Source organism: Oncorhynchus masou, chromosome 24 (assembly GCF_036934945.1).
Source record: "Oncorhynchus masou masou isolate Uvic2021 chromosome 24, UVic_Omas_1.1, whole genome shotgun sequence".
In the NCBI taxonomy this organism is placed as follows: Eukaryota; Metazoa; Chordata; class Actinopteri; order Salmoniformes; family Salmonidae; genus Oncorhynchus; species Oncorhynchus masou.
In genome coordinates, this window is record NC_088235.1 from 32,304,849 (window position 1) to 32,376,937 (window position 72,089).

The 72,089-nt window shown below is 41.3% G+C and overlaps 2 protein-coding genes across 5 annotated transcripts; both read right to left on the reverse strand.

Moving 5' to 3' along the window:
* Positions 1-24,357: 24,357 nt before the first annotated feature.
* LOC135512052 (voltage-dependent anion-selective channel protein 2-like) lies at positions 24,358-46,182 on the reverse strand. 3 transcript variants are annotated; one of them, XM_064933660.1, is made up of 9 exons: positions 46,018-46,182; positions 43,149-43,220; positions 28,395-28,444; positions 28,130-28,282; positions 28,001-28,053; positions 27,549-27,776; positions 27,136-27,286; positions 25,435-25,492; positions 24,358-25,343 (listed from the first exon to the last, which is right to left on the reverse strand). In XM_064933660.1, exons 2-9 carry the CDS (start codon positions 43,213-43,215, stop codon positions 25,252-25,254), a joined length of 852 nt encoding a protein of 283 aa, XP_064789732.1. In that variant the 5' UTR covers positions 43,216-43,220; positions 46,018-46,182; the 3' UTR covers positions 24,358-25,251. The 3 variants fall into 3 exon arrangements, with proteins under 3 accessions (XP_064789732.1, XP_064789733.1, XP_064789734.1); XM_064933661.1 differs by lacking the exon at positions 46,018-46,182 and adding an exon at positions 45,781-46,006; XM_064933662.1 differs by lacking the exons at positions 43,149-43,220; positions 46,018-46,182 and adding an exon at positions 28,534-28,600.
* A 3,205-nt stretch (positions 46,183-49,387) lies between these two features.
* LOC135512053 (sphingomyelin synthase-related protein 1-like) lies at positions 49,388-59,313 on the reverse strand. Of its 2 annotated transcripts, none has more exons than XM_064933664.1 (6): positions 59,131-59,313; positions 55,842-56,429; positions 54,521-54,616; positions 54,034-54,151; positions 53,627-53,777; positions 49,388-52,251 (listed from the first exon to the last, which is right to left on the reverse strand). In XM_064933664.1, the coding sequence occupies exons 2-6, from the start codon at positions 56,408-56,410 to the stop codon at positions 51,944-51,946; spliced, it is 1,242 nt and encodes a 413-aa protein (XP_064789736.1). In that variant the 5' UTR covers positions 56,411-56,429; positions 59,131-59,313; the 3' UTR covers positions 49,388-51,943. The 2 variants fall into 2 exon arrangements, with proteins under 2 accessions (XP_064789736.1, XP_064789737.1); XM_064933665.1 differs by lacking the exon at positions 59,131-59,313 and adding an exon at positions 57,022-57,165.
* Positions 59,314-72,089: the final 12,776 nt, after the last annotated feature.

The window sequence follows — 72,089 nt, forward strand, 5'->3', positions numbered from 1 at the left end:
AATTGTTAGAGACTCCAGCCACCCTAGTCATAGACTGTTCTCTCTGCTACCGCACGACAAGCGGTACCGGAGCACCAAGTCTAGGTCCAAGAGGCTCCTAAATAGCTTCTACTCCCAGGCCATAAGACTCCTGAACAGCTAATCAAATGGTTACCCCCCTCCCGGAATGTTGCTGCTACTCTCCTTTATTATCTATGCATAGTCACTTTAATAACTCTACCTACATGTACATATTACCTCAATTACCTCAACACAGGTACCCCCTGTATATAGCCCCGCTATTGATATTTACTGCTGTTCTTCATTCATTTGTTATTCTTATCTTTTACTTTTTTTGTGGTATTTTCTTAAAACTGCATTGTTGGTTAAGGGCTTGTAAGTAAGCATTTCACTGCCTGTTGTATTGAGCGCATGTTACAAATAAAAATCTGATCGGATTTATTTGAAATAAGGAGACGACATAACAGAGAATTGCAATGAAAACCAGCATGCTGCTAACGTTCTAAACACACACATACATACATTCATGCTACACACACACACACACACATCACAACTGCTGCAACCAGACTCTTATTATGATTGATAAACACTACGTAATTTAAACACTTGCCCATCAATCCCCCCTTCTTAAAACAAGTGTAAATATTGGACTATAGATTGTGCCTTCCTGTATTATATTTATGCTAAAATGTTTATTCTATTCTACTGAGCCATTTACTTTGTGTTCATATTCTTATCTTGTATTATTTATTTTTGCTGTTGCATTATCGAGAAGGAACCTGCAAGTAAGCATTTCGTTGGACGGTGTATACCATACGTATCCCATACATACGACTTACAAAACTTGAACTTGAACAGTGCTTGTTGGTTTCTACTATGGCACTAATCTTTTGAGCATCTTTGGTGCTCTGCCAAAGCATTTGATTGGTTTGACGTGTTGCGAGTCATCAGTGATTTACACTGGGTTCCGACTCCTCTAACTGAATTCTGCCATGGAACTTCACCAGGCTATTGTAATATATACTAATCTAAAGCGGGAAGCCTGGCTAGTAACAAGATTATTGTAATAGCTCCTAATCTTATGTGTTATGTTTTGTGTATTGTAACACAGTAGTTAGTGTTTTTTCAGAAAACTGGAAGATAAACAACACAGTCCTATGTCAGTAAAGACTCTGTCAATTCGAATGGGGATATCCCTATTCCTTTGTGTGTTTTCTAGTAGAGTACTGTGTCAAACAGGGATATTCCTCTCTGTATTTTTTGGCTTCAGTTCAAGTCCTCCAGTAAACCCTATCACACACTTAATCAGTGAGCTGAGCTCTGAGTGTCAACATCATTTGTCATCAAAGAGTCTCAGCAGTCACTCTTAATGTGATGCTCCGGAACATTAGTATAATTTCAGCCAGTATAAAAATAAAATAAACTTCTTCATATGATATGTTACGAATCCAATTTGTACAATATGTAACAAATTTGCTTTGCTTAAGATCCCGCCATTTTCTGGTAGTTCTCCTAATTTCAGTGGATGTGACAAAATAAGCAAGTGTAGAGAATCATTGTACCATCTAAACCGCTCTGAAATATATTTTCCATTAACAACAGAACAAATCTAGTGCTTCTTAGACTTGCTTTCAATGAGAATAGCAGAACTATAACACACATTTCTATGTGAATTTGGTCTGGTCGTCCAAAATGTTACATATTGCAGCTTTAAGTCAGGAGTGCAAGGATGCTGCTGACAGAACTGCCTTAAAACCTGCCAGAACTTTCATGGCTGCAAACAAATACATTTTGACCTTCCCTATCACTATCAGTGAGCTCAGGACTCAGTCGGGAGCCCTTTCAGATTGACTAGACAGGGGGGAAGCTAATCCACAAGGCCCTGCCGCTCTGACATTCCTTCCTGGTTCTCAGGACCCTTGTCAACATCCCAGAGGTGCAGATGCTCGGCTATCAGAGCCACTTCAGGAGGACTGGAGAGAAGGCATATGTCCCAGGGCACCCTTGTCCCTATTTAGTGCACTACTTTTGATCAGCGCCCCATAGGCCCCAAAATCCCACTCTGGTCAAAAGTAGTGCACTATACAGGGAATAGGGTGCCATTTGGGACTAGGACGCAGACAAAGCAGATAGTAGGATAGAGGGCTGAGGCTCTACAGCCTCTGCATATGATTTGTGATGTCAACTGTGTGTATTACAATGGAAAACATAGTCACCGCTTATCGTTTCATGTCCCACATGCTCATGATCTTATGCATCACTACCACAGCATCTTGGCTATTTTAGGGCGATGACATCACGTGTAGAGGTTGTGGTGTTGTCAAATTAACCACAAATTCTTGCAGGAAACTACTGTTTTAATACAATATAAACTGTACCAATGCACATTGATTTAAATAATAATAATACAATATACAGATCAAAATGTACTTTATTAATTGTCCTACAAAGTTGTTCTTATATATATTTAATGCATGGTTGGATGTGATCCACAGTAGGAGAGGCAACTGAGATGTTGTTTAGAACTTACCATTTGCAGTGTAGACTGTATTATCTCTTGGACTCAGCGTTTTGGCAGCAGGGCATTATTCAGAATAAATGCATTATCAGGGAGTGGACACAAATGACTAAATAAAACCGTTAAGCAGGCAACCCAATGGTCACCCAACAAGATTAATAGCAGGCATTCCTGCTTCAGGATTGGATTTATTTTAACTTTTATTTCTCCTTTAATGACTAGCCGTGAACGCCACTGTTAATATATCGCCCATGCCTCCAGATTGCCAATGAAACCCAATGACTAATGAGAATTCAAAATGGCCATTATCTACATTAATGTCTTTTCATTTGGAAAGTCAATACTGTGTCTGAGTTGGTGTGTGAGAGAAATGTATTCTAAGGTCGAGCAATCTGGAGTAAAGCTGTAATCTGTTATCTACCATCCAATTAAAAGTGTTTTTTTTAAGTGCCCCTGCCGAACACATAATGAAAAGGTATTTTTGCTTCTATGTAAAAGTACAGTAGGGTATAACCATTACATTTGTATTAATGAATTTCCAGCACTGTTCGTGTTACTCTTTTAGATAAGTGCAAGGTTTTCCAATCGCATTTAACAGCTACTACGCCCACTTAACTTTCATCAGTATATTTATTATCACACCAACTAGATTTAAATTATTAAATGCTTAATGATGTAGACTCTGAGAATGTGTTGTCCCCTATTTTCACCACAGAGTTATAAATGTTATACATTAGTGGGATAAATGAAGTAATACTTCACCCGGGTGCATTGCTGCCTTTAATGCGTTTCCCTCTGTAGGATGTATATTCTTCCTATACGGCTCCCAGAGGCAGAAGATACAGCTCATTTTAATGAAAGAGTCCAGCTTAGTAATGACTTCTACTGTGATTCATAATGAAATAGTCCAGCTTAGTAATGACTTCTCTTGTGATTTATATATTAGTAATGGAAATCGACTTCACATAAGCTAACAGGGGAGAAGGCATCTTTTGTAGGCCTTTAAATCCAAGCATTAGGAAAGACACATTGCCACATGCAGTTACATTAAAACCTGCTATTTCTCATTGATGTACAGAACAAAGTCTGATGGATTTCATTCTGGAAGCGAAAAAACAGTGTACACAGATAAAATATGGCCCACAATAACTTGTTTTTAGCATGTTGCGCAACTCATGCCTCATGCAATGCTTAGGCCATGGCTTAGGCATTGTTTTACCATCTCATTCAATCTTGAATATTGTTATTTTCATCTGTGATTTAGCATAGGGAACCATGAGATAGATGACACCCTTGAGAGGACTTGATTTTCATGTCTGCCAGTCCTCTTTTATACGTATCCACAATGGTCATAAAAACACTTTAATATCTCCCAGAGAAATTATTAAAGAAACTGTTTACCCACATCCTGCATGCAACACCACGGCAAAATTGTTGATTAATGGCAAATGCAAAGCTTTGAAAAGACGCTCCTGAGAATTTCACAATAATATAATCTGCTTTGTTATTCTACATCTGAAAATAATCTCTTCTTTCCTGTCTCTATTTGAACCTGGACATTGGGTTCTTCTGTTGAGACCACACATTGATGAGAGCTGGTTCAGAGAGCTGACCTAACGATACACTGTAATCTAGCCAGGATCACTGTGAAATTTACATTGCTACCACCACGTGAGATGAAGAAGCTCAGAACTACATGGAATGAAGTATGCACACTGTCCACATTTGTAAAATAGAGTAACAGAGTCATTCAGGATATAAAGTGAGAGCAAGGAGAGTTGTAGGGGAGAGTGGGGTAAATTGAGCCAAATTAAAATACATGTATTGTGTTAGAGGTTTCATAATGCTTGCATTTAAAATAAAGTAGATAATTTTAAGATTGTTCTATACATCAGTTGGGGTCTCTATAAACTTCAATATGAGGTCCTAAACCTATTATTAAAGTACATCCTTGTAGCTGTGTGGGCTAATATAGTCAAAATGTTTGCCTTGGGGTAAGTTGAGCCAATGGCAAGTTGAGCAAATTGAAGTGTTTTCTTCCCAGGCATAATGCAAGCCATTATCGCTTGGATATGAGGTAACAACAGGGCTGGCCTATGTTAAATGTGTTTTAAAAAGTACAGTGTTTTTTTAGGTGTTAAGGCCATGTTAAAATATGCTTAAAACGATAAAAAGACAAAAAGTGATTATGATTACGTTGATTTGTGTTTGGGAAATAATGATAGACGTGGTTTAAAAAAGTTATTGGTAATATATAATTCAGTACAGACATTCGTAGGAGATAAATGGTACCAAGAGACCACTTGTTTTTGGACAACCTATGTTTTCAAAACTGTTGTTTACATTAATTGTGATCATGTCCAGGGATACAACACATCCTGAAATATATGTAGATATCTTTGTTAGAAAGGATACTATATTTCCCTCGACGGAGTGATGCTGAATGTAAAAAAAAAAAAATAATCACAATTTACCCCACTTTCCCCTATACAGTGATAGGTAATAATAACAACAACATACCACCTGCTTAAGCCACTCTAGGTACATTATACCATATCTGTCTGCAAGATGGATACCCAAAATAAATCCCTAGTATAGGTCCCAAATGGAACTCTATTGCCTATATAGTGCAGCCCATCAGAGTTAAACATAGAGCAAGAAGTGAGTGGTACGCAGCCTCTTCCTGTTTGGTTGTTGAGTGACAGGAGAGGGGGCACCAGTTATGCTCCTAAACTGGCAAATCCCCTAAACTACCAGCCCGGCCCGCCATAACCTCTTCTTATAAGAGATGCAGTGTTGTGCTATGAAGGGGGACCATGTCGATACAGTAGTAGGCTACGCATAATTATTTTTTACCATAGACTGGTATTTCATGAACGGCATTTGATAATAATAATTTAAATTCACACCTTTATCAAAGCCATTTTTCAAAGTGGTGTGCAGTCAGTGCACCGACACATTTTTCTTACCGCCCGTTGTTAACGTGATCTGTGTCGCTAGTTTACTCATTGTAATTTACTCATTGTTAATGATGAGTTGATATGGTTTCTGACAGAAGTTCCCGGATGTATATTTTTGTACACAGCATCAAATTTACAAGAGCTGTCGTCACAACAATCTAGCTAGTATATACTGACTAGAGTATTTTCTTCTCAAAAGGGACAAAATGAACGTCTTCCAGGCAGCAATATTTCAATCAATATGAGTTATTACTTTGGGGGGGCTGTATGCTTTGTCAGTCAGCAACGAGACGATGGGTAGGTTGGCAGTGGCATGTCTTATTAACAGGACCATGTTGTGGGTGACATTTATCATATAGCTGTGGGGTCGTGATCTTCAAGCAAAATGCCACTGTCACACATACACATATGCATACGCACATGCATACACATACACATACACATACACATACACATACACACACACACACACACGCACATGCATACACATACACATACACATACACATACACACACACACACACACACATACGCATACGCACACGCATACACACACACACACATACACACACATACACCTACACGCGCACGCACACGCATGCGCATGCGCAAGCACACACACCCACACTGATCTTCAAGCAAACGTCACGGAGTCATTAAATGTGATGTGGGGCTTCTGCTTTGTTCTCTCTCATGCGTCAACACTAGTGATTTCACGCTGAAGTGAGTGACTAACTTACGCTAAGCCACACACATCTTTGCCTAAACTGGGACATGCTATGTGTAGAAAGGAATATTCCTGAGGGTGTAGGCAACAAAACAATGAGTGCTTTAACAAGCCGATTAGGGGCTCTATTCAATCCGTATCTCGGAAGTTCAGCGTTACAGAATGATTGAAAATTAAAGGAAATGTTCCCTCGATTGGCGGAGACTGCATCACAGTAAATGCAGAGTATGTCAGCTCAATCAAAAATTACCTTTTCATTTTTAACGTTTCGATGATACAGATTGAATAGAGCCATAGGCTTATTAGTTGGTACATGTAATATAGATCTCACTGACTATTTTAGAGAGATATGTTTCAATAATGTTTGACTTTTATCATGGGAGGTTAAATCCACAGGACAGACTGTTTCCTTTAGGAATATGATGAATCCAAGACAGCCATATCTACAGGGCATTTGGAAAGTATTCGGACCCCTCGTCTTTTTCCACATTTTGTTACGTTACAGCCTCATTTTAAAATGGATAAAATGTATTGTTTCACTCATAAAGCTACACACAATACCCCATGAGGACAAAGTGAAAACAGGTTATCAGACTTGAGAAATTATACTTTAAAAAAATCAATTTTAGAATAAGTCTGTAACGTAACAAAATGTGGAAAAAGTTGAGGGGTCTGAATACTTTCTGAATGCGCTGTACTATCCAGCTATCTAAAGTAAGCCTACTGTAATGTTATTAGCATCCAGCATTTGTGGTAATGATGAGTGGTGACTTGGAAACAATAGCTGATACTAACGCCTTGACTTGAAATGTGCACATTCAGAATGTTTTAGCAAACATTTTTTTATTGGGTTTATTTGTTTAAGGCACTGCGTATTTGTGCACCATTTTGTGTCTACTCTGAATCAAAGAGCAAGCAGTGTACCAATTTCACTTCAGGTAAACTGAAAGCAAATGGGGTGCTCAATAAAAACATTGCTGCCTGTGGGCCTCTGTTAGCAAAATCAATAGCCAGAGGACAAAGAACCTATAGTCATCACTTAATTCTCTTATCGCTGTGATTTAGAGGACAAGGGGGATGTTAAATAACTGTAAATCCTTATCTTTGACTTTGTGGGTGGTTTATGGCAGTTTCAACAGCAGCTCAGAGACAAAAAGTCTATATCTGCAGCAGGATATACGATTTATAGCTTTATTACTCTTTGTCTAAAAGAGCAGAGAAACATATAATTGAAAGGAAGAGATAGTGGCTAGCTGGCGGCTCAGGGAGCTAGTGGGGGCTGGAGGGGGAGAGGGGGATTAAGTATAATCATTGCGAGAGGCATATCTCAGTGACAGGTTTATGGGCGTACGGAGCTAGCCCTCTATTTTTGGAACTGCCCCTCTTTATAAAAATCACATTTTTTGATTAATCTGCAAACTGTCCAGATTGAGTTTTAGCATTTCTTTGCTTGACACACACACACACACACACACACACACACACACACACACACACACACACACACACACACACACACACACACACAGAGGTCACCAGGAGGACTAGGCAGGGGGAACCACATCCTCCCCACCAATCCTCCACTAGACTCTCCTCACACACCGTCTTCTCCCTCCTCATATTTTCACCCTCAGTGACACAAGGCTTATTGTTCCCACTGATGAGACCACAACGAAATGGGAATTAGGGGAGGTGTAATTCACAGAGAAATTGGGTGACACCGGATCAATAGATAGTCACAGCTTTCTCATGAACCCTGAGGGACCATTAGTGGAGAGGACTCCTTTGTTTGTCTAATGGTGAAAGGCTTGGGCCTGCATCCCAAATGTCTCCCTATTCCCTATATAGTGCACTACTTTTGACCAGAGCCCAGCGCTTTGGTCAAAAGTAGTATACACTATATATGAAATAGGAACCAGAGAGGGAAAAAATTAGCAAAGACAAATAAAGGTGATTGAGATTGTTAAAGCAGTAATTCCTGTTTTCCTAAAGATGCACCCTATTTCCTGTATAGTACACTACTTTTGGCTAGAAATGTGCACTATAAAGGGAGTAGGGTACCATAAGGTATAAACTTTTGGGCAATGACATTTCTACATTAGAAGTCGAGCAGTTTCAGAAATCCAAGCCAATGCAAAATTCAGAATAATCATAAGATCTAATGTTGTGAATTACTCTGAAAATTACATTATAGAAACCATTTTTTGCTGCCACTGTGTATCCTTGTTAATCAAAGACCATACACGTTTCGTACAGGAAGTAGATTCCTCATGTGTTCAGTGGACTATGGGAAAGGTCTTCGTCCCCATCATCAGAGCAGCCCTCTGGCTCTAGCTCTGCACTGTAGCCTTGCCAGAGAATGGAAATGCATTAGCCCTAATCTTATTCAGTGTTCAAGCTGATGACCCCTAGCATGTGACAAGTTCAATTCACAATTAAGTTCTTAAGGCAAATGCAAATTGTGGCCATCACTGTGATGCGAGCTTCTCTGCCCCACCTCCCACCTAAATGCACAGATCATTATAGCATTTCTCCTACTCAGGGAGCAGCTCCAACTACAGCCCATGAAAACCATGTGCCAATGAAAACCAAAGATATTCATTTGTGTATTATGATGGCGGCACATGCATTTTCAGAATTAATTAATTAATCAATTCCACCCCATCGAGTTGTGATTTAATTATGAATTATTTAAATGGTATGCCATGCATCATTTATGGATTTTATTTGCTAAATGGAGGAATGGGGATGTAGGCGTATCACAATGATTTAAATGAACACTCTCCAAGTGTAGACAGCAGAAGTAAGAGAATACTTAGCGACCGATCAAAACTGCACACAGGGCGCGTTGCTAATGGCAAAACACATTTCAGATTACAGATGAATAATTGACAAATAAGGCTTGAATGGCTTTTAAAGGGCTGGATTTACTTCATATTTATCTGGTCTTCAACCCGGTTAAACAGTACTATTACATTTACACATTATTTTGTAGAATAGATCATATGTATGGATTTGCCCCTGTAGAAAGAATGAACCAGTTAGAGTGATATACTATCAACCTCCTCAACACAAGGTTTTTTTTCTCTCTCACTTCACTCTCTTGTCAAGATGATGCATTGCCTAGAACAAGGACTATATTTAGTTTCAAGAGGGCTGTCAAATCGAACTGTCAGACTGCACATTTTGATGAAGCCTTATCACTCGTTCATCCGTCAATCAAGGAGAAAGTGCTCCCAAAGTCAAATTCAAGAGTTGAGAGAAACAGAGTTGTCTGACAAGCTAACATTTCACAGTCAGGGCCAGGTGACAGAGAGGTATTTGAAGGGTATTGTTATTTTCTTAATGGGCCCTCAGGAACAGAACTGCATCTCAAATGGCACCCCATTCCATTGCAATACTTTTTACCATGTCCCACTATGTAGGGAACAGGGTGCCATTTGGGACGCATCCAGGATGTTCAGGTAGCAGATGATAGGGTATAGCCTCTCTGGTATGAATTAGGAGTATTATCACACCACACACATAGATGCAGAGAATTTCAACAAATAACACTTGATTTGCCACTGGAAAAAAAGGAAAAATAAATGTTCAACGTACAATTGTAAGGCAACCAGCTGCATTAGGATTGTGGGTTTGCTCAACATTTTGGCATAAAGCTGAACCAACATACATTCTCAAGTTGAATTGTATGTTCACTCAACTTTGAATTTTAGGTTGAGGGAACATACAATTCAACTTGAAATTTACATATTTCCCGGTGTGCCTTGCCTTTCGAGTGAATTGTAGTTACCAACTATGACTGTATTTTTTAGCAACAGAGACATGCTTGTTGTATTCAATGGATTTCAGTCCTGTAGCCTTCACCAAGTGAGTGACTAATTGAATATGTTATCTTTATAATTAGGATCTTTATACATTATACATTCTACTTACAAAGCATGTAGAGGTCTGTAATTTTTATCATAGGTACACTACAAATGTGATAGACGGAATCTAAAACAAAAATCCAGAAAATAACATTGTATGATTTTTATGTAATTAATTTGCATTTTATTGCATGACATATGTATTTGATACATCAGAAAAGCAGAACTTAATATTTGGTACAAAAATCTGTTTGCAATTACAGTGATCATACGTTTCCTGTAGTTCTTAACCAGGTTTGCACACACTGCAGGAGGGATTTTGGCTCACTCCTCCATACAGACCTTCTCCAGATCCTTCAGGTTTCGGGGCTGTCGCTGGGCAATATGGACTTTCAGCTCCCTCCAAAGATGTTCTATTGGGTTCAGGTCTGGAGACTGGCTAGGTCACTCCAGGACCTTGAGATGCTACTTACGGAGCCACTCCTTAGTTGCCCTGGCTGTGTGTTTCGGGTCGTTTTCATGCTGGAAGACCCAGCCACGACCCATCTTCAATGCTCTTACTGAGGGAAGGAGGTTGTTGGCCAAGATCTCGCGATACATGGCCCCATCCATCCTCCCCTCAATACTGTTTAGTCGTCCTGTCCCCATTGCAGAAATGCATCCCCAAAGAATGATGTTTCCACCTCCATGCTTCACGGTTGGGATGGTGTTCTTGGGGCTGTACTCAACCTTCTTCTTCCTCCAAACACGGCGAGTGGAGTTTAGACCAAAAAGCTCTATTTTTCTCATCAGACCACATGACCTTCTCCCATTCCCCCTCTGGATCATCCAGATGGTCATTGGCAAACTTCAGATGGGCCTGGACATGCGCTGGCTTGAGCAGGGGGACCTTGCGTGCGCTGCAGGATTTTAATCCATGACAGCGTAGTGTGTTACTGATCCCAGCCTTATGCAGGTCTACAATTTTATCCCTGATGCCCTTACACAGCTCCCTGGTCTTGGCCATTGTGGAGAGGTTGGAGTCTGTTTGATTGAGTGTGTGGACAGGTGTCTTTTATACAGGTAATGAGTGGAGAACAGGAGGGCTTCTTAATGAAAAACTAACAGGTCTGTGAGAGCCGGAATTCTTACTGGTTGGTAGGTGATCAAATACTTATGTCATGCAAATTAAATAAAATGCAAATTAATTACTTAAAATTCATACAATGTGATTTTCTGGATTTTTTTACACTTTCAACTCACAGTTGAAGTGTACCTATGATAAAAATTACAGACCTCTACATGCTTTATAAGTAGGAAAACCTGCAAAATCATCAGTGTATCAAATACTTGTTCTCCCCACTGTACATCATAAGGCCTTTCTTTGAGGGCTTAGTTACACCCTAACAGTCGTCGGAAACTCCTGATTTACAGGCCACATGAAGCCTGCAAGTCACATTACGCTGGCTTGCAAAGTGATGTGTAATTCCTATTAGAATCTAGCCAGAGTGAGGATATCCAGCAATTATACATTTTTATCACCCACAACATGCATTGAGAATGACTGCTGGAGTACGGAAGATTGTTTATTGAGACTACCTAAATCATCTAAACTGAAACAACCCTCTCACCAACAGATTGCATTAGTTTAAAAAAAGTATGTTATTTATATTTGTGTAGCATAAGATTAATCAGCCAATCAATGCACATGCAAAAGCACAGGTATTAAAACAAGCAATTCGGAAAATAAACCTGCAGTAGAGCATTCTGGGAAATATGATAATGATGAATGTGGTTTTGAGCAAACATGAATTAGTAATTTTACTCAACAAACTTGTTCAAATTCAGCTCACTTTTTGCAGAGTTTGTTGACATTAGCTCAAATTCTTGTCCTATTGAAGTCCACTCAACTCGCAGAATAATGCTGATTAAGCCATTGGTGAAGTTGGCTTTTTCTACAGGTAATGACTTAGGCATGTTGCAGAATACAACATAGCTACAGTACATAGCCAGTCAGTATGGTCTTCCTGGATTTACTTGTAACTATCATAACATATCACAGTAAGTTCACTGGAAATGCACCATTGAGGCCCTTTGTTCTGCTAGGAGCTGAAATGACTAAATCCAAGTCAAGTAAGTCATAACAGCAGCAAGCAGAAGCTTAAGAGCTCACAGAAATAGAATGACATTCATAAAGAAATCCTTCACATCACAGAAAGTCCCCAGACATGTGAAGGAGTAATGCATCCCCTGTGGATGTTGTGTTATGGTGGGATATTGTCGTTAGCCACTTAAGAGTGTTCCCCAATGGCAGACTCCCTCAGATTCCTCCTCACCTCAGTGGGCTAGCTCTGGCTGTGAGCTCCCCTGTCTGCCCCCCCGGAGAAACGCTCTCTCTATCCTTCCCTGCTGTTCGGAGTCTTTCTGTGTTCCAAATAGCACCCTATTCCCTAATAATGCACTACAACACCATATGGGCCCTGGTCAAAATGGACCAGGTTTGGGCCAAGGTTAGTCTCTGCCTGTGGGGACTGCTCAACTCAACAGAATGGAACCAACAGACACTCACATTGTGTGACTTGTATTTTATATTGGTCTTTGGGAAAATACCCTGCTATTCACAATGCACGCCACTGAGGTCCCAAAATTGTATACTCTAGTATATTTACATTCTCTCTAAATTAACTGGTGCTCTTTTGCCACCTTTTGTGGTAACACCTGGTGGCTGCTTGCTCTATCCTTTCTCCTGAGGATGAGAAACAATAACATTGGTTAGTCACTGTGTTATCCTGAGTTTATTCTGCCCTGTGCTTGTCAAAACTGAGGCATATCATTAACTAAAGCCCCTAAAACGGATACATATCATCAACTATAGCAGTGAATAATGATTTTACACTTTGACTTCCTGATGGGCTGACCCCAAGTGATGATGATGGGCAACAACACCTCCGCCACGCTGATTCTCAACACTGGGGCCCCACAGGGGTGCGTGCTCAGCCTCCTGCTGTACTCCCTGTTTACCTATGACTGCATGGCCACGCGTCTCCAACTCAATCATCAAGTTCTCTGACAACACAACAGTGGTAAGCCTGATTATTAACAACAATGAGACAGCCTACAGGGAGGAGGTAAGAGTCCTGGCGGAGTGGTGCCAGGAAAATAACCTCTCCCTCGACATTAACAAAATGAAGAAGCTGATCGTGGACTACCGGAGACAGCAGAGAGAGCACATCCCCATGCACATCGATGGGGTGCAGTGGAGAGTGTCAAAAGCTTCAAATTCCTTGGCATGCTGTGACATCTCTCCCACTCTCTATGTCTGCTGAGATCTCCTGTTTGGTAGTCTGCTTGTTGCAGGAGGCCAATTGGCAGCTGATGTGGCGCACCTGGGCAGGCTTGGCCTGCAGGCTTTAAAGGGTGGCCACATCAGCCAACACTCGCTCGCTTCTCTGACTGGCAGGCTGGCTTCCACCACTTTTAGTTTGTTGGTCTGTTTTCACCAGACAACACCCTCTCCACTCAGCCACACACTGCATACACTACTGATTCTACAGAAGTCCACAGCTTATGTTACATTTTTGGATTTATTATTATTATTTAGTTTAATACATTTATTTTTAAATTTAAGTAATGCGTGGTCTACCTTTGTTACGAACTATGAGCCAGGTCATAACACAGTGGGGGCTCATCCAATTGGATTGTTTTGGTAATATGGTACTATGTTATTTGTACATTTGGCTAATTTGTTTGGTTGGATTTTGGTTTGGACTCCATTGTTTGTGCATGGTCAGGCTGGAGCACCGTGTAGGGGTAGTAATTGGGTTCCGCTGTGTTGCCATTTTGTTTTGGTTGTCCTTCACATTATCAATGTACACTAGGTACAAACACTATTTGTGTAAGCATTTGTTGTTTGTCTAAATTGGTCATTTAGTTGAGTTTATCATGGGTAGTAATGTAGAGGTTGGAGTGCCTGAATGAAGAACTTCTGGAGTAGTGCACTAAAGAACAGATACCACAGATTGGTGAGCGCTAAAATATCAAATTGGATCCTAAGCAAATTAAAGATCTTATGAAGGTTAGTGTAAAAGCGGAACTAGTTGAGAAAGGATTCCTAACTGTTTGAGAGACACAGTTTGTTACTACAGTTCAGTCACCAGGTGTCGCTAGGTTCAAGTTTTGAGCAAGAAAGAAAATTGCACATCACTGCCATACTGAAATGGTCTCTTCACACAGACAGTGTGGTGAAGACGGTGCAAAACAGCACCTCTTCAACCTCAGGAGGCTGAACAAATTTGTCTTGGCCCCTAAGACCCACACAAGCGTCTACAGATGTACCATTGAGAGCACCCTGTCGGGCTGTATCGTCTGCAACCACAGAGATCTCAGAGCCGTTCTCCCTTCATAAGCCTCCACTGATGGACGTGACCCAGTCGTTCCTTCTAAATGTTCCTTTGACATACTGGCTGGTAATGTTCTTATCCCTTGCTTGCTAGCTAGCCATCTACGGCTAACTTACAGTCATGTCAAAAAGTGCAGCCAGAATAATAGCAAAGTAACTGCATTTGTTTAAACTGTTTTATAGTGACATTTATTTGGATACATCCTTAACAATGATTTAATGAGGCATGATTTCACCCGGTATGAAAATGTGCTCAATCCTCAGGACACTTGTCCAGAGGAGCTAGCCAACAACACAGCTAACACAATCACTTCAAACTGAAGCTGGAAAGACCACAAACTACAGTAGCTGCACTTCGTTTCATTTGACCTTTTTTCAATTGACATTTCTTTGTATATATATCCATAAAAATGATGCCAGCTGATTCATGATTTCGACTGGCTGAGAAACGCTGCCTGTCTGTCTCCTCCCGACTCGTTCATTGCTATGGGACAGCTGGAGATCGAATTTGAATATTGAAACAATGTTGGAAATGTCGGAGAGACAGACAGCAATGTTAATACAAATCTCCTCTGTTGAAAACTAAATGTTAATCTAAAAGAAATGTGAGATAATGTCTAGATGCTTTTTATAGTGGAGATCAAGTTTATAAATTACCTGGCTGGACTGATGTGACAGTGGATTGCTCAGTCAAATGGAACAGAGTAAATAGGCGTTTTAACATCATAGATTTAGCCGGTGGTAACTTGTGGAATAGACAACGGCTGGAATGCGATTTTAGCCCATCAGCATTCAGGATTAGACCCACCCGTTGACTACTAACGCTTACTGTTTCACCAACTTTATATGTCGTATGCTAGTCATGGCTCCTCCTATGTGACTTATTATTGCATTTTTCTGGATTATGTGTGTATTGCTAGGTATTGCTGCACTGTTGGAGCTAGAAACATAAGCATTTCACTGCACCTGTGATAACATCTGCAGACCTGTGTACGCGACTATGCGACTTTGATTTGATTTGACATAGTCATAGACGTTTTAGACCTTTTCAGAGTGATAGGCATACTACTCATTTAGAAAAGGCATTTGACAATGATCATCTGGTTGTCTGGCTGGCTATATACCTCCTTATCTGCTCTCTTCCCTCCTCTCTTATTCCCTCTCTCATCCTTTCATCCCCTCTCTCCCTTGAAGTCAATTACACCACTTGTCTCTGACATTACGGCTAATAACGTGGGCTGCTCTTGACCTTATGCTCATGTGTCTCAGAGCAGCAGATGAAAGGGAGACGTCCCCTCGTGAATGGATTAACCTCTGATATGGGATGAGTCCCACATAGTACCCTATTCCCTACACACTGATCTACTTTTGGGCTCTGGTCAAAAGTAGTACATTAAATAGGGAATAGGATGTCATTTAGGACCCAGAAATGGTGTGTGTCTGGGAGTATTAGGCTCCTGCACCGAGCACTGTGATGGAGCACCCATTCCCCACCCATCTCCGCACCTTCTTGCTATCACACGGCATGGTTGTGGTACTAAACAGGCCTTTGGAGAAGACTGCTTTTTAACTTTAGTTACAAATCAGAGATCAGCTCACATGGGCCTTCTGACCAAGACACTATAACATATAGAACAGGGTCAAAATGCCATGGGGCAGAGCGTTGGTCTAAGTTACATTGTTGTCAGAGCTTGAATTGTTTAGGCTAGTGCAAATCATACTGCTTTTTAATATGATAAAATGAAATCAGTCAACATGTAAGAATATATTGTAGATACCATTATGAGGTGAAAGTTGGGGACCAATAGTAGGTCTATCCATCTCCAATATTACTATATATTGAGCATTGCCATGACAATACTGCCCCTCTCTGCACAAAAGTATACATCACATGTTGGTCATCCCCACTTATGAATGATAATATTACATGCATTTTGAATGTTCCTAAAAGGTATTTCAGACAGTCACAAACTGCCCAGATCCATGACAGTAGAATAAACTGGATGATTAGCGTACTATATCATTACCATCACAAAGTATCTAAAATGACATCAAAATTGTAAATAACATCAGTCCATGATTTCTGACACGGTACATACTTAATATCAAAGCATGATTTCTCCATCAAATACACTGTAGCCTACTTACAGAAATGGCAAATTAAAAGTAATCTTGAATTTCATGATTTTTAGGTATATCATTGCACATATGCTTAAGGCTAATGTTCTGGATCTGGCCTAGTAAAATATTCCCACAAACTATTTTCAGACAAATTTTCACATTAAGTTAAAAATAACACTGTTCAAACAGACTCTCCTGTTGGCCTCTGTGTGTGATGACTGACAACCAATGATCCACATTATGTAACTGTTCACCTGGGATCTTGTGCGAAAACTAACCACCAGTCCTGGGATCCATCATTACACATACCTGGCATCAATCATTCCGTGCACCTGTAAGTCAACATGATACTCACCTGGACTCCATCACCTTCCTGATTACCTCCCCTATATCTGCCACTCCCTTTGGTTCTTTGCCACTCCCTTTGGTTCTTTCCTATTGTTCATGTGTAGACACTACTGTTATGTTGTCTCGGTTCATGGTTGTTGTTTTAGTTAATGTTTCACCTGCTTCTCTACTCTCAGACTCTCTGTTACTACTGACTCCAACAATGGAATTAGCAAGAAAACAGTATCTCCCAGAAGGTTGACCTTCTAAGTCAACACCATGACCAGCTGGCACAACTGGGGACGGCTATGGAAGAGGTTTTTCGCCACGTGCAAAGTCACGAACACACCCGGGAGGCGTTGTCTTCAACTAGCAGAGGATACTCTACAACCAGTCGACCCAGTGAGTCAGCCCATTCAACAACCTGCTCAGGTCAGCGATGCCCATTAGTCCCTCCCGGATAAATATGATGGCACTCTATCTAAATGCCCTGGCTTCCTACTTCAGTGCTCCTTCGACTTTACACACCAGATGGGAACTCCCACGGTCCAAGGTTGCCACAGTTATTTCTCTGCTGACTGGGAGGGTGTTGGAATGGGCCACGGCCATCTGGGAGAGGAGCTAGAATCTTATGAGTGGTTCATGGCTCGGTTTAAATGTGTCTTCGATCCTCCCCCGGTGGGCAGAGGGGGGTGAGCACCTACTCCAATTATGGCAGGGGGACTAGACGGCTGCCGAGTACGCGCTCACCTTCCGGACGGTACCAACATCCAGCAGATGGAACTAGCCGGCACTTCATACGCTATTTAGGTCTGCGCGAAATGGTCCAGATGGAACTGGCCTGTCGAGACAAGCTTTCCTTGGACACACTCATTGCGATGGCCATCCGTCTGGATAACCTACTTCAGGAGTGCAGGTACTCTCATTGCGTCTCTCCCTCCCTCAGTGAACACTCGATTAGGGCCTGAACCCATGGAGGTAGGGGTCACACGCCTCCCTACGGCGGAGGGATGGAGACAGTTGGGGCTCTGTCTGTATTGTGGTCAAGGAGTGCTCCAGCGGTGTCCGGCACTTCCTAATCTGGGATACACAAGAGTAGATGAACAATCACGTGATCTTCCACCTCCTGGGGCAGGAGTGAGTATTCCATCTTTATCACTCTTTGGTGTCCATCACACTAGTTGACTGACCCTCATGTACTGTGTCCTTGCCTCTCAATATCTCATACCCGCTCTCTTTTCCCGGTTCAAACCCTTGATAGTCGGCCACTAGGATCTAGAACCATTACACACCACCCATCCACTTATCCTCACAGTGGAGTCCATTCATCAGGAGAACATCCCCTTCATTACCAGTTCACAAGATCATCCTCGATCTCAACGCCATAACCCCACCCTCTCATGGTCGAGAATAAGCATCAGACTGGTCACCCGAATGTCGGACGACCCGCTTCCCATCCCCTGTGGTTCCACGTCAGTTGAGTCCTGTGGTTGCCCTTCAGCCCAACATCCCGGAAGTATACCAGGACCTGCGGGAGGTATTCTCCAAGACCTGCGCCACTGGTCTTTCTCCTCATCACCCCTTGGACTGTGCCATCGACCTGCTTGCCGGTTCCACACAGACGCATCTACCCTCTGTTGGTGGCTGAGACCCAGGCCGTGGAGGATTACATCCAAGAGGCATTCCATCAAGGTTTTATCCGCACGTCCACTTCTCCTGCATCGGCTGGTTTGTTCTTCGTGGCCAAGAAGGATGGCGGGTTATGTATTGATTATTGACTGGAGTCCAGCCTATGCCGTCAGATCCCTACTGGACTCCTGCCGTTGTGGGGGTCGGCTCCAGTATCTGGTGGACTGGGAGGTGTATGGCCCAGAGGAGCGGTGTTGGGTTCCGGTATACATTCTGGTGGGGGGGTGGTACTATCACGTCTTCTCTCGCTCCTTCCCTCCGGCATTCGACATCTAACAGCCGGTCCTGGGATTCATCATTACGCACCTGCATCTCAACATGATACCCACCTGGACTCCATCACCTTCCTGATTACCTCACCTATATCGGTCACCCCCTTTGGTTCTTTCCTCAGTCAGTATTGTTCCTTTGTTTATGCGTAGACGTTACTGTTATGTTGACTCACTTCATGTTTGTTTTAAACGTTTCACCTGCTTCTCGACTCAGCGTCTCTGTTACGTTAGGATTTGTGTTGCTTCTGTAAGTGCAGGGGGCCATGTATACTGTACAAACCAGAATAGTAGAGGATGGGGGGAAATGTATAAATAGACAGTTTCAGAGACAAAAAAATGTAGATAGAAACTACTACGGTCTGATTTCACAAAATTGAACCAAGTGTAGGAATTGGATGGGGATGTGAATGAGCACAAGCCACACTCTGCATTGCAGGTCTTCGTGTAAAACTACAATGGATAATAATTACATGATAGGAAATGCCATTATGTAGGTTTGGTGAACCAAGTGTTAAATTGATTCGTCACAAATCAGACCTCTATCCCTCCTCCTGCACCGTGCAGATTCATCTTATGCGGTAAGTAGGTTATTCTGCATGACCTTTGGTGCTGTAAGTGCCATTTTGCAAATCTTCATTCCACTTATTTAATGCAGGGTTCCCCTATTATTATTTTTAACAGCTTGTCAGGGGACCCAGAACATAACTATAAATAGTACATTGTAAATTGACCACAAGAATCCCAAACAGTATGACCAAACCTTAATTACAATCACATACAGTAGGCCTATGCCTCTTAACCAATTACAGTCTGGAGTGGATGAATGCAACAACCATGTCTCTAACAAATAGTTATTGGTGGTACCTCTACAATTCACTTGAAAAGGCACTCTGGTAAATATGCAAATAAGGCTTTACAATAAGCAGTGTTAATTTAACACTGAAAAGTGTGGACCTCCACACACAGGACCCACGGTCAGTGTTGATTTAACACATTTGCTATGCAATGTAACAAAAAATTTGAGAAGCCTTTGACGCATGTCCTCAAATAATGAGGAAGCATCCGGCCCCAAAGAAAGTCCTTATCTATAGAGGTCTTCAAAACATTTGCATTCCTGCACTACAAATTGTCCAGTCTGTCATAGCTGTCATATACAGTAGTCGTGCCACAAGAGGGCAGTATTTACAATGTTTCACAAGTATGACTAGGTATTTACACATACTCAGCCCACATATAATCATGTCAACTCTTCTCATCTGGGAAAAATAAGACATTAACATTCTGGCTTTGAGGACCATGGTCATGGCTGATTCCTGGAACTCAAGGGTTGCCGCGGAGTAGTCACATAACTTGGCCATGATAGCTATAGAAATCGGTAAGCATAATTCATCACATAGTCTATATCACATTAAATAATCTCACTCGTTGCCTACCATTTAAATTTTTTTCCACCACCAATAACAGTGTAATGCTATTCCATATACTGTAGGTTTGCACAAATAAACTGTCAAATCAAATCACATGCAGAATAAATGTAAATGATCAATATACAAAGTAGATGAATTAGCCCACAAATCAAGAACATTCAAATGCATATTCCCATGAAACTGATTGAGATCAAATGATTGGTATGCAGATGCAGTTTGGATGTTTCACTGGTAAAATGTGAAGAATTATCATTCACAATTGACAGTGATGATGGCCTATTATGAAATTAGGTATGCCTAAGGCTGTGTTTACACAGGCAAACCATTTTTTTATTTTATGTATATTTTTTACAAAACAGTGTTTTGACCATCAGATCAGCTCAAAAATATCAGAGACCAATTAATGTAAGAAAATAATCAGAAACGCAGCCTGTGTGGGCAGATGTAGGATGCATTTTATGCATATTTTAAAATTATATTCAATAGGTTACATCTGTCAGCAAAACTTTGAAAATTATTACATTTTTATTTTATTTTAAATGTAAAAAAACAACTCTAGCACCCCCCCCCCCAAAAAAAAGACACCACCAAACCACTGCACCTTGATTCAATGTGCAGTCTTATCATGGGTACAGCATTGTTGATAAAGATACCAAACACACAGCATTATCTATGGAATGAAAACATAGCTCATAGCTGTATAAGACTCGCTCTGTGTGTGTGTGTGTGTATAAAGCCAGTGCAAAATCATTAAGATAGATAAATACATAATAAAGGGGGTCAATGTAAATGATCCAGGTAGCCATTTGATGAACTGTTCAGCAGTCTTATGGGTTGGGGGTAGAAGCTGGTTATCATTTTGTGAACCTTTAGATTTACAAGACGCTGCCTATGTACTGCACTTTATAAAGTGATGAACTCAGACTTCTGATTGCTTTTCACAGTCCCTCAAAATCAATACAAGCTTTGAGAGACTGGCTGTGTGATAGATTGATGATGTGATGTAAAAAAGTCACCTGATCTATCACAGAGCCTGGGCGTATTCCACATTGCAGCAGACATTAAAAAGACGAGTCGAGACCGACTGTTCTGCAAATCACCTTGCAACGTGAACAACTACTCAATATTACTTGAAGATCAGTCAGTCACAATTTACCCATGATACATCACGGTTTTATGCTCTTAAGCACAGCCCTTGTCAAAGCATCCATTACCAACGGTCTCCCCTGATAACATAAGTTCTTCCCAAAACTATTTTAACACCTTCAAGAAAAACCCTTGTCAGCTATTAGAAAAAGCAATGTGTAACCATGGACTTTATTATATAACTCCCTGACCAAGCAATGGTCCTATTTAATTATGTATATATACACTGCTCAAAAAAAGGGAACAATTAAACAACACAATGTAACTCCAAGTCAATCACACTTCTTGTGAATCAAACTGTCCACTTAGGAAGCAACACTGATTGACAATACATTTCACATGCTGTTGTGCAAATGGAATAGGTGGAAATTATAGGCAATTAGCAAGACACCCCCAATAAAGGAGTGGTTCTGCAGGTGGGGACAACAGACCACTTCTCAGTTCCTATGCTTCCCGGCTGATGTTTTGGTCACTTTTGAATGCTGGCGGTGCTTTCACTCTAGTGGTAGCATGAGACGGAATCTACAACCCACACAAGTGGCTCAGGTAGTGCAGCTCATCCAGGATGGCACATCAATGCGAGCTGTGGCAAGAAGGTTTGCTGTGTTTGTCAGCGTAGTGTCCAGAGCATGGAGGCGCTACCAGGAGACAGGCCAGTACATCAGGGGACGTGGAGGAGGCCGTAGGAGGGCAACAACCCAGCAGCAGGACCGCTACCTCCGCCTTTGTGCAAGGAGGAGCACTGCCAGATCCCTGCAAAATGACCTCCAGCAGGCCAAAAATGTGCATGTGTCTGCTCAAACGGTCAGAATCAGACTCCATGAGGGTGGTATGAGGGCCCGACGTCCACAGGTGGGGGTTGTGCTTACAGCCCAACACCGTGCAGGACGTTTGGCATTTACCAGAGAACACCAAGATTGGCAAATTCGCCACTGGCGCCCTGTGCTCTTCACAGATGAAAGCAAGTTCACACTGAGCACATGTGACAGACGTGACAGAGTCTGGAGACGCCATGGAGAACGTTCTGTTGCCTGCAACATCCTCCAGCATGACCGGTTTGGCGGTGGGTCAGTCATGGTGTGGGGTGGCATATCTTTGGGGGGGGGGGTCGCACAGTCCTCCATGTGCTCGCCAGAGGTAGCCTGACTGCCATTAGGTACCAGGATGCGATCCCCAGACCCCTTGTGAGACCATATGCTGGTGCGGTTGGCCCTGGGTTCCTCCTAATGCAAGACAATGGTAGACCTCACGTGGCTGGAGTGTGTCAGCAGTTCCTGCAAGAGGAAGGCATTGATGCTATGGACTGGCCCGCCCGTTCCTCAGACCTGAGCACATCTGAGACATGTCTCGCTCCATCCAACAATGCCACGTTGCACCACAGACTGTCCAGGAGTTGGCGGATGCTTTAGTCCAGGTCTGGGAGGAGATCCCTCAGGAGACCATCCGCCACCTCATCAGGAGCATGCCCAGGCATTGTAGGGAGGTCATACAGGCACGTGGAGGCCACACACACACTACTGAGCCTCATTTTTACTTGTTTTAAGGGCATTACATCAAAGTTGGATCAGCCTGTCGTGTGGTTTTCCACTTTAATTTTGAGTGACTCCAAATCCAGACCTCCATGGGTTGAAAAATTTGATTTCCATTGATCATTTGTGTGATTTTGTTGTCAGCACATTCAACTATGTAAAGAAAAAAGTATTTAATTCATTCAGATCTAGGATGTTATTTTAGTGTTCCTTTTATTTTTTTGAGCATTATATATATATATATTTTTTTTTTTACAGAGTAGACCATAGATCTACGCATTCAGCAGGCATTGAAATTTCAATGTACACTAACAAATTATAACAGAGATCCATTAAATCAGCATGGATACAGAAATTACAATGAACAAATGTATTCACTCACATTTCCCTCCTCAGATGACCTCCCTACTATGAAAAATCCTTCCAGCTACTGAGGAAAGGAGGCATTTTTGCCATTGATAATGTGAGTATTTCAATATAGCTCAGTCACGTAGGATGTTGGCCATAATTCAACAAAGTATCTATTCAATTTTGGCATTCAGAACCAAATTAACGTTCGTCAAAGACTACCACAACAGTTAATCTCAAATCAAATGAAGGGCATGCGTAAGCAACTAAGAAAAAAATTATTACAGTGCTCAGTGCTTTAGTTCTGTGGAGTGGGAAGGTAGTGAACCCTGCAGCTGATGTGGACACCCAGGCCACGTGGCAGATGGGCTAACACTGGCCTTCAAACTAACTATGTAGGAGACCGGTGTTTAAACTGTAAAGTGTGAGACACTGGCCTATGCTGTAATAAACTGCAGTACCTTGGCTTGGATTCAATCCGTAGTGCTGAAGACCCGCGCTATTGGGCGATTGATATTTAAAGGCAATGTTCCTTTGTTCAAGGAGACTGCATTCAAGGTAAACGCTGCATATAAGGGCTCAACCTTCACATTTCAAATCGCGCTATAACGCATCGTCTCGTGTCAGATGGCGTCACTTCTCCGTGACGTGCTAATGTAAGACAATGGATATAACGCAGATCTTCCTCGCTATGGATTGAATCTAGCCTTTAGTGAACTTTAATGATAATCAGCTGGTACTTGCCATCTTTTTAGTACAAGCACGGACTCTTCAATTGTCATGTCATTAATTCAATTAGTGTTATGCTGACTTGAATAACTGTCATGAAATGGTTTAAATGAAAGGACCAAAGTAACAAAGGTAATGTTTACAATTCTACACATGTTGTACACAGGTGAGTCATACTTTCACTATATACTTGTTTGTTTCAAATTTTCATTATGGTTGAGCTGTACATTCAAAACTAGTGACTTGTTGGCTTGTATATTTTCATTTTGTCCAACTGTATGAAGGGGTGCCATGATATATGAAGGAAGAAAGGATTGACTTGTTTAAAGACTTTATTGTAAAGGTAGACACACGAGTGGACTTGGTTTCTGACCAATGTCCCAGTCATATCATTTATACACAGCTATGGGAAGGGGAGGTGGAGGATACACTCAATGGTTTCGCTTTTCCTTTTCAAATCCCATTTGGCATTGTCGTGCAAATTTACCATGTTCAACTCGGAAGCAGGTTAGTTAATCAAGATAGTACAAGTCTGCTAATGACCGCAGAGTGGGTAAGCAATAAGCATCGTTAACAAATCCTCAAGAATATTAGCTAAATAAATCAACGTTTAAGGTCTCTGAAAATTGATGATGAGCATAGTAGGAGCCGTCCCAACAACAGGCAAAGCGTTGCTAACCGAATGCTACTATATGTGCAACTGAAACAGGGAAAGATGGGACATAAATATAGTTGGGAAAAAAAGGTATAATGTAAATTTGACTGTGTGCAAAACAGTTCAGGATTATCATATGATATAATAATAACATTATTATACATATTTAAATCAAAGCATACATCTTCATACAACCCCCCTCAGACTGTACAATCCAATGAGCCAAACCAATAAAGCAAAACGCTTTAGGATGTATTTCACTAGTGGTACAGCACAGTATAGAAACAAACACATGACTTGATAAATAGCAGACCTAGTAGTACTAGCCTACAAACCATATGAAAGGAAATAAGTGGCTGATAGGGTTGGGGATCCATCTAACTGACAGTACTGAGGGCTGTTGGGCAGGGCGTGTTGTTGCTTTAGATTAGATTAATCCCTTTGAGACATTACTTAATGGTGGTTGGGCTGGAAATACATAAGGCCAAATTATTCTGCGATTCCCTAAATTAAATGAAATACAACAACTTCACTACACAGGATGGCTAGATACTTATGCTTCCAGCTCCAGTCCCAGTCCCAGTTTGTGGCCACCGGAGTTAATGCTTTTTCCATCAACCAGTGCAGACAGGACGAGTTTCATACCTGCAGAAAAATAAACAACAACTTGGCTACAACAGCCCACTTTGGAGATGGTTGGCAACGCTTTTGTAAAGTAGTGAGAGCCAGTTCTTACCTGGCCGCAGTGTTTGGGTATAGCCAACTCCCACCAAGCTGGCATTGTTAACTTTAGCCTGGAAAATATAACAAAATACACAATTAAAAAGGTATCCTCCGGAACTTTGGCGACTACTATGTATTTTTTTTAGCTCCCGCTTTGGGCTGGATGTGTCAATGTGTAGTTCATACATGCATAATCTATGAGCAGAATTACTGTCTTACCTCAATTAGCCATGAAATCCCTAGCTTAAAAGCAAAAGGACAATTCTGGAACCTGTGCTACAATATTTTCCCAGACCTGCCAACCCTGTCAAACTTTTTAGAGTAACAGACACACGCAGCAAATGGGAGATTCAACCAAGTTTAGTCTCTATAGTAGAGGAACGCTTGTCACCTCTCAAACAGGGCCAATCACTAGGCCAGCTCACAAGCAAAATCATTTTAAGAACAAAAAAAATAAATCTCATCGACACAGACTGCAAACTGGTTACGTGAAGCTACCGCAAAGACAATCTGAACGCTGCTCGCTTGAAGAGTCCGCTGTTTCAGCCTATATAAAAAGGTGCCTATTCTATTTCTTTGCGGCGCATACACCATTTCAGATTTTCGATATGGATAAAATTTCCAATCTAGTGTAAAGGCATTTTAGAAGCATTGTCTCTATAGCGAATGCTGGACACTCATTCATTCTTCATCCCGACTCGATTTAATGCCAAGATGTTTATATAGATTTTTTATTATGCTTTTTTTTTTTTTACATGGATCATAATTACAGTCTCAGGTTGAGTGATCCTCGTAATGTTACATGGAAAGTACAACTAATGGGATGCAGAATTAAATGTATATCACACTCGCACAAATGCGACCAGTTATTTTTTGTATTTGCATTTAATTTCTTTCACTAGCAAATGTGAGTGAACTGCTGGCACTTTAGAGCCCACTGAATGTCCATCTTATGCTCGTTAACGTTAGCTTGAAAAAATTTGTGTTTACTTTTCCACAACACAGAGTCGAAAAGTGATTTGTGCATGTGTTTACGTACAGCTGGCAGTCGGCAAACTCAGCATCACAACAAACAGGAGGGCAGACAGGGGGTAGCTACGTAGAATAATGATGTATTAAGTCTCCATGTCCGTTGACACAAATGCCGTACATGTCTGTGTGCTGCAGCTTGATTTCCCCCCCCCCACCAGGCCCTATTCATTTCTACATACCTTTAACTCGGATCTCGTACATGGACAGAGAATTGCGTAGTTGGTATGCAAAATGCGTGCATGTTGGCAGGTCTGTTTGCCTTGTGGGCCAGCCCTCTGGCAATTCTAGTTCAACCAGTAAGCTTCAGCCCCTCGCCATATGAGTGACAGCTAGCAAGAAGCACCCACAGCAGAGAGAGAGCAATGATGTGTTGCACATATGTGATGTAGTACACCATTTTCGGGGACCACTTTTGGCTTGTGAGCGCTACTTTCAGAACTACTGACTAAAAACTATACAAAAGTACCGGATAATTCCTTTAAACACTGGAATACAAAGTGTTATATGATAATTATTGTCACGGTATAAAAAAATTTAAAAAAGTGTGAACTCCAGTTACTTCCTAAATTTCGCATTTAACAAAATACTAAATCTCACAGAACCAGTCTCTGAATATTGAACACAGCTGTAAAGTCTGGCATACAAAACGTATAAACAAGACAAGCAAAAGAGCAGCACTCACAGATATGGAGGTACTGGAGTCCAGCTGGTACTTGGCAGCGATGCCAAAGCGGGTGCTGTTGCTGCCTGCTGTCCAGGCCAGGTTCACAGCAGTCTCCAGCTGGTCATTCACCTTCTGGTAGATGGACCCTCCAAACTCTGTGCCATCATTACTGGGAGATATGAAATAAGCAGACATACATTATGTTATCCTTGTCTGATTAACTGCTCTTTTTGTTTGATAACTCAATTAAAAGATTAACTGAAATGCTCAAATCCACCTACAATTTATCAAAATCAATTGCTAAAACATTTCAGTTCACCTTTAAGCACAAAGGAGACTCCTCTTTCTAACCATGGTAGAAAAATTCACCCTTGTCACTAGTGCCGAGACATACAGTGAGTTCACCAAAGTACAATCGATATGAAGCTTACACATTGGTGTGCAGCTGGAAATCTCCTGTCTTATAGCCAACAGCGAAGTTGCTCTGGGTCATTTTGGACTTGGCCGTGTCGAAGGTCATCTGATAGCCAGCCAGCCATCCCTCGTATCCGGCCACCGCTGCCCCATGGATGGCCGGGCCGGCAAAGTCAAAGTCTACGTCCACACCCAGGTTGACGTATTCACGCTTATAGGCAGTCTTCACCTTCCCACTCTTCTTGCTGTTAGAAAAAAAAAGTATAGAGAGGGGGGTAAAAAGAGGATTAATAAACATCTGATATCTCGGTTGTTCTTGTTCAGTCTTCCCTGGTTATTTTCAATAAAGAAAGTCTGGTGGATTATGCAGTGCCGAACATGCACAATAAATGTTAGATTCCAGGGTCTCAAAAGACTGGTGAGAAACATTAATTTATGCTTGAAACTAAAAAAAAGGCACAAACTTTACCCAGAATTTGGTGAGAATTGGGTGTCGAATGTAAGTTTCAGTCCTTTGGTGATCTATGGAAGAAGAAAACTAAGCATAACCAAATAGAATGCTCACAAATCACTTGAGTTAGACTGGTTTCTCCACTACCTGGTCTTCAACAGTGATCTCAGTCCCCAGAGTATTGTCTGTGGTCCACTTCTCTGTGAAAGTCAGGCCGTATTCACCCCATTTGTACTTGGTCTCCAAGTTCCCGTTGACTTTGCTGGTGTCAGTGTTGGAGGAGCCGGAGGTTTTGAATTCCTAAAGGACAATTACAACAGAGTTAGTTAGGAGTTGTAGGCTATCCTATCCTTTGATATACAAGAGCATAATGCACAGTAATTCCCTGGCAGGATGGAATAGCCAAACTCACCACTCCACTTGAAGACTTGGTCTTGACATCAAGTTTCACCAATCCAAAACCTTATGAAGAACAAATCATAACATTCAGACCACCACATGTTCCCTTGTATGGTAAGGTTCCTTTGCATTTCAATATTTGACATACGGACCACTACATGGAGAATACTGATCCATACGGTTCAACTGTGACATGGCTTGAACAAATTGAATGTCTGGTTGTCATCATGTTTCCTTCCTGTGAAATGCCCTGTCAGTGTGAAATATGTTCTGTGGATTGATGTCAACATTACCTTTTAGGCTACTGGCAAGTCCTTCAAATTATTTTTTAGATATACCTTGTGTAGGGGTAACAAAACACAACCATGTTTTTCCATTTCTAAAGGACTCCCATATATGAAATGGACGGTTGTGTAAAGATACTTTACTGCAAAAGTGGTTTAATTGCTAGATATTGTGACACACCCACTTAACTCACAGTGCCTTGCTGGAGGGGGAAGGGAGGGGGGCACATAAGCAACCCAGTATCATGCAACCCAGTATTGCAAGCGCTGATATTGCGAAAATGTGGAATACAAGTAGTAAAGTATCTGCCTTTTATACAATTTGGGATATCTTAAAGCATTTTGGAAATATATACCTGTAAACACAGTATAATTGGCGGAAATATCAACTGAATATTTATAATGAATGTTAACTTCACTTCTTGGTAGCTGTTCAAAATAACTTTCAAAGTCAGATTTGCCCCCCCCAAAAAAGACAAAAATACTAGTTGTTTTAGAATACCCATACGAACATACTGTATACTACATTAAATAAAAACATTTAAACTTTCTCGGCAAGTGAGTTAAGAACAAATTCTTATTTACAATGACGGCCTAGGAACAGTGGGTTAACTGCCTTGTTCAGGGGCAGAACAACATATTTACCTTGGCAGCTCGGGGACTCGATCTAGCAACCTTTCAGTTACTGCCCCCACGCTCTAACCACTAGGCTACCTGCCGCCCCATACATACTTAAAATGAGTACACACACACACACACACTATTCGTTTATTTTAGTATACTGTAAACGACCGGTATGCTTTCAGTTGAGTGTACTAGCGCGTCGCCTGTCTACTGGAAGTTGATGATGTTGCTGTGCAACCTCTTGCAAGCTTGTTAGCATAAAATACTAGCTAGACATTTTACGGCTTCGGGTGCGTTCTTAAATTCAGAACATTGCCAGATTGTCCGTTTGTAAATTCAGAGCGTTACGCTCTCGGAGCGCACACTGGACGCTCTGGTCGAGGAGTAGGCTTGATTATGACCTTACAACGGCAGTCAAGTGCCCAAGCTAACGTTGGCTAGCTACTTCCAGACAAGTGAGAGAACACCTCACTGACCATTTTACTCGCCCTAGCAGAGCTGGTTAAGCTGTATTCATGTTATCCAGAGCATTGGTAACTAACTGTGCTGCTGGCACCTATTTAATTACGTTTTTTTCCCCGACGTTTACGGACACTGGCCATATTCAACAGGTGTTGAGCGTTCATAAATTAAATACATTTTTCTGTGCTCTGAGTCTGGTACACTCAGACGAGAGTACTCTGAAATCGTAGTAGATAGCCAGAGCAAATTTACAGAAGCACACAAATGTCCATTGAGAACTCAACTATAGCACTTAGCTAAGCGAAGAATGACAGGAATAATCAAGTCAATAAACGCCGGGTTGTTAGATAGCATATCGTTAATATACTGGCAAGTTTGATGTATTATTAGCCAACTAACGTTAGGTAGCTACCTAACATTGTGGTAATGTCACTGCTGTAATGATATGCTATGTGGTTCATAAGGAGAGCGTAGCTAACAAATTGTTCGCCAACATAACGTAACTTATTTGAAAAGTCATTACTTTATTACATTGCTCAACATTACAATGAATTTGTTTCCGCTCTCGTTGGACTTCGGCTGCATATTTTCCGCCACTTTCTTCAAATCTGAAAACGATGTGAAGACACGCTAATTTTGGGAAGAATTCCATTACGGGCCCCAAAAGCACTGAAATAGTGTTCACTGCTTGTATAATTCGTATTTTGGCGAAAGTTGTATGACATCCGGGAAATTCTGGCATACTAACTATATCCATATTATGACCTAAATTACAATATACTAAATTAACGTCACAAATAGTACCATTAGTATGAGTATTCAAACACGGCTACAGTAACATTTCTTTAGCTTGTGGCTATTGTAATCTGCTCAAAGGAAAACACAAGCTACCCTCAGAAAGTGTTTTCCATTAGCGCCGGCTGTCAGCTAATAAACAGGTTACAGACTAGTGATGGGTCTTTCGCGAACAAGCCAGGTCTTGTAGGTGAACGTTGGGAGCCGGCCCGCATATCAGAAGAGCCAAATTGATTTATAAAAAAAAAAAAATGTATATGAATAATCAAAAGATTTAAATGAATAGAACTAATTCAAAAAAAATAAAATAGGCCTAAATGCAACACACACACACATTTGTTCTGACTGTCTGCTCAGACTAACAGCCTCACCTGTTGTTCCTGTCAGACAAGCTGTGTCAACCAATGAGCCAAAGACGCGTGAGGGAAGGCCGAGCCAACTCACAGTCGCACACTTAGCAGCCGTGGGGAAAGGGGAAGGACAGCTGTGAAAAACAACAGCTGGAAAATGAGTCGGAAGCACAGTAGCATTTGGATGCATTTTAATAATGCAGACAATGTTAGAGCACAGTGTAGAATTTGCCAAATCAAAAATCTCAAAGCCGGTTTCGATGCACAACCTACACGGCATATGTGAACTGTGCACCCAACTGTAAAGCTAGCTGTAGCGGAGCTAGGAGAAACTAGCGGGAATGCTAGTGATAGAGTCAGCATCTCCACTGTAGCAAAACAAGGCCAAATTGATATTGCATTGGCTAAAATGATTGCCACCGATTTCCAGCCATTTTCATTTCGATTTCCAAGGGTTTTCCATTTTGTGTGGAGGACAGAGGTTTTAGATATCATAGCAATAGTCTAAATCCAATGTAGACCATTCCAAGCAGGAAAACCCTTTCAAAAATCACTTATTCCACAACTGTATGAGAGCACACAGGCCTCAGTGTGGGAAAGAGTCCAAAAAGCTACTGCGGTTTGCCTTACCACTGACTGCTGGACATCAAGGGTAACCACTTCTTACATGTCGGTTACATGTCACTTTATTGAAGATTTTTCAATGTCTAGCGGTCTTCTGGACTGCTTTGAGTTCAGCGACAGACACACCACAAAGAACTTGGTAGAGGAACTGTTGAGTGGCCAGAGAATGGCAAGTAGATGGAAAAGTGGTCTGTTGTGTTCATGATAATGCAGCTAACATAACCAAAGCCATGAACATGTTAAAATGGAACCATCATCCATGTCTTGCCTACACAAGCAACCTGATTGTAAGAGATGCTCTGAAGGTGATGAAGCCCACTGAGGACAAAGTGAAAGCAGCTGTAGAATACTTTCACAGGAGCACAGTAGGTCCTGAAAAACTGATGTCTACACAAAGCCAGGTGGGGATGCCTGAGCTGAGGCCTAAACAAGACTGTACTTCAAGGTGGAATTCAACATTTATATGTTGAAGCGGTTTCTTGAGTCAAAGGATGCCATCCTCTCTACCCTGGCCATTGTCAATGTCAATGTTCTCTCTTTTCAGCTATGTGACAGCCTCAAAAATGATACTCCTGTGTAAGGGTCTGCAGCGAATCACAGCCAACCGCTAGAGAGAAGCAAATGGACGGGACAGGACAGGACGTGACAGTTGATGGACACCCTGTTTATCAATGTACAGAAAGTTCCACAGAATGGAATATAATCACGTGCTATCAGAAACCGCTGCACTTGACCCCAGGTTTAAGGAGTTATCCTTCAGTGATGCCAGAGCGATTGATGAGGCACCTCAGCAGCAGGGAGGGACAGCCCCAGCAGTCAGCTGGCTCAGGCAACTGGAAGAAGAGGGATGCGATGGGGGTAGAAGCACCAGCAGTAGTACCACAAACATCTGCTGTTTGGATAATGTTTGACGAGAGAGCAACTGGGGATGCAGCACGAAGGAATCCCTCAGCAGATGCCATAATGGAGGTGCGATCCTATTAGAAGGAGCCCCTCCTCCAAAGATCTGCAGATCTTCAGAGCTGGTGGAAGAACAAGGCCTCAGTCTACCCACGGCTTAAAGTCATGACAGGGAGACTGCATAGTGGCCACATTCGTTCCCTCAGAGGATCTTCTCGAAAACGGGATAATAATTACTAAGAGAAGAAACCGCATCAGCCCCTCGAAAGTGAGGCAGCTTGCATTTCTGAATGCAAATCTCTCACAAAGGCAAAATATGGTCAACATTGCTGTGTGCAGCTGGTTATAACATGGCAATAAAGGAGAGAAAAGAGCGACCAGTTTAATGATTTAAGTGGGATGCTGCAGATTTGCACATTGTTATTCATTTTCTTTGATATGGTGCAATATTCTATTATGCTGTTCAGATTGTATTCGTTTTGAATGGTTAGATTTATATGCACTTTGTTAATATACATTAAAAAGTTTTACTTAAATGCAAATGTTTAATAGCATTATTTTTCATAACAAACCAATGCATTTTTAAATACATTGCAGTTATGGTAGAGTATGAATTCATTGAATAATTTACTTAGAATTATTTTAAAACACCAATCATAAACTAGAGCAAACTGTTTGACTTGAAAAAAATTGTTTGTTTTTTTAAAGAGCCGTTTGGGAGACAAAAGAGCCGACTGATGAGCTGAGCCGAACGAGCCAGCCCATCACTACTAACTTATGTTAACTAGCTAGCAAGAGGCTGATTAGCAACAGATTCAACATCCGGTGGACCGGTGAAGAGCTAGTACGCTCATCTGAAAGGATACTGTTAGTTTACAGAATACTAAAATTAACTAATAGTATATACACTCATTAAATATATAGTATACATTATGTCAGTATGGGTATTCGAACACAGCTCATGTCTCAATTGGCTCAACAAAAATCATTATTTCACCTTTCTCCTCCACTTCATCTACACTGAATGAAGAGGATTTAACAAGTGACATCGATAAGGGATCACAGCTGTCACCTGGTCAGTCGGTAATGGAAAAAGCAGGTGTTCCTAACATTACATTTTCTCTTTCAATAAATAAGACCACATCATCCTCAAAAGTCTTGTGAATTAACTATTGCATTTGCCTGAGCCGAGTATGGAAGTTGAGCTTATTATAAATTTACAAGTCACAAAATATTTTCATCTCAATAATTGTTGTATCTGTTAACTACCTCACTTTCCAATTTATTTAATATAGTAAAAAAAACAATTTATGATATGTGAGCGGTTGGGTTCTTGAGGTTCCAGAGCTTGACGACAGTCCAGAATGAGTATATAGCAAAATTGACTGATTATATTGTTGATTGTATTAACACTAACAGTTAATGATAACTACCGATATAATTAATTCAAGGGTTTCTCTATAGCAGTAAATGGCACCGGAACAAATGGCAGCAGTTTTACAGGCGTCTAACCAATTCTGCTATGTGTTTTTTCCCCGCATTATTTGTAACTTATTTTGTACATAATGTTTCTGCCACCATATCATTAGCTTGCCTGAAGTGTAGTATCTTACCACACTATTTCCCAAGAGAGTTTACTATACTTCTCGTGGCTGTTTATTTACCACCACAGATCAGACACTGGCAATAAGACCACACTCAGTCAGCTGTATAAGGAAATAAGTAAACACGAAACCGCTCACCCAGAGGCTGCGCTCCTAGTGGCCGGGGACTTTAATGCAGGGAAACTCAAATCAGTTTAACCTAATTTCTATCAACATGTTAAATGCGCGACCAGAAGGAAATAAATTCTAGATGAACTGTACTCCACACACAGACACGTACAAAGCTCTCCCTCGCCCTCCATTTGGTAAATCCGACCACAACTCTATCCTCCGGATTCCTGCTGACAAGCGAAAATTAAAACAGGGAGCACCAGTGACTTGGTCTATAAAAAAAAAGTGGTCAGATGAAGCAGATGCTAAAATACAAGACTGTTTTTCTAGCACATACTGGAATATGTTCCAGGATTCTTCTGATTGCATTGAGGAGTACACCACAACTGGCTTTATCAATAAGAGCATCGAGGACGTCGTCCTCACAGTAACTGTACGTACAAAAAGGGTAGAACTGTCGCTTTCAAGGTGCGGGACTCTAAACCGGAAGCTCATTAAAAATAAAAAAAATCCTGCTATGTCCTCTGACGAACCATCAAACAGGCAAAGTGCCAATACAGGGCTAAGATTGCACCGTACTGCACCGGCTCCGACACTAGTCTTATGTGGCAGGGCTTGCAAACTATTACAGACTACAAGGGGAAGCAGATCCGTGAGCTGCCCAGTGACACGAGCCAACCAGACAAGCTAAATCACTTACATACTCGCGTTGAGGCAACCAACACTGACGCATGCATGAGAGCACCAGCTGTTCCAGCCGACTGTGTGATCAAGATCTCCGCAGTCGATGTGAGTAAGAAATTTAAAAAGGTCAACATTCACAAGGCCGCAGGGCCAGACGGATTATTAGGATGTGTGCTCCGGGCACGTGCTGACCAACGTCGTCACTGACATTTTCAACATGTCCCTGATTGAGTCTGTAATACCAAAGTGTTTCAAGCAGACCACAATAGTCCCTGTACCCAAGAACACAAAGGCAACCTGCCTAAATGACTACAGACCCGTAGCACTCACATCCGTTGCCATGAAGTGCTTTGAAAGGTTGGTAATGGCTCACACCATTATCCCAGAAATCCTAAACCCACTTCAATTTGCATACCGCCCAAACATATAAAGTATTCTCTATTGCACGCCACACTGCCCTTTCCCACCTGGACAAAAGGAACACCTACGTGAGAACGCTATTCATTGACTACAGCTCAGCGTTCAACACCATAGTGCCCTCAAAGCTCATCACTAGGATAAGGACCCTGGGACTAAACACCTCCCACTGCAACTGGATCATGGACTTCCCGACGGCCAGCCCCCAGGTGGTGAGGATAGTTAGCAACACATCTGCCACGCTGAACACTGGAGCCCCTCAGGGGTGCGTGATCAGTCCCCTCATGTTCCCCGTTCACCCATGACTGGGTGGCCAGGTATGACTCCAACACCATCATTAAGTTTGCAGATGTCACAACAGCGGTAGGCCTGATCATAGACAATGACGAGACAGCCTATAGGGAGGAGGTTTGAGACCTGGCGGTGCCAGAATAACAACCCATCCCTCAACGTAACCAAGGTAATCTGGAGCGGGATCGATTTGGAGGTGGGAGGGTCCGTCATGGTCTGGGGCAGTGTGTAACAGCATCATCAGACTGAGCTTGTTGTCATTGCAGGCAATGTCAATGCTGTGCGTACAGGAAGACATCCACCTCCCTCATATGGTACCCTTCCTGCAAGCTAGTCCTGACATGACAATGACACCATCCATACTGCTCATTCTGTGTGATTTCCTGCAAGACAGGAATGTCAGTGTTCTGCCATGGCCAGCAAAGAGCCCAGATCTCAATCCCATTGAGCACGTCTGGGACGTGTTGGATTGGAGGGTGAGGGCTAGGGCCATTCCCCCCAGAAATGTCCGGGAACTTGCAGGTGCCTTGGTGGAAGAGTGGGGTAACATCTCACAGCAAGAACAGACAAATCTGGTGCAGTCTATGAGGAGATGCACTGCAGTAGTAAATGCAGCTGGTGGTCACACCAGATAATGACTGTTACTTTTGATTTTGACCCCCCCCCCTTTGTTCAGGGACACATTATACCATTTCTGTTAGTCACATGTCTGTGGAACTTGTTCAGTTTGTGTCTCAGTTGTTGAATCTTATGTTCATGCAACTATTTACACGTTTGCTGAAAATAAATGCAGTTGACAGTGAGGATGTTGTTTTTTTGCTGAGTTTACATACTACCTCAATTATACAGGCACCGCTTGGTCGGGCTATATAGCCTTGCTACTCTTTTTACTGTTGTTCCTTATGTATCTATTGTTCACCTAATTTTTACTTAAAAATTGCACTGTTGGTTAGGGTCTGTAAGCATTTCACTGTAAGGTCCACATGACAAATTTTTTTTTTTACTTGATACCCAACCCTTGAAGATGCCCCTCAGGATAAATACATGTATCAAATAAAATCTGATTAATTGCTGGAATAATTAATCAGTAAATTATCTAGAATATTAATTAGCCAAAAGTCACAACAGCTTGGAGGGCAGTAGGCTGAGCTGTAGTCAATGAACAGCATTCTGACAGATATTCCTCTAGTCAATATGGGCTAGGACAGTGTGCAGTGCCATGTCGATTGCGCCATCAATAAATCTGTTGGGGCAGTATTCAAAATGTAGCGGGACTAGGGTGTCGGCTGTTCAGATACGTTAACTTTCTTAGGTACAAGAACACTGGTCGGCATCTTTTGAAGCAAGTGAGAGACTTGGATAGGTAGAGATTGAATATGTCCGTAAACACTCCAGCCAGCTGGTTTGCACATGCTCGGAGGACACGGCTTTGGATGCCATCGAGGCCGAAAGTATTCAGGGTTAACATGCTTAAATATCTTACTCACGTCGGCCACGGAGAACGAGAGCTTACAGTCCTCGTGAGCAGTGGTGTCCCTGCGTCGGTAGCTCAGTGTTTTCCTCGAAGCGGGCAAAGGTGTTTAGCTAGTCCGGGAGAAAGCTGTCGGTGTCCGCAACGTGGCTGACTTTCCCTTTTTAATCCGTGATTGTCTTAAGTCCCTGCCACATACTTCTTGTGTCTGGCCCATTGAATTGGTTTTGGTTTGGATAAATTCTAAATCGTCATAGAGGAAACAACATCCTCAATGCACTTCCTGATGAACCCAGTCCTAGTGAGTGTATACTTCAATTCTTGTCTAAGAGGAAACCCGGAACACATCCCAGTCCCCATGATCAAAACAATCTTCAAGCGTAGATTCTGATTGGTCATACCAACGTTAAAACAGTCCTTAACACAGGTACTTCCTGTTTAAGGTTTTGCATATAGGATGGGAGGACAATTCTTGGAGAGGTGCAATTCCTATGACATGTGATGGCCCACTAAGTTGATGGCGTTTCGTGACAAGTCACAACCTGACAATGAGTGTCAGGTTGTGTTGGTTCATTGTAGTGAACACCTGCCTTAGTCACTTAGGATAGGAGAAAATTGTCTTAAGACAGACACACATTACTGCTGTATACAAAATAAACACTGTACATTACACACAATATAAATTGCACATTTCCCTTATCATACACTTCTCATATAGCCACATACATAATACTTTGCACATTCACTTAATCTGTCAATATTGTACTAAGCAAGCTCATAATTTTACCTATTACTGTTTAGGTATTTGATGGACATGAGGGAGTGCTTATACCTGTTCAGCTTACATGTCGGGACCCTATTGTGTCTGCTTGATACTCAGAGTGAAGTACATGGGAAGCATCTGAAATAATTTTCTGTGCTGGTCTGGTAACGGTCAGTTCAGAAATAGTCTGCAGGGAAGGATGTTGCCTCACGCCCATTACATTCATGGCAGTTTGTATCAGGTGGGATTTCAGTTGGACAGATAAATTGCTAAACCAGACTGACGCCATATATCAGGATACTCTATGACTGCATGGTAGAACAGGAGCATTATTTTTTGGTCAACTCCAAAAACCCTGAGTCACCGTAGGAAATAGAGGCGTTGTTGTACTCTACAGCAGACACTACTTGAACCTTCCAGCTCAGCACATTGTCCATGTGTACACCCAGGTACTTGTACGAACTAACCTGTGCCATGTTGGCTTTGTAGACAACCACAGGCACGTGGTCACAGACAAGATTTGGGATCAAACACCAACTGTTTTCTTTACATTGAGGATGAGGTGGTGCTCATCACACTTCACAAAACTTTGAAACTTAGACCTGTAAACATGGTTGTAGCTTGTCATGTCTGGTTGCATCCAGGGTGGGAAATTAACTTTGTCCAATAGTTACAGTGGCAAGTAGATAAAATAAAAATCTACCAGCCACTCAGAAATTAAGACAAAATATTTTTCTGCCATTGTTACAGCTAAAAACACAAATAACAAAATGAGCATGCTTTGTAAAATGTTTCTAAAACAAGAAATGTATTACTAGAAAGATGTAATGTGGTATATTGCTCAATTCAATTTCATGTTTGTGACCAGAGTCTTTTAACTGTGTGTACAAAACATTAGGAACACCTTCCTAATATTGAGTTGCACCCCTTTTTCCCTTTGACGAATTGAGATTGTTCTAAAGCATTCCACAGGAATGCTGGCCAACGTTCCTTCGAGAAAAAAAAATTCAGCACTGCTGATCGCAAACTTGAAAGTTGTGAAAATTCAGGGCAACTTCCAGCTCATGTTTACTGTGAACACTGAGGCTGTACCCTGTTAAGATATTTTATCAAGGTTTAAGATAAATTATTCAATAATTCTACCCAGAAACTTAACCTCTAATCCCTAATGGTTATGTAGCATGAACAAGGAGTAATTAAAAATAATAAAACACAGCTCCAACTAGGTTGGAGGGGGGAAGAGAGAGGAATGCATGCGTGTGCTTAATGAAAACAAAGAGGATCCTTAACCTATGTTTGAACCGACCCGGCTATAACTCTGGATATAAGACAGCGAGAGCCCCTCCAAGTAATAAACTGTTACTGACTTCAGGAGATAATCCAGATATAGTACAACATCCGCAGAGTACGACCCTGCCTCACACAGGAAGCGGCGCAAGTCCTAATCCAGGCACTTGTCATCTCCCGTCTGGATTACTGCAACTCGCTGTTGGCTGGGCTCCCTGCCTGTGCCATTAAACCCCTACAACTCATCCAGAACGCCGCGGCCCGTCTGGTGTTCAACCTTCCCAAGTTCTCTCACTTCACCCCGCTCCTCCGCTCTCTCCACTGGCTTCCAGTTGAAGCTCGCATCCGCTACAAGACCATGGTGCTTGCCTACGGAGCTGTGAGGGGAACGGCACCGCAGTACCTCCAGGCTCTGATCAGGCCCTACACCCAAACAAGGGCACTGCGTTCATCCACCTCTGGCCTGCTCGCCTCCCTACCACTGAGGAAGTACAGTTCCCGCTCAGCCCAGTCAAAACTGTTCGCTGCTCTGGCCCCCCAATGGTGGAACAAACTCCCTCACGACGCCAGGACAGCGGAGTCAATCACCACCTTCCGGAGACACCTGAAACCCCACCTCTTCAAGGAATACCTAGGATAGGATAAAGTAATCCTTCTCACCCCCCCCCTTAAATGATTTAGATGCACTATTGTAAAGTGGCTGTTCCACTGGATGTCAGAAGTTGAATTCACCAATTTGTAAGTCGCTCTGGATAAGAGCGTCTGCTAAATGACTTAAATGTAAATGTAATAGTGTGTCATGTATGTGTGCTAGTGGGTTGGAATGGACTTTAGTAGCAGCTTTGTCCTTGTCGGAGAGAAGGAGGAGCATTCAAGACGCTATGACGAAATGTGATGTATATAAACTAATGTACATGGTACTATGAGCAGCGCTCTCGACAATAAATGCTATTAGATAATTTTGGTAGACTGGTCTGTCTATTTTATGCAAATAAGAATCTTACAAATTCTTATAAAACAGACAGTGTTTTAAATTGGTTAATGAACACAACTAAATTCTTATAACATACCTGTTTTAAGTTACTGTTTCAGATAGTGGTCAAGTAGGCTTCTGTGGCTATTTGATCATAACATAGGCCTACCAGAGTGGCAATGGAGAACGGAGAAAATGCTTCACATAAAATGTTAACATGAAACTAGCTGTTCTATCATTCAGCCTACAGTAGCAGACAATGTGTGGTGTCAAAGTAGGCCTACTTTCCATGACATGCAGGGCTTGACATTAACCTGTTTATCCACTTGTCCTTCAGACAAAGATGTGACTGAAAATGTTGTGCTTGATGCAAGAAACCACTTTACAAAATAAAATGCACTATTATTCCCATACCATTATTACAGAGAAGCAGACAAATTATGCTACCCTCTGCCTATTGGCTACTAAGCGTATTCAAGCAAGTCTCAAAATACAAAACTCTACTTTAGCTTGTGGTTGCCATGCCAAGCAGTCTTCCTTTTGTTTTATATCTAGACAGTGTGAGTGTGTATTGGATACCTAACATATTTTAAGTATACAAAAAGAGTCTTCAGTACTGGTTATAAATTTGAAAAATATCTAATTTAAAAACATGTAGATACTGTATACGGGTGATTTTTATTTTAACTTTATTTAACTAGGCATGTCAGTTAAGAACAAATTCTTATTTTCAATGACAGCCGAGGAACAGTGGGTTAACTGCCTTGTTCAGGGGCAGAATGAGATTTTTACCTTATCAGCTTGGGGATTCGATCTTGCAACCTTTCGGATACTAGTCCAATGCTAACCACTAGGCTACCTGTCAACCCGATTAAACCATCATTTAATGGTATTGATGCAGTCATATTGGATTTAGAGTAAAATTTAAAGGGCCCCCTAACGTAATTGCAAGAGTAAGGGCTGAACAAATGAAATAGAATTTTATAAAACAATATATATACACACTGCTCAAAAAAATAAAACACTAAAATAACACATCCTAGATCTGAATGAATGAAATACTTAAATACTTTTTTCTTTACATAGTTGAATGTGCTGACAACAAAATCACAAAAATTATCAATGGAAATCAAATTTGTCAACCCATGGAGGTCTGGATTTGGAGTCACACTCAAAATTAAAGTGGAAAACCACACTACAGGCTGATCCAACTTTGATGTAATGTTCTTAAAACAAGTCAAAATAAGGCTCAGTAGTGTGTGTGGCCTCCACGTGCCTGTATGACCTCCCTACAACGCCTGGGCATGCACCTGATGAGGTGGCGGATGGTCTCCTGAGGAATCTCCTCCCAGACCAAAGCATCCGCCAACTCCTGGACAGTCTGTGGTGCAACGTGGCTTTGATGGATGGAGCGAGACATTATGTCCCAGATGTGCTCAATTGGATTCAGGTCTGGGGAACGGGCGGGCCAGTCCATAGCATCAATGCCTTCCTCTTGCAGGAACTGCTGACACTCCAGCCACATGAGGTCTAGCATTGTCTTGCATTAGGAGGAACCCAGGGTCAACCGCACCAGCATATGGTCTCACAAGGGGTCTGAGGATCTCATCTTGGTACCTAATGGCAGTCAGTCTACCTCTGGCAAGCACATGGAGGGCTGTGCACCCCCCCCCAAAGAAATGCCACCCCACACCATGACTGACCCACCGCCAAACCGGTCATGCTGGAGGATGTTGCAGGCAGCAGAACGTTCTCCACGGCGTCTCCAGACTCTGTCACGTGCTCAGTGTGAACCTGCTTTCCTCTGAAGAGCACAGGGCGCCAGTGGCGAATTTGCCAATCTTGGTGTTCTCTGGCAAATGCCAACTGTCCTGCACGGTGTTGGGCTGTAAGCACAATCCCCCCACCTGTGGACGTCGGGCCCTCATGGAGTCTGTTTCTAACCGTTTGAGCAGACACATGCACATTTGTGGCCTGCTGGAGGTCATTTTGCAGGGCTCTGGCAGTGCTCCTCCTGCTCCTCCTTGCACAAAGGCGGAGGTAGCGGTCCTGCTGCTGGGTTGTTGCCCTCCTACGGCCTCCTCCACGTCTCCTGATGTACTGGCCTGTCTCCTGGTAGCGCCTCAATGCTTTGGACACCACGCTGACAAACACAGCAAACCTTCTTGCCACAGCTCGCATTGATGTGCCATCCTGGATGAGCTGCACTACCTGAGCCACTTGCGTGGGTTGTAGACTCCGTCTCATGCTACCACTAGAGTGAAAGCACCGCCAGCATTCAAAAGTGACCAAAACATCAGCCAGGAAGCATAGGAACTGAGAAGTGGTCTGTGGTTATCACCTGCAGAACCACTCCTTTATTGGGGGTGTCTTGCTAATTGCCTATAATTTCCACCTGTTGTCTATTCCATTTGCACAACAGCATGTGAAATTTATCGTCAATCAGTGTTGCTTCCTAAGTGGACAGTTTGATTTCACAGAAGTGTGATTGACTTGGAGTTACATTGTGTTGTTTCAGTGTATATATTGTGTCTGACCCCACTTGCCTTAGACCCGATTACAATAACTACAACATAAAAATACATGTGTAACATGTACATGTGTGCATTTTTGTCACGCAGTACCTTACAGCACTGAATGAGAACAACTTCGGAAAGTCCTCTAATTGAACAGCTACCAAAAAGCCAAGTTTGCATTCATCATAAATATTCATAGTTGATATCTCTGCTTATTGCATCTGTGGGTTTACATTTCCAAAATTCTTTAACATATCCTAATGCTGTTTGTAGGTATACTGTATAAAGGGCAGATAATTTACTATTTGCATCCCCCCTGCACTGTTTGTGTTAAGGGGGTGTCAAAATATCTATACATTTAACCACTTTTGCAGTAAAATATTTTTACACAACCACCCATTTCATATATGGGAGAGATATGCTTTGTTATACCTTGGTTAGGTATGTCAAAAACTAAAGCCCTTTTTAAGGAACGGCCACTAGCCTATTAGGGTGTAAGAGAGGCCAAAGTGATGTTTCATGTTCAAGCCGTCACAAGAGGTCCTTGTTACATATATGTTTGTCACTCTCGTCATTTCTACAGGGGTAAACCAACCAGTTAAGACATTTACCATATCCTTTGTTGAAGATGTCCTTTGCAGATTTGCCAAGGTCCCCATATGATGGAGGCACTGCCATTACACCTGTGTCAAGAAAAATGGAAGATGAGAAATCTAGCTATTGTAGTACTACTGACTGAGTTCAGCATGTAGCCTATAGAGTGAAATAGTAATGGCGCCTTTTTGTAGACACCAACTCCGCCATGGTTCTTTGGACAAAGCCTATGGGGAAATTAATGCTATTTTTGTAGTTTTTTTTGTATAAACACCAAAAATAAGGTCTGTGGTAAACAGACTTAGGAGATCTTATGTGTTTTGTTCTATGAGATAGCTGATGAAGATTAACGTCACTTTGTACATTTTAAAGCATTTATGCAACAAAGAAAGTACAAAGGCTTCATAACTCATAAAAGTCATGTTAACTGACTGACAGTAGCCTATCTACTAGAAAAAAAACAAAAGCTCCGGTCTGTAAAGTACAGACCTTACCTGGAAACCTTGACGTTGAATTGCATTGAATTCTATGTCTGGCAGAAATTAGCATTTGAATCAGGAAAGTTTCCTCTTGTGACCTCTACATACTACAATGCTGAATAAAAGTATATTTTAAAAGTACTTTACTGGTCGTCTGTGCAGTTGGTCCTTTTGGGGGTAATAATGTGGGTTGATATATCCACAGGAAAGTATAATTACATCAACTTTTCAAAGCGCTGGTAGTGCTTGATAATTTGTATCACCTGAAGCATGTGCAGAACCATGTAAAACACATGCAAGAGCTTGGCAAGTATGCATGTATTTGTATGTTGTGTGCATGCTTCAGGTAATAGAAATCTTAACACACTACCAGCGCTTTGAAAAGTTGATGTAATCCTACTTTCTTGTGGATATATTGGCTCACATTCCTACCACCAAAATACACAGACAACCGGTAAAGTACATTAAAATGTAATTTTATTCAACATTCTGGCTTGTAGAGGTAAATTCTGCCCAACATTGAATTCTATGTTGGGTTTCCAGGCAACAGCAGGCATTATTTCAGCATTTATCCCAAAACCCTATTCTTTCCCCATAGGGATTGCTGAACCAACCAGATAACTAATTTCTGGGTTTTAGGACAACAAGCTGGCGAGCTCTATTGCAGCAAGTATATGACAAATATGGTATTGCCACAACATGCATGTTGCTGTTTGCTTGTCATCACTGATTGACTAGTGGCAGTATAATCCACCACCCAGTAAATGATTAGATAGGGAATTTATGATCATCTCAGCATAGGACCTTGCAAACAATTGAAGGGACATTGCCGGGCCTACAACCACATAACCTCCAGACGAGCTTCAATGCCATACAACTCTCCTTCCATGGCCTCCAACTGCCCTTAAATGCAAGTAAAACTAAGTGCATGCTCTTCAACTGATCACTGCCCGCCCATCCAGCATCACCACTCTGGACAGCTCTGACTTAGAATATTTTGACAACTACCTAGGTGTCTGGTTAGACTGTAAACTCTCCTTCCAGACTCACATTAAGCATCTACAATCCAAAATTAAATCGGCTTCCTATTTCACAACAAAGCCTCCTTCGCTGCCAAACATACACTTGTAAAACTGCCCATCCTACCAATCCTCGACTTTGGCGATGTCATCTATAAAATAGCCTCCAACACTCTACTCAACAAATTGGAGCAGTTTTTCACAGTGCCATCCATTTTGTCACCAAAGCCACATATTACCCACCACTGCGACCTGTACGCTCTCGTTGGCAGGCCATCGCTTCATACTCGTTGCCAAACCCACTGGCTCCAGGTCATCTACAAGTCTCTGCTAGGTAAAGCCCAGCTTTATCTCAGCTCACTGGTCACCATAGCAGCACGCGCTCCAGCAGGTATATCTCACTGGTCACCCCCAAAGCCAATTCCTCCTTTGGCCGCCTCTCCTTCCAGTTCTCTGCTGCCAATGACTGGAACAAACTGCAAAAATCTCTGAAGCTGGAGACTCTTAACTCCCCCACTAGTTTTAAGCCCAGCTGTTAGAGCAGCTCATCCAATCTACTTCATCCCCATACTGTATTTATCTTGCTCCTTCGCACCCCAGTATCTCTACTTGCACATTAATCTTCTGTACATCCTACCATTCCAGTGTTTAATTGCTATATTGTAATTACTTCGCCACTATGGCCTATTTATTGCAGTACCTCTCTTATCCTACCTCATTTGCACATGCTGTATATAGATTTATCTACAGTAATTTTAATTGTTTGTTTATTCCATGTGTAACTCTGCGTTGTTGTATGTGTCGAACTGCTTTGCTTTATCTTGGCCAGGTCGCAGTTACAAATGAGAACTTGTTCTCAACTAGCCTACCTGGTTAAATAATGGTGAGAAGAAGAAAAAAAATCTACACAGGTGAAGCTTTGAAGAACATAGTTATCCGCAAGCAGCAGCCATCTTGACATCGATATTAGCACTCCTACGCCTCTGCATTGTCTTGCCTAGATCATTCCAATGACTGACAGTGGCGGTTTGTTCAATGAAAGTCAAGCTAACGTTAGCTAACTAACAAACTATCACATCACAGACAGGGATAAAAAAAAAATATTCGGGAAAAAAAGCACATTTACAATGTCGTCAACGACCATGACTTGCCTTTATCCTTGACAAGGGACCAAACTTTAGCTAGCTGGCTACACGTTTCTCTTCGCTGGATACTGGCTGGCCATGTCCCCGTCTTGACTTTAGCTAATGGCTCTTTGGCTAGCTCGCTAACGTTAGCCCAAAAAGACACCGAACGTTAGCTACTGTAACTAGAAAAAAAGGCTGACATTTAGGCCTAACGTTACTTAGCTACTGTAGCTAAATTGTGCAGGAATATTATAACTTCACCTCAGTTGCTTGGAGCTTTGCGTTGGTGCAGATAGTTGGTTTGACTTGATTTCAAGCCGTTTCTGACACCGCGTCGCGATACAGTCCTGTCCAGCTGGAGGGCGATGAAGGAGAAATCCATAGAGATAGATAGAGGTCTCTAGAAGAGACAGGGAGTCATCCCACTCCTTCAATTTCTGTTTCAATGGAAGTCAATGAACTAAGTAGACCAGACCCAGCTGTTATCGTATTGGTGGTGTCTTTGGGAGAGCCAACCCCTCCTTAAGTAGACAGGAACTGACCATTTTTCCCCGTGCTTAAACAGCCTGAGTGAACTGTCTTAATTCATCCACCATCTTTGACTCTAGTGCCCAAAAACCCATTTTAGCATGGGCAGCACTATTGAGGACTTTCACCATTTTGAAGTAGTCAACTTGGTGGAACGTCATATAGGTTATGGAAGGTTCACATAATTACTTCCATGTCAACAGGAGGGATCAGCCAATTAATTATACTTGTGTCAGTAAATCACCAACCTTGACTTTTATACCTGTTCAAACACACTCCAGGTGGCAGTATGCACCCTTACAGTTTGTTTGCCAACTCATCGAAGTTGTAGAAGAAAATGGGACTACTTCAAAATGGAGATGGGCTCAATGGCACTGCCAAAGACGGTACAGTATGAAGATAGGCTAAAACTGCTTCTCCAATAGAAATCCCACTCACAATTGGCTAGCTAAGTACATACGTAGAAACACGGCATCGAGTCGAACGACGCAGAACTGTGCATAAAGCAGGCCGTCAAACCAAAGGCACTCTTTCGATATGAAGTTGTCTTTGACTTAAATTAAAATGTGTTAGTCACTTTCACAAGGTTGGAGTAATAACATGTTGAACTACTTAAGAAATTGGCTCAAATCTAGGTTGCCTTTAGATTTCGAGAAAATTAACAACGAAGGAAGAATTTCTCACTTCTCTCATTGACTTTTCAAACCCCAGCCTGGTCTGTTTCGCAAGTCTCACGATGTTGCGTCTCTGGATTTAGAAACTCTGTGGCACTGCTAGTACTGTCACAGACGCAACAATGAGACAGATACAGTGTTGCGTCCTCTAACTATCTTTATGGAGAAACCGCAACAACAAAACAACCCTCAGGTCCCTGTAAATGTAGCTGCTCGTTTCTTTGCCTGTCTAGAACAAAGTAGGATGACCTGAGTTATGCGTTAATTTGATTATTTTTAAGTCCATATTTGAGCATTAAATTAATACAAGACCAAAACACTTGAAAATTAATGTATTTATTAACTTAATGCAATTGTCTTCACGAATAATTTATCTGGCAACTGGAAGCAGTCTTTATCCTCACCATAGCAACCATGGCGCTTGGCTTATTAATATGTAGCCCCAGAACCGTATTGTAATGAAACAGCAGGCGCTATCGACTGTGCCGCAAAAGCATGGTCGTGCGGCAGAGTCGATTTCCGCGTTTATAAACCCAGGGTCGTTACAATATATTTAAGCCATGTTTCCATTGCCAGTGTAACGGATGTGAAATAGCTAGCTAGTTAGCGGTAGTGCCAAACATACCCTTGTAAAACTGACCATCCTACCAATCCTCGGCTTCGGCGATGTCATTTACAAAATAGCCCCCAATACCCTACTCAACCAATTGGATGCAGTCTATCACAGTGCCATCCGGTTTGTCACCAAAGCCCATATACTACCCACCATTGCGACCTGTACGCTCTCGTTGGCTGGTCCTCGCTTCGTACTCATCGCCAAACCCACTGGCTCCATGTCATCTACAAGATCCTGCTAGGTAAAGTCCCCCTTATCTCAGCTCGCTGGTCACCATAGCATCACCCACCTGTAGCACGCGCTCCAGCAGGTATATCTCTCTGGTCATCCCCAAAACCAATTATTTCTTTGGCCGCCTCTCCTTCCAGTTCTCTGCTGCCAATGACTGGAACGAACTACAAAAATCTCTGAAACTGGAAACACTTATCTCCCTCACTAGCTTTAAGCACCAGCTGTCAGAGAAGCTCACAGATTACTGCACCTGTACATAGCCGACCTATAATTTAGCCCAAACAACTACCTCTTTCCCTACTGTATTTATTTAGCTCCTTTGCACACCATTATTTTTATTTCTACTTTACACATTCTTCCACTGCAAATCTACCATTCCAGTGTTTTACTTGCTATATTCTATTTACTTTGCCACCATGGCCTTTTTTTGTTGCCTTTATCTCCCTTATCTCACCTCATTTGCTCACATCTTATATAGACTTGTTTCTACTGTATTATTGACTGTTTGTTTTACTCCATGTGTAACTCTGTTGTTGTATGTGTCGAATTGCTTTGCTTTATCTTGGCCAGGTTGCAATTGTAAATGAGAACTTGTTCTCAACTTGCCTACCTGGTTAAATAAAGGTGAAATAAATAAAAAATAAACACTTCAAGAAACCTGAACTAATGTTAGGTATCTAGCTAAACTACCATCATTCTGCAAGGAAAGGAATTAGAGTAGATGTGAGATCACAATTTTTTTTTTTTTTTTTTTGAGAATGACAACTGTGCTAGTGTGGCCGATGTGAAATGGCTAGCTAGTTAGCGGTGGTGCGAGCTAAGTGTTTCAGTCGGTGACGTCACTCGCTCTGAGACCTAGAAGTAGTTGCTCTGCAAGGGCCGGGGGCTTTTGTGGCGCTATGGGTAAGATGCTTCGTGAGTGACTGTGGTTGATGTGTGCAGAGGGTTGGGGCGAGGAGAGGGATGGAAGCTATACTGTTACAGTAGCAAACTATCTTGATGAGTGTTGTTGGAAAACTCTTCTAGTGGTTAAAACCGAAACAGGTGTTGTAGCTAACTAAACACTGCACAGTGTTACACTGAATCAGCACTTTGACCGTCAGAGAAGTAAGATTAATTGACCTGAAGTGACATTAACTAAGCTTAGGATCAGGATGAACACATGCTTTTTTTCCTAGCAGAGACCTGACATGTAAACTCAGTCATGTTAGTATGTTAAATCCATGCTTAGACTCACAATAGGAACCGTGACCATCAACTGGGAGGGATTTCCAAAATGTAAACGGCTCAGAATAGCTCTGAGCGAATTCCCAGAATCCGCTTTAATCCACTGCACTCTGACTATCTTGTGCAGATAATGTGTCACCATGTCTTCTAATCGTGTAGCTAACTGAGTTACTGCCTTGCACACACACATAGAGGGCCCCGGGGTGACTTTTCACTAAGTACAGTTCTTGGATCAGCTTCCCCTTCCCAATATTAATGAGAAACTGATCCAAGATCATTATCTAGGGGCAATTTCACCCTACTCTCACTCACAAACCCATCTCGATTTAAGAATCACATCCAAGACGACAGACCCTTGATTTCTTCTGTTTAATGATGGTAAAGACACTTGTCATTTGCAGGACATTATTGATTAACCCAATACAACCACACTGGCTGTTATTGCTACATTTTCATTACATTGGTAGTCAATTACTGTATCTTGAAGATAAGTAACATACTGCTATAACCACACCGGTGATAAGGATTAGTAACATTTTAAGAGGGGTTAAAAGTGACAACTAAGAACAAATTCAAGAGAGAAAAGCCATCATTCATAAGTATGTATCTAACATCTTAGCAGAAAACTATGAATTTGCAGCTAGCTACCTAGCTAGCATGCACATGAGCTGGCATTACTCAAACCAAAAGATTTATGCATTAGGAACTAGTTGGAATTATAAGAAAGGTGGAGGTGGGGGGGGGGGGGGGGGGAAGAGGTAAAGACTCAACTAGTATCGGGTTACGGTCTAGGCCTAGTAGTAAAAATAAACTATTCCACACCTGAAATTCAAAATAAAACATGATGGGATGGATATAGGACAAAACCCACTGGACTCAAACTGATTGATACAACATTGTTTCTATGCCATTTCAATAAAAGCATTCAAATGTAATGACGTTGATTCACCGTGGAAAACTGATTGGATTTGCAAAATGTTATCAAACGTGAAGGAATTTCATGTTAGTCAACGACACAATCAAATGTAAATCATAACTAGATGTTGAACTCTCGTTTGTGCCCAGTGGGAAGTAATACTTCGTTGTTTTACAAATATGTACTAAGTGGGTTGTAACCAATACCATCAATGGCAGTTTCAGACCTGATTTGAGTTACTGTGGGGGACTTTGTGATGCTTTGCATTTGTTTTCAATGATTTGGGTGAAAGGGTGATTCTGAAATAAATCCTATACATAAAAGCACATTGTGTTTCAAACAAATATAGTTCCGCACAACTGTAAACATATTCCTGCTTAAGTGCATGTTGCAATAACCTTTTAGTACATCAAATACCTATTAAAAAAAATGGCATTTACATATACCAAATGAAATAAATTAATATGCAGTCAAAAGTAAGTCCAAGGGATCTATGGAAGAAGTAAAAATACATTTTTTCCCCCCAATTACTTTGTAGATATCCTTGTATGTTATTCTTATCGTGAATCTTGGTCAATTACAAGCTAGTACAAAACTAAAAAAAAAAAAATATTTGAGATATGCATTACCTACACAGACAATGTTACTATAACAACTAAAGCTATTGGCAAATGGAATGGTATTTAAAACAATTGTTCACCATTTTCCATTCCATAGTTTTGGCTGCTTTTTGCGATCTCCTAAGTAACAACCCTGGTTACGGTAAGATCTAGTTAGGACAAGGCAGGATAATAACTGAACAATACAAATATTATAAAGGAAACCAAAACAGTTCATTTCAAAATGAGCCATGAATGACTCAATCAGCATTCTAGTAATACTATCAAAACCACAGTAGTGTCTTAAGGAATGCAGAAGCTTTACACACTACCTAAAGAAACAATGGCAAACAAGTAACAAGACCGGTCACAACATCTTGAACTATGATATTGCTATACATAAATTCAGCAACAGTATCATCTGTGACGTTTTGATATTGCCTTTAAGGTGGTCCATACTTGTATTAGAACTAGAGTCCAGATAAAACATTGAAAGAAACATGTCAATAATATTATGAAAAGTGCCCTAACTTCTCAGGATATCTAGTGAACACACAATAGCCTATTTCACTAACGCTGTTGAATTTTAGATTTCAACAAACTTTACTGACTTAAAATAATGTGTTTGGTTAGTCTGCAGATCATTCACATTTTTCAAGCAATTCTACATGTAAAATGAGTGTGCACTTGGTTTAGCAAATTATGTTCAGAGGTGCTAACTACTCCCGACCAGCAAACCCCATTGGTGTGTCTGAGCCCTTAAGCATTGAAATGGTAGCCTGGTAGTAGCAGATCAGTTTGTGCTTTAGTCAACTCCTCTGTCGAGTTTGTCGTCATGCCATAAACAGAATGTATACCATAACAACAGAAGAGGAATTGACTAAAGCACATACATATCTGTAACCAGATTATTGATCTTGTGGCAAAAGTTGTGGGACATTTTTTTTTAAACGTATCCCTTTTCAAATGAAGAGAGAAAATTGATGAAATTTGAGTCCCAAATGGCACCCTATTCCCTATGTAGTGCACCACTTTTGATCAGAGCCTTATGTGCCCTGGTCAAAAGTAGTGCATTACATGAGGAATAGGTTGTCAATTTAGACACAAGCCTTACTTTAATCCCTTTTAACAGGCTGACATGGGACAGAATATGAGGAGTCACATCTCTGTCTGTACCCGGTCACACCATGGCACCAATAGGATCCCGCAAGCCATCTCAGTTAGCAATCTCTTGTAGATATTGGAATATAAAGTTGATATCACATAACCACAGTTAGCAACTTCTTTCAGAGGGCAGTAGCAAAAATAGCACGACAGGGCTCAAAGTGACCAGTAGTGTCTATTAGATGAGATCAATGTCCTTCTGGCTACGTCGCAGACAGGTGTCCTTTACCACCTAGTACCCAATCATCCTCCTGATCATGGCGGGTTTAGAGAAGGGCCAGCCGTACTCGTTGGGCACAGGGCCATTGACGTTGCATTCGAAGAAGGAGAACATGGGGAACCAGATGCGGGCCCTGCGACTCTGCTGGTAGGCCCTGGTGTTAGCCAGCGTGTGGTAGTATAGGAAAAGCCTGGTTGTGATGTAGAAAGCTATGAAGACGTCGATGGAGTAGTGTTCATGGGCCGCCAGGATAAAGAAGATCCCAAACAAGTTTAGGACCCACGATAAGGTGTGGATGAAGTTCCAACCCCTTGGTGTGTCTGTTGATGTACACATAAAATCAGCAAATTGATGAGTTAGAAAGTTGAATTTCAGTCATGTTAAAACTCAGGTTGTGCCCCAAATGACACCCTATTCCCTTACATAGTGCACTACATCTTTATTGATTCTGGTCTCAGTGTAGACCCATTATCTGTATGCGATTTTCAAATCAGTCAAACTTAATTTATATCAAATTTATTTATATAGCCCTTCATACATCAGCTGATATCTCAAAGTGCTGTACAGAAACCCAGCCTAAAAACCCCAAACAGCAAGAAATGCAGGGTGCCCAAATGACACCCTATTCCCTTACATAGTGCACTACATCTTTATTGATTCTGGTCTCAGTGTAGACCCATTATCTGTATGCGATTTTCAAATCAGTCAAACTTAATTTATATCAAATGTATTTATATAGCCCTTCATACATCAGCTGATATCTCAAAGTGCTGTACAGAAACCCAGCCTAAAACCCCAAACAGCAAGCAATGCAGGTGTTGAAGCACCTATAGAGAATATTTCTCACAGAGGATGCATTTCAAAGTGCTTAACAAATAAAACAAAAAAGGTGAGAACATTAAAAACCTAATACATTTTCTAAAATGATAAATTCTAAAGAATATTAAAATAATAATAAATTAACAGTGGACATGAGACAAATTAATTAAAATCATTTGAAATAAATAAAATGTATAGAATGTGATCAAATAGTATGGCTAAAAGCACACAAAGTAAAAGCACGGCTAAAAAGACTATACAGTAAAAAAAGTTAGTTTCTGAGGCCCCTCCCCTCCGGTAGGCTGTTCTAAAGGCCAGGACCATAATGGCTAATGGCAGCCTGAACTTTGGAACAACTAAAAGGCCAGACCGACTGGACACATATCTTAAAAGGATATCATACACATATTCGGGTGCAAGGCCAAGTAGTTCTTTGAAAAGCTTTAAAAACATTTTAAAATTAACTATAAAACTAGCAGGCAACAAATTCAGGGACTTTAGAATAGGCGCTCTCCTTCTGGTCTTCGTTAGCACACATGCTGCTATAAAACAGTTTAAAATCTGTCAGTGGCTCAGTTGGTAGAGCATGGTGCTTGCAACGACAGGATCGTGGATCTGATTCCCACTGGGGTCACCCATATGGAAAATGTATGCATGCATGACTAAGTCGCTTTGGTCAAAAGCATCAGGTAAATTGGCATATATTACTATATAAGTGGTCTGGTCTTGATGCCCTTCATGCAGTTACAGCTAATGGACACATGATGGCAGAAAAGGGACAACACATGATGTACATAAGTTCTTCCCACTTACAGTCAATTACAATTATTGTCTGCAACAGGTGAAAGTAACAGTAAAATGATATGGAACACTTACATTCTGTCACAAAGAAGTTGAGCATGGTGATGACCACTGTGTGACCGCTGAACATGTAGTCACCACATGTGTGGACACCTGTGAGAGACATTCCAAATCCACTCCAGATGGCCAGAGCTCGATGCAGTTTTGCCCACATGTCACCATAAATCTCAGGGAAAGAGAAGTTAAGTATCACTATTGAGATTTTACCCTCTCGTGAGAAGAAAATTGCTACCCATAGTGTTTGTACAGTGCGGCCAGATTGTATCTATAAAAAGCTACACGTGTGTGTGTTATGATGAGATCATCCTCAACCTGGAGGAAATGCTGATGTATGTGTGTGTGTAATGATGAGATCATCCTCAACCTGGAGGAAATGCTGATGTGTGTGTGTGTGTGCGCGCATGTGCATGGAGCTGTAGTACCTTTCCTGAGCACTGCAGGTGCTGTCCTGGCACTGACAGAGAGGTGACGAACATGGTGACGCAACGCAGCATGAACACTGTCCCCATGAGGCTGCACAGGCGCCGCAGCAGAACTGACCTTCAGCAGAGCAGACGTTACACATGAACTAGACCAGTGGTTTTCAAACCTCTCCTCTGGGACCTCCGCAAGTTTCACAACTTTGTTGTAACCCTGAACTAACTCACTGATTCAAGTAGTCAAAAGGCATAATAATTAGTTGATCATTTTAATGTGGTGTGCTAGCTCTGGAATAGTTCAAATAAATGGAACGGGTGGGTGTCCCTAAGGAGAAGTAAAAACATATTTTTTTTAAACCCTGGACGAGTTAAACATTTTACAATTCTATTCATTTCATGGTGAAATTCAAGATACTAGTTTAAATAATGTCTAGGCTATAGGTGTGACGAACATATTTTCCTATGGACCAGTCAGTAGCCAGTACTCTACCTGTGCTTGTGCAGCAGCAGAACTAGCAGCCAGATATTACACAGGATCACTCCACATGCCTCTGCCATGGCAAAGGCCCACGGTATTCTAGGTACACTGTTGAGAGAAAGAAATGTTTATTGGCTAATCTACCTAAATGCAAGCTGCCTGGTATTGAGCATTTTGATTATTTTCCCAGGCTTGGCTAATGTTTATGAAGTATCACAACCATTAACAGATAATAGCCAATAATAATAATAATAATAATAATAATAATATGATGAAGAATATTATGCTATCAACATTCAATACGACTTCATTGGAAAAACAAAACAGCCTAGTAGATAGTAACTGCAAGCCTAATCCAGTGCAACTGGAAAAACACACCTGACAAACCTGCATGAGGTTAAGGCAAACAGCAAGCCACCTCTCGATTGCATTAAGATAGAGGCTTATGTCAGGTATGACAACCTGACTGGAATCAAACCAGGGTATGTGGAGACGCCTCTAGCACTGAGAACATTTTACATTTGGCTCAAAATTAAAAAATAAATGATCTTAACAGAGAAAAATGTCCTCCTGTATGCTACATATATTCCCAGCCCACTGACACTCCTATCAGATCACAACAAAATCACAGTCTACTTGAACAGAGCAATACTCAATCATGAGGCATCAAAGCCAAAGGAACTGAATAATATTAAGAAATGCTATAGCTGGAAGGAATGTAGTGTGGAAACCTACCAAAAAACAAGCCCACTCATCTTGCCAACAGTAATCTGAAACATTTTCACACCATGAGCAAGTCCAGCTACACTCTCAGTTAGAACAAGCTGGATATTCAAGTCCTGTGTGGCTCAGTTGGTTGAGCATGATGCTTGCAAAGCTAGGGTTGTGGGTTCGATTCCTACGAGGGACCAGTATGAAAATGTATGCACTCAGTACTATCAGTTGCTCTGGATAAGAGCGTCTGCTAAATTACTAAAATTGTCAAGAGCAATGTGAGTCATCATGAACAAAAGGTCAAGCAAGCAATCTACTCAAAGTAGGAGAAGTCAAGAAAACTGTTAATGGCAGGGCATGCTATTTAGTTTCAGAATAAGCTATGGTTGTGTCCCAAATGGCACCCTCTGACTGTATAGGTGAAACACTGGACACCGTTGCAAAAACAAGCAAGAGTTCAAATTGAAAAAATTCAAGTAGCGTAAGTTCAGTTTGATTCCTAGTAAAATGTTATCACCACAGCATCAGTTATGTTGACATTCGAAACAGAGGTGTTTGCTGAACAGTCACAAGCAGGTCTACATGTACATTACTTAGGATGTGGGGAACAGCAACCCACCTGTCTAAGAAAATGTCTGGCAAGGGCGGGTAGGTGCGCATGTCCGGCACCCTCTCGTGCACGATCACCATGACGAAGGAGGTAAATCCAAAAACGAACACAACATAGATGGCACTAAGCGCCGTCTTCCAGTACTCAGGGTCCAGCCTCCTGCTCCCTCCATGCTTGTACTTCCCATTTGTATACTGAAGATACTGCTCCCCAACCGGTGCAGTGTCTGTGTTAGAGTTATCACACTCTCTACTGGAGTCTCCATTGCAGTGCCAGTCCCCACCGCCACCCTGAGGGGAGTGTCCGTCGAACGGGACCCCCAGCTCCTCCAGGATGTCCAGGTTTTGTTTCTGCAGCTTGCGGAGGGACACCATCAGCCTCTTGATGTCCCCCAGCACCTTGAGCTCAAGCGGGGGAGAGCGTAGGTCGTACTCGCTGAGGGTGAGTAAGGACATGCCATCCAGACGGTGCTTGTTGCACAGCAGGTCTACATAGTGGCAGAAGCCCTCGTCCTTCAGCCACTTGGCTACATGCTTGGTGGTCCACTGTCGGATGTTCAACTGGGTGCAGCTAGACATCTCCAGTTCACTCTGAAAACTGTAAAAACAAACAAAAGATTAACCTCGACTCCAAGAACCAAATCTCGCATGTGCCCTTATGTATTTATCCCATGACAGATTTAATATCACGTGAAAAGATATGAGGAATAAAAAAGGAAGTCCCCAAATATATTGTAGCAGTCAGTACCCGGTACTTTTATGTAAGAGAAAACACTGCAACACTGTGTCTTATATAGAGAACTAGTCATCCACCATTTCCACTGAATCAGCATTTCAGAAATACTGTTGGTTCCCTATTAAGCCAAGCAAGACTTCAACATGAGTCAAATCAAATTTTGTCACATGCGGTGAATACAACCTTACCGTGAAATGCTTACTTACAAGCCCTTAACCAACAATACAGTTTAAAAAATAATTAAGAAAATATTTACTAAATAAAAAGTTAAACGAACACAATAAAATAACAATAACGAGGCTATATACAGGGGGTACCGGTACCGAGTCAATGTGCTTGGGTACAGGTTAGTCCAGGTGATAAAGTGACTATTCCAAGATAATAAACAGTGAGTAGCAGCAATATCACTGACAAAAGAGGCACATACTATCCACTGCTTCAAGACAAACTTCACCTTCTCCTCCCATCTGGTTGTTAAATTGTGGTCACTAAAAACAGTTTTCCACTGAAACATATGTGCTCCCAAGAAAGGACTTAGCCTAGCCTACAGTACACATTGTCAGACTTCAACTTATGTACTTATCTACCTATATCCCTCAAGGACAGAAATTGTGTGCCAAGCTGATATTGATGACAGACGAAGGAACAGAGACAGTTGCTTAATCTTGAGAGCCTCACCCTCCATTATTCCATTGTGGAATTCCAGAGTAGTTACATATAGGGTAAAGAGCAACTTGAACTAGACTGCTTGCTTCTGTTTAGAGAACAGAGCAACCATCCATTACATTCTTTCAGGTGGGGCTGTGTGTCACAAGGACACATTTTTAAAAACTTCATAAAAAGACAGCCCAACAATGCAGCAGCCCATCAATGCTGAACAAAAAAAATCAAAGCAACATGCAACAATTTCAAAGATTCTGCTGAGTTACAGTTCATATAAGGAAATCAGTCAATTGAAATGAATTCATTTGGCCCTAATCTATGGATTTCACATGACTGGGCAAAGGCTCAGCCATGGGTGGGCATAGGCCCACCCACTGGGGAGCCAGGCCCAGCCAATCAGAATGAGTTCTTCCCCTACAAAAGGCCTTGGCGCACTTACTACGTGTAAATGCTAAAAGACAGGAATGAGGTTGGTAGATAACTAAGTGCATCATTGTAGCAAAGTATTTATAAACAAAAAAACTTCTCTCTTAAACATTTTGTTCATTTTTGTTCTATTATCTATACAATACAGGCATAAATTATTTTGGCCCAATAGGCCTGGCGTATTCCCATGTTCAAGGAGCTTTCTGTTTTGATTGGGTTATTTTGCCTAAAAACCTAAGGCCTACCTGTAGTTGTTGCTTTAGTACAGTTGTGAGCATTTAGAGGTTTTTAGCGGAGCAGTTGGTAAGAGACTGGAGCGCCTGAGTGGGGCTCAATCACCACTCCATGAGCGGGATTTCCAACTGCTCAACTCCATCATAAATCATGGAGTTGAACTTAATCGGCTAATTTGGCAGAGGACAGTGTTCTAGTGACAGGAAGTACGATTATTTTTACTAACTCAGATTTTTTCGACTCCTTAATTTAAAATAACTAATCTTTCGACTCAGTTCGTTAATTTGGGTCAGAAGAACTGAAAAGTATAAATAGTAATGATTCTACAATTCTCTCGTTCACAATAAGGGGTTTATTGGAGCTGTTATTTGTGACAGACTTGTAAAACCGTGTTTTAAACAATATATCTGGATATTTGTTGATTGTTTTAAACAATATACCTGGATATTTGTTGATTGCTAGGCATACAAATAAGATAATTTCTTGGAACATTTGAAACGCGGTCTAGTTGTGGCCGCAACCGGACTAATTCGTGAACGATTTGACAGAACGCATTACCTCTCTACAGTGAGGGTGATATGAACACAATATCGTTCGCGGGATGCAGCAGCACCCCAAACGATTCGAGTTCGTTGAACAGAGGATTTGTATGTTTTAGTTCTACAAAGCTGTGTCCATCATAACAATCAATAATCAATTAATTGCATTAATTCTTGCACCATGTGATCAATGATCAGTTCTAAACATGTATTTTTATTCTCTGCCTGCACATCACTACGGTGTACAGTGTCCCTGGCAATACAAACTGTCCCCATGTGATGGTATTTCCACACTTAAGTATTGCACCCATTAAACGCAATACAGATCACTTGTGGGCTTTTAACTAATATCAAATACACAATACACAGAGAATGATGGTGACATCTCTGGCAACAGCCTAGTCTTGAGCAGGCCAGGCAGGGATGACGGTGGCTACAGTAGTTAGCTGATACAGCTGAGGACTATAGTTAACTGACATTAGCTAACGAGATAGTTAACTAATTACACGACTGACTGATATACCGCCAAGCCCAGTAAGCTTGCTGTGTAGCTTCCTAAAAATATGCAGAAGACATTTCATTTCCATGCTCAGAATACATTAGCTAGCAACAAAGCGTACATTCAGGCATAGTGTACCAGTTGGCTAGCATGCTAACGTTAGGCTGATAGGTTAGCTAGTAATCTAGCAGTAAATACTCACCAGAATTCAGATTAAACTTTTAGCTGCCGCGGCGAGTAATATGACTAGCTATATGGCATCTCACTTGAATCTGGCGAAGCTATAGTTACGTTTAGTGCAATAAGAGGATTGAGGCAAATCATTTCGCCCGGCTGCTGATTATAGTATCTGCCTTGCTGTTGACATTACCAAAAAGGAGCGACGACCGTAAATACTAGAAGAGCCGCGCATAGGCGGGCGAGTCAGTTTTCTTGTACTGTGACCTCTACTGGTGAAATTACAGTATCGGTATGCAAAGCACAGTAAGTAGTAAGTGCATTTTTCATGACCCATACAATAACCTATAGCATAATGTAGAATATATACAAATTTGGTGAGTCACTCACTGTAGCCGAACTTAGATCTATGTAAAGTTGCAAGACATATGTAAGATTTAAGACATAGGTCTAAGTTTAACTACACAAACAGACATAAATCAGGCCATTTTAATTTTAGACTGAGGGGAAGGAAGGACACCTGTTCCTGTCACTATAAACAGGCCTATCTAAAGCCTCAACTAGGCTAATTACCACCCTACAACATCAGAAAATGAAGAGGAAAGATAGCTAATATCTCATAGGAGCCCATTCTACCACAGTGTTGTAAGTGTGCCTTTTAAAATATTTTCTATTGAATCTTATTTAAAGCTCTCACAATGTCTGAAAGGGGCATTCCATTGCACTGTTTACACTACACTGTGTCCTGTGCATATGACAAATAAACATTGATTTGTATGTTGATTGTGTGGTACCAGTATCGCACATTGACTCGGTACTGGTACCCCCGGTATATAGACGCGTTATTGTTATTGTATTGTTGCTCTTTTATTTTTTACTTTAGTTAATTTAGGAAATACTTTTTTTAAACTGCATTGCTGGTTAATTAAGGGCTTGACAGTAAGGTCTACACCTGTTGTATTCGGTGCATGTGACAAATACAATTTGATTGGAAGTAGTCCAATTGACGAGAAAATAAAAATTTCCCCATGTACACTAACATAATCTATCGGGTACACCTGCAGCAGGTCATTTACATCTGCAACATCACCCTGCAAGAACAGAGATCACAGAATGACAGCCAGATGATGGATGACTACGATCATTTTAGATAATGGCATTGGCAGGGACACACATTGCCGCCAACATCTTTGTGTGTTGTTTTCCTCACATTGTTTCATGTCAGGAGAAACAGTAATCAACATTTGTTTACTTATAAAATGCCATTACAAACTTCAGCCAACTTTAACTAAAACTCAACAGCAGTGATGGGGCAACAGTGCAATTAATAAAACAACATTGTCAAATCAACTCAAATATTTTGTTTGATGTTACTTGAAGATGACTGGGCCCTATACACTTCCATTGGTTGTGAGCTAGCTGTGGCAAAAACTAGCTGTGGTGGATGTTAATTTTTTTAATAATCTTTTAAAAACCGAAACATGGAATACAGGTTCTCCTTGCATGTAAGCCACTTTCAGGCTGAGGAACCATCTAACATTAGGTTGTAAAATATTCACTGTTGTGAAGTTTTTTAAATAATCTTTTAAAAACCGAAACATGGAATACAGGTTCTCCTTGCATGTAAGCCACTTTCAGGCTGAGGAACCATCTAACATTAGGTTGTAAAATATTCACTGTTGTGAAGGGTCAAACCACTCCTACAGTCTTCTAATTGTCCCCAATTATTCTAGGCTACACCCCTTTCCTTCACACCTGTTTCCATTCCCAAATCACCTCTCCTCTGCCTTTTTCACCCCTTTCTGTTTCCTCCTTACACACTAGAATAGTTTGCATGGTGATGTCACGGAGTGGCCCCATCCGTCCTCCCATTGCGCATAATATGATTAAGTAAGTGCCTTATTATAGAAGAAATGTAAGTTAACCATGTAAATTATGCTGCCTGAACTTTTGATGTATATTTTATATCCATGCTATACTAATGTCCCTTTAGGTTAAGTCCTGGAATTCTCCTTAGTTTGTAGTTACAGTATATGTTAAGCCCATTCCCTGTAAGTCACATTTTTCCAAACCCTCCCCATGTGCCTCTGTTCTTTCCTGTGTTCATTCCTGTGTAATAAATACCCCTAAACCTGGATTCCTGCTCCATCTCTTGATTAACACTCTGGCCATGGTAGCAGAATCAGTCCTGAACCTAGCTTACACTCTATCCTAGTCCTTTTCTTCACTGACATTCCCCTATAACTATGACTCCCAGCCAACAATTACAACCCCAGCTTGATTGAAATGCTGTGTTCATAACCAAGTGGGAAGGTGATATTTACCACATATGACCGTGGGAAGACGTTTAGAGTAGGGGGTGCTGACTGCAGGGTTGGAAGAAAAAAAACACCTTTATAATAAAGCATTTTCAGGCTAACCAAATACAATTCCTAATGTGATGGGTAGCCTAAGCAAAGGTCAAAATTGGGTAACAGTCACTGCAGCTTAATTTCATTTAACTCCATGACTGTTTGCAAAACAAAATAGACTGTTGTGACCAGAACACACATTTCTTTGTAGGCCCACTGCAATTATGTGTGTGAGAGAAAGAATGCAGGGGTGTTGTAACTAAATTTAGTAAACACAAGATTGTGCCTATTAAAACTGATCACAAATGGACAGCTATGTGATCCATTGCGGCATGGGCAAATTTGGCATCTGGCAAGTGACAGAATTGCCAGACCATCTTTTATTGGGGTGGGCTGGTTGATATTGACTTTATATATATATATATATAGTGCTTTCAGAAATTATTCCACATTTTGTGTTACAGCCTGAATTTAAAATGGATTAAATTTATATATTTTTTGTCACTGACTTCCACACAATACCCCACTCCAAAGTGGAATTATGATTTTTGAAATGTATACAAATTAATTTAAAAAAAGCTGAAATGTCTTGAGTCAATAAGTATTCAACCCCTTTGTTATCGCAAGCCTAAATAAGTTCAAGAGTAAAATGTGCTTAAGTCACATACGTGTTCAACATGATTTTTGAATGACTTCCTCATCTCTGTACCCCACACATACAATTATCTGTAAGGTCCCTCAGTCAAGTAGTGAATTTCAAACACTGATTCAACCACAAATACCAAGGAGCTTTTCCAATGCATCGCAAAGAAGGGCACGTATTGGTAGATGGGTGAAAAAGAAGGCATTGAATATCCCTTTGAGCATGGTGAAGATATCAATTACACTTTGGATGGTGTATCAATACATCCAGTCACTACAAATATACAGGTGTCCTTCCTAACTCAGTTGCCGGAGAGGAAGGAAACCGCTCAGGGATTTCACCATGAGGCCAATGGTGACTTTAAAACAGTTAGTTTAATGGCTGTGATAGAACTGAGGATGGATCAACATTCTAGTTACTCCACAATACTAACCTAAATGACAGGGTGAAAAGAAGGAAGCCTGTACAGAATAAAACATATTCCAAAACATGCTTCCTGTTTGCAACAAGGCACTAAAGTAATACTGCAAAAAGTTGGCAAAGCAATTCACTTTTTGTCAAGAATACAAAGTGTTACGTTTGTGGCACATCCAATACAACACATTACTGAGTACCAATCTCCATATTTTCATTCGGTGGCTGCATCATGTTACGGGTATCGTTGTGATCGTTTATGTCTGGGGAATTTTTCAGGATAGAAAATAAACGGAATGTAAAAAATCCTGGTTTATTCTGCTTTCCAGCAAACACAGAGAGATTTTTTTACCTTTATATAACTAGGTAAGTCAGTTAGAAACAAATTCTTATATTCAATGATGGCCTAGGAGTTAACTGCCTGTTCAGGGGCAGAACAACAGATTTGTACCTTGGCAGCTCAGGGATTTGAACTTGCAACCTTCCGGTTACTAGTCCAATGCTCTAACCACTAAGCTACCCTGCCACCCCAATGAATTCATCTTTAGCAAGACAACATAAAACCCAAGGTGAAATCTACATTGGAGTTGCTTACCAAGAAGGCATTGAATGTTCCTGGGTGTCTGAGTTACAGTTTAGACTTAAAACTACTTGAAAATCTATGGCAAGTCCTAAAAATGGTTGCCTAGCAACAATCAACAAACAATTTGACAAAGCTTGAAGAATTTTGAAAATAATAAATGGGCAAATGTTGCACAGGTGTTCTTAGATTTACCCAGAAAAACTTACAGCCTGTAATCGTTGCCAAACGTCCTTCTACAAAGTATTGACTCAGGGGTGTGAATACTTAAGGAAATGAGCTAATTCCGTATATAATGTTCAATAAATTTGCATGTAAAAAAAGCACTGTCATTAAGGGTTATTGTGTGTAGATGTGTGAGTTTAATAAAAAATCTATTGTGAATTCAGGCTGTAACACAGTAAACTGTGGAATAAGTCAAGGGGTTAAATACTTTTTGTGTAATTTCTCTGTTGTCGTAATAATTGATAGTATATTGAGCATTTGGCTGATCAGTGGCAATGTCCAGCCCCCTTCCAAGATGGGCCTGCCCAGCTCAAAGAGAGTGAGATCCACTGACTCTCTGTCAGTCACTCAGTCAGAACAGAAACGGAAAGCTGGTGCCGAAAAAGTTATAGACCAAAAAAAGGTCTCTTGAGACCAAGACTGCGAAATGTCTGAAGTTAACCAACTTATTTGCTAAAAGTTCTGCTTGTCCAAGTGCTGTGCCTGTGAGAAATGACAGACCAGCTGCGGCTGCCGCTACAGCAGAGTGATGCAGTCCAGATAGGAAGAAAACAGAGAAAGATGCACACTGACACTGATGTAGCCTACTGCTGCCAGTTTGGCCTAATATTTTGGCTGTACATTGTTTATGAAATAGTAGGGAAGGAGGGATTCGGAGAAACAATTATACACTAGGCTACTTGCAATATAGCCTAACAAGTTGTTATATTTAAGCAATAAAGCATGAGGGGTTTTGGTACAATTTATGGCCAATATACCATGGCAAAGGGCTGTTCTTATGCATGATGCAATGTGGAGGGCCTGGATACAGCCCTTAGTGTGGTATATTAACAATATACCACAAAACACCTGAGGTGCCTTATTGCTATTATAAACTGGTTACAAATTCAACCAGAGTAGTAAAAGCAATGTTTTGTCATACCCGTGGTCTGATATACGGTCTGATATACTACGCCTGTCAGCCAATCAGCATTCAGGGCTTGAACCATCCAGTTTATAATGACTTTTATAAACTGGGTGGTTTATATATATATTTTTTAATCTTGGAATTTGGGGAAAGTTACCAGCATTTTGCAACCCTACGTGCAGGCTTGATGTGGACTGTAAAGCTAGGCCTCAAAAGAAGGACTTGTGAGATATGTAACGTATTGTCATAATATATTTTTATTTTTTATTTAACCTTTATTTAACCAGGTAAGCTAGTTGAGAACAAGTTCTCATTTACAACTGCGACCTGGCCAAGATAAAGCAAAGCAGTGTGACACAAATAACACAGAGTTACATATGGAATAAACAAGCTTACAGTCAATAACACAATAGAAAAAAGAAAGTCTATATACAGTGTGTGCAAATGGCGTGAGGAGGTAGACAATAAATAGGCCATAGTAGTGAAGTAATTACAATTTAGCAGATTAACACTGGAGTGATAATGAGCAGATGATGATGTGCAAGTAGAGATACTGGAGTGCAAAAGAGCAGAAAAGTAAATAAAAACAATATGGGGATGAGGTAGTAGATTCGGTGGGCTATTTACAGATGGACTATGTACAGCTGCAGCGATCATTTAGCTGCTCATATATGATGTTTAAAGTTAGCAAGGGAAATATAAATCTCCAGCTTCCGCAATTTATGCAATTTGTTCCAGTCACTGGCAGCAGAGAACTGGAAGGAAAGGCGACCAAAAGAGGTGTTGGCTTTGGGGATGATCAGTGAGATATACCTGCTGGAGCGCGTGCTATGGGTGGGTGTTGTTATCGTGACCAGTGAGCTAAGGCGGAGCTTAACCTAGCATAGACTTATAGATGACCTGGAGCCAGTGGGTCTGGCGACGAATATGTAGCGAGGGCCAGCGAACTAGAGCATACAGGTTACAGTGGTGGGTGGTATAAGGGGCTTTGGTAACAAAACAGATGGCACTGTGATAGACTGCATCCAGTTTGCTGAGTAGAGTATTGGAAGCTATTTTGTAGATGACATCGCCGAAGTCGAGGATCGGTAGAATAGTCAGTTTTACTAGGTGTTGAAGGAATTTAATTCCTCTGTTTTAATTCCCAATCAAAATTAAACACTCTATATTATAAGAATGGACAGAGCCCCAGTCTTAAAAGTCAATTAACAGCCTTTAATTCAAGAGAGAACTGAGTTCATACACATTTTACCACAGGTTATAAACTGAAAATGACGTCAGCGTTTTCTAAATGTTCCGTCTCTTCTTGACACTGGTAGAAAGGCCCTATAGTTTTCAAGCCTTCCCTCCTCGCCTAGAGCCAAGGTCAGTCAGTGTAGATAAGCATTCTAGACAGTCTGGAGATTAAAAAAATTCAGTCTCTCGATGTGCAAAACTGATAGAGTTGATAGTACCCCAAGCGACTTACAGCTGTAATCGCTGCAAAAGGTGGCGCTACAAAGTATTAACTTAAGGGGGCTGAATAATTTTGCAAGCCCAATTTTTCAGTTTTTGATTTGTTAAAAAAGTTTGAAATATCCAATAAATGTCGTTCCACTTCATAATTGTGTCCCACTTGGTGTTGATTCTTCACAAAAAAATACAGTTTTATATCTTTATGTTTGAAGCCTGAAATGTGGCAAAAGGTCACAAAGTTCAAGGGGCCCGAATACTTTCGCAAGGCACTGTATCTAAAAACTGTACTAGTATTGCATTTTAATGCATCTGATTACACTTTACATTCAGCAATGAGGCTCATCCACACTTTATCAAAGTGAGACAAGCCACCAAGAAAAGTGATTCAATGTTAGAATGTTGATGGGGTCTGGAGGCCCGGAGTCAAATACATGGAGACATTTTAGATTCAAGGTTCCAGATCAACTGCCATAGAATAACTCAGAAACATAAACACAAAACAGTTAGAATAAAATCACAACCCTATAGGAAGAAGGTTATTTTCATCCAGACAGCAAAGAGCCTAGCGAAGAACCTCTTACAAGAACGGGTTTCTTGACTACAAATAATGCTACGTAGAACCATTGCTCACCTCAAAGAACCTTTCAAGAACCCATTTTCCAAGATTGTAGTTCAATTTTAAATGTTATACACTCTTTGGAGAACATATAGAAAGGTGGGTCTAGGCAAAAACAAGTATTAACATTAACAAAATAAAACAAACATTATGGGATTGAATCCAAAACCCATGACTCAAGCACTCTTGCGAAATCAGAGGAAGAGCCAGTCCTCTTTCCCTTGTTTACCCAGGTAGAACTTAGGCATGACTGAACTCCCTGACTTAGAACTGATTAGAACTGGTAACGCCCTGGTGCATAAGTACACTAGATCATTCATGGTTATAAACCATCAAAAAGAGTGGACTAACATTGGGGGCATGTAAGCAAAGAAAGTCATGACCTGGCTGTTAACAATGATCTGGAAAGCCTCCTTCTGGGGATTGAGGTCTCCCCATTCAGGATCAGATCTCTTCAGAGCCCTGAGGATGAGGACGTCACAGAACCCGATGGGTCAGGATGGATATTATGTATGGCACGATGATGATGGGACTGGAGAATAAACTGGGATCAAGTAACAATGCAGTCCAATTGGCTACTTTGATAGCCCAAACACCAACAGACATCAGAACTCTGTAAGTCAGGCCCTTCCTCAAATGATAGGTGATTGGATGTACCACAGCCTGGAAGTAGTCCAGACACATACAGGTCATGAAGAGAGGTCGTCCAGTTGAGCTCAAAGCATTGATGAAATTGAAAGTGCATTCGAACTCCCAGTTGTGCCCAATTAAATAGTTTCACACACCTGGGGGGATGAAAACCAAGTCCATGACTGTGAGGTTTAGCATGAAGACGTTGTGGTGGGGTGCCTTTCCTGTTTCTCTGCAACAGCTCCGAAAGGATGACAACACATGCAGCGGACCCAAACAGGAAAGCGACCACACCGAAACAAGGCCAGACTATTATACCGACCATCATGTCATTGCTCCAATTAAAGTAAGCTATGCACATCAATGCTAGTTCTGTATACAACAGCTGTATTTAAATAGGTAAGTGGAACCATATTATTGCTAAACATTGTTAGGTTTATGCTCTTATCCAGAGCGACGTACACAAGTAAAGCGACGTACAGTAGTGAGTGCATACATTTTCATACGTGTCCCAAGCAACATGCTCTACCAATTGACCCACTGGGACCACTGTCCTGATTTACAGTGAGATATGTTCATTTACAGTGCAGTAAAAGTGATAGATGAGTAAATGCAGAAAATGTACCTTTCAGCCAGAGGGTTTGTGATGAGGTGATTTTTCATTGCGTCTTTATAGGGAAAGGGAAAGGGGGATACCTAGTCAGTTGTATAACCTGTTACATCTATGGGGGCGCTATTTCATTATTGGATAAAAAAACGTACCCGTTTTAAGCGCAATATTTTGTCACAAAAAGATGCTCGACTATGCATATAATTGACAGCTTTGGAAAGAGAACACTCTGACGTTTCCAAAAATGCAAAGATATTGTCTGTGAGTGCCCCAGAACTGATGCTACAGGCGAAACCAAGATGAAACTTCAAACAGGAAATGAGCAGGATTTTTGAGGCTCTGTTTTTCATTGTCTCCTTATACGGCTGTGAATGCGCAAGGAATGAGCCTGTCCGATCTATCGTTTCCCCAAGGTGTCTGCAGCATTGTGACGTATTTGTAGGCATATCATTGGAAGATTGACCATAAGAGACTACATTTGCCAGGTGTCCGCCCGGTGTCCTCCGTTGAAATTGGTGCGTCATCTTCAACTGCACGTCTTTTTCCAAGCGATTCACAGGAGAAAGTAGACATTCACGAACGATATATCAATGAAGAGATATGTGAAAAACACATTGAGGATTGATTCTAAACAGCGTTTGCCGTATTTGAGTCTATATTATGGAGTTAATTTGGAAAACAGTTCGCCGTTTTGATGACTGAATTTTCGGGGTTTTTTGGTACCCAAATGTGATGTACAAAACGGAGCGATTTCTCCTACACAAAGAATCTTTCAGGAAAAACTGAACATTAACTATGTAACTGAGAGTCTCCTCATTGAAAACATCCAAAGTTCTTCAAAGGTAAATTATTTTATTTGAATCCTTTTCTGGTTTTTGTGCAAATGTTGCCCGCTAAATGCTATGCTAAATGCTATGCTAGCGATCAATACTCTTACACAAATGCTTGTTTTGCTATGGTTCAAAAGCATATTTTGAAAATCTGAGATGACAGTGTTGTTAAGAAATGGCTAAGCTTGAGAGCTAGCACATTCATTTCATTTGCGATTTTCATAAATAGTTAACGTTACGTTATGCTAATGAGCTTGAGGCTATAACTGGATACAGGTTTTTTTCATAGCCAAACGTGAACAAAATGGAGCGATTTGTCCTACACAAATAATATTTTTTGAAAAACTGATCATTTGCTATCTAACTGAGAGTCTCATTGAAAACATCTAAAGTTCTTCAAAGGTAAATGATTTTATTTGAATGATTTTCTTGTTTTTGTGAAAATGTTGCTGGCTGAATTCTAGGCTTATAGCTATGCTAGCTATCAATACTCTTACACAAATGCTTGTTTAGCTATGGTTGAAAAGCATATTTTGAAAATCTGAGATGACAGTGTTGTTAACAAAAGTCTAAGCTTGAGAGCAAATATATTTATTTCATTTCATTTGCGATTTTCATGAATAGTTAACGTTGCGTTATGCTAATCAGAATCAGAGAGGTGCGGGGGGCTGCCATAATCGACATCCACGTCTTCGGTGCCCGGGGAACAGTGGGTTAACTGCCTTGCTCAGGGGCAGAACGACAGATTTTTACCTTGTCTGCTCGGAGATTTTATCCAGCAACCTTTTGGTTACTGGCCCAACGCTTTAAAAACTAGCTAGTTTTGCATATACAAGTTTTATTGTTATGTTTTATTTATTTTTCTTTGCAAATGCAAGTGTCCCTTGTATAGTGTGAACCTACAGAGTAAAACTCCACTAGGGTGGCTTGTCAACATGGATTGATTTTGCAAACCAAATAGGCACAACCATGTGCAGAGTCATAAGGTAGAGCAATGGAAAACATTTGTTTTAGCAGTACTGGAAACATTTACATTTGGTCCTCCAGCTTTCTGTTCCATGATCTAACTATTACACAATGCACCAAAAGCTGTGTTAAAAACAAACCATTTAATGTCTGGCATTTTTTATTTGTCTAAGGGTAACAGACAGGGATGCCCAATTCTTCTCTTATATTCACCATAACCTTGAAGCGTCTTGTTGGATTAATCAGAGTGTAATCTCTCAGGGACTGACTATGTAACATAAATGGTATCGTAACATATGTCAAAAGACTGTGGGATGCGAAGACTACTGGGCAACAGTTCACAGTTCACAGGTTTTTGGTCACTGGTAACTTGAACAAATTGTGATTTAGATGGTGTTCACTTCTTTCGAAATTCGGAAGGGGACATTTGGCCCATAGACTTGCCCGAAACTTGCAGAGAGAGGAGGTTGGAGCTACTGCCCTGATTCCGCTGCTTTTTCTAGTACCGTTTCTCATGCATCTCCCCTCAGAACAAAATTGAGCATCTGACGCAATTAGGCAACATTAACATTTTGGATTTCAGAGATAATATGTTGAGAGCACGACTGAGTTCCTAAAAAAAAGCTTATGTCGCTGATTGGCTGGGCCGGAAGTGCATGCGTGTCACACATGCTGCTAGTGAAACCAGATTAGTCAAACAGGCTTTAAGGCAATTTACATGGCTTTAATGAAAACTTCAATGTGAAGTAACTTAACTGGGCAAAGATACACTACATCACCAAAAGTATGTGGACACCTGCTTGTTGAACATCTCATTCCAAACTTATGGCCATTAATATAGATTTGGTCCCCACCTTTGATGCTATAACAGCTTCCACTCTTCTGGGAAGGCTTTCCACATAATGTTGGAACATTGCTGCGGGGACTTGCTTCGTTTTAGCCACAAGAGCATTGGTGCGGTCGAGCACTGATGTTGGGTTTTAGGCGATTAGGTCGGTGTTCCAATTCATCCCAAAGGTGTTTGATGGGGTTGAGGTCAGGGCTCGACCGATCTCGACTAAACATTTCCGTATGGACCTCACTTTGTCCACGGGGGCATTGTCATGATGAAACAGGAAAGGGCCTTCCCCAAACTGTTGCTTCAAAGTTGGAAGCACAGAATCATCTAGAATGTCACTGTATGCTGCAGCGTTAGGATTTCCCTTCACTGGAAATAAGGGACCTAGCCCAAAGTATGAAAAACAGCCCCAGACCATTATTCCTCCACCAATCTTTATTTATTTTAATTTTTTTATGTATTATTTTACCCCTTTTTTCTCCCCAATTCGTGGTATCCAATAGGTAGTAGTTACAGTCTTGTCTCATCGCTGCAACTCCCGTACAGACTCAGGAGAGGCGAAAGTCGAGAGCCAACTTCAAAGATTTGACTGAGTTACAGTTCATATAAGGACATCAGTCAATTGAAATACATTCCTTAGGCCCTAATCTATGAATTTCACATCACTGGGAATTCAGATATGCATCTGTTGGTCACAGATAACTTTTTTTAAATGGTAGGGGTGTGGATCAGAAAACCAGTCAGTATCTGGTGTAACCACCATTAGCCTCGTGCAGCGTGACACATCTCCTTCCCATTGAGTTGATCAGGCTGTTGATTGCAGTCTGTGAAATGTTCTCTCACTCCTCTTCAATGGGTGTGTGAAGTTGCTGGATATTGGCGGGAAATGGAACACACTGTCGTACACGTCGATCGAGAGCATCCCAACATGCTCAATTGGTGATATATCTGTTGAGTATGCAGGTCATGGAAGAATTTGGACATTTTCATCTTCCAGGAATTGTGTACAGATCCCTGCAACATTTTATTATTAACATTTTTATTATAAATAAATAAAATATAAATATAGGACATAACACACATCACGACAAGAGAGATAACACAACACTACATAATGAGAGACCCAAGACAACAACATAGCAAGGCAGCAACAAATGACAACACAGCATGGTAGCAATACAACATGGTAGCAACACAAAACATGATAAAAACATTATTGGGCACAGACAACAGCACAACGGGCAAGAAGGTAGAGACAACAATAAATCAAGCAAAGCAGCCACGACTGTCAGTAAGAGTGTCCATGATTGAGTCTTTGAATGAAGAGATTGAGATAAAACTGTCCAGTTTGAGTGTTTGTTACAGCTCGTTCCAGTCGCTAGCTGCAGTAAACTGAAAAGACAAGTGTCCCAGGGATGTGTGTGTGCTTTGGGGAACCTTCAGCAGATTGTGACTGGCAGAATGGGTGTTGTATGTGGAGGATGAGGGCTGCAGTAGATATCTCAGATGAGGTGGAGTGAGGCCTAAGAGTGTTTTATAAATAAGCACCAACCAGTGGGTCTTGTGATGGGTATACAGCGATGACCAGTTTACCGAAGAGTACAGAGTGCGGAGATGTGTCCTATAAGGAGCATTGGTGGCAAATCGGATGGCCGAATGATAAAGAACATCTAGCCGCTCGAGAGCACCCTTACCTGCCGATCTATAAATTACATCTCCGTAATCTAGCATGGGTAGGATGGTCATCTGAATCAGGGTTAGTTTGGCAGCTGGGGTGAAAGAGGAGTGATTATGATAGAGGAAACCAAGTCTAGATTTAACTTTAGCCTGCAGCTTTGATATGTGCTGAGAGAAGGACAGTGTTCCATCTAGCTATACTCCCAAGTACTTGTATGAGGTGACTACCTCAAGCTCTTAAC

What these genes read in the sequence shown, in the direction of transcription:
- LOC135512052 (XM_064933660.1), bottom strand. Translation starts at nt 43,215, where the DNA reads ATGGCAGTGCCTCCATCATATGGGGACCTTGGCAAATCTGCAAAGGAC. An exon ending in CAATTCTCACCAAATTCTGG is followed by an intron (nt 27,777 to 28,000) that starts GTAAAGTTTGTG and finishes TTTTTCTAACAG; the next exon opens with CAAGAAGAGTGGGAAGGTGA. An exon ending in TTCCAGCTGCACACCAATGT is followed by an intron (nt 27,287 to 27,548) that starts GTAAGCTTCATA and finishes CATATCTCCCAG; the next exon opens with TAATGATGGCACAGAGTTTG.
- LOC135512053 (XM_064933664.1), bottom strand. Translation starts at nt 56,410, where the DNA reads ATGTCTAGCTGCACCCAGTTGAACATCCGACAGTGGACCACCAAGCAT. An exon ending in CCAGACATTTTCTTAGACAG is followed by an intron (nt 54,617 to 55,841) that starts GTGGGTTGCTGT and finishes TTCTCTCAACAG; the next exon opens with TGTACCTAGAATACCGTGGG. An exon ending in CTGCTGCTGCACAAGCACAG is followed by an intron (nt 54,152 to 54,520) that starts GTAGAGTACTGG and finishes GCTCTGCTGAAG; the next exon opens with GTCAGTTCTGCTGCGGCGCC.